This window comes from Athene noctua, chromosome 4 (genome assembly GCF_965140245.1).
Source record: "Athene noctua chromosome 4, bAthNoc1.hap1.1, whole genome shotgun sequence".
NCBI classification, from domain to species: Eukaryota; Metazoa; Chordata; class Aves; order Strigiformes; family Strigidae; genus Athene; species Athene noctua.
The window spans coordinates 59,374,339-59,446,427 of record NC_134040.1 but is presented as its reverse complement, the minus strand read 5'-3'; the positions used below and the strand labels follow the sequence as shown (position 1 = coordinate 59,446,427).

At 37.9% G+C, this 72,089-nt stretch overlaps 1 protein-coding gene across 1 annotated transcript; it reads right to left on the bottom strand.

Annotated features, from left to right (window-relative positions):
- Nucleotides 1–24,766: 24,766 nt before the first annotated feature.
- On the bottom strand, nt 24,767–63,065 carry TACR3 (tachykinin receptor 3). The gene is made up of 5 exons (XM_074903988.1): nt 62,584–63,065; nt 47,357–47,545; nt 45,794–45,944; nt 28,010–28,206; nt 24,767–25,082 (listed from the first exon to the last, which is right to left on the bottom strand). The coding sequence occupies exons 1-5, from the start codon at nt 63,057–63,059 to the stop codon at nt 24,767–24,769; spliced, it is 1,329 nt and encodes a 442-aa protein (XP_074760089.1). The 5' UTR covers nt 63,060–63,065.
- Nucleotides 63,066–72,089: the final 9,024 nt, after the last annotated feature.

Sequence of the window (72,089 nt, the reverse complement as noted above, 5' to 3'; positions counted from 1 at the left end):
GCCCACTAAGCTGCTCTATCACTCCCATTCTCAGCAGGATGGAGGGCAGAAAATGAGATGGAATATCATGGGTCAAGATAAAGGCAGTTTAATAAAGCAAAAGCAATGGCTGTGCATGGAAACAAAGTAAAACAAAACATTTATTCTTTACTTCCCATCATTTGGTGATGTCCAGCCACTTTCTGGGAAATAGGGCTCCAGTATGCATAGCGATTGCTCTGGAAGACCAATGTAGTAATGAATGCCCCACTTCCTCCTCCTTTCTCTTGCTTTTATTGCTGAGCAGACATATGGTATGGAATATCCCTTCAGTCAGTTTGGGTCAGCTGTCCTGTCTATGTCACCGGCCAAGATCTTGCCCACCCCCATCTTACTGGTGAGGGGGGAAATGTTGCATAGACAGCCTTGATGTTGTGCCAGCACTGCTAGACAGTAGCCAAAACACTGATGTGTTATCAACATCTTTCTAGGTACCAACACAAAGCATAGCACTGAGGGCTGCTATAGGGAAAAATTAGCTCCATCTCAGCCAGGCCCATTGCAATCTCCACCCCTTATTCTATAAGATTTGTTTCATGCTCAAGTCTCACATAATTTAATACATATATAAATATCTTCTAACCATCCCATTGTATTTAATTCTCATTACTGAAATCCCTTCTTAACACTTACAACTTAAACTACATACTTAAATCTGTATGTTGGATATAAAGATGGCTTATACATTCTCATTAACCACTATCACTGTCCTTTAACAGATAGATATTACTCTCCCTTTCCATGGGCTTCCTCCACTCCTCCAGATGTTCATAAGAACAGGCTATGATTTGTCAAGATGGGTGCTCAGGACAGGAGAAGCAGTATGTTTGATTGCTGGGCACCAACACCAGCTTGGTTTGGGTCCTTGTTGTACTCATCTGGTTCCCAGCGAAACTCATTCTTTGTTGATTCAGGTCATTCCTTCTACATCCTACATCATACAACTCACATTACAGATTATTTTTCCCCCAAGGTTAAATCTTCTTAAGGCGCACACCGGGTCTCCCCATCCTTCTATATTACCCACCAAGTACACCCAGGGCCTTGAGCAAAGACAATCCCAAGAATGTGTTTGCCTTTTCCCATTGGAGGAGCAATCCACACCACCTTCCCCAGCCATTTCCCTATGTGCACTACAGGGACCTTATCTCTTTCCACAGTATGTAGGGATTTTGTTTGGGCAAGACCAGGATGGTTAGCAGATCCTTTGGTGTTAACCAGCCAAGTGGCTTCTGCTAAATTTGTATCCCAGTGTTTCCATGCCCCATTGCTCAATGCTCCCAACAAAGTCTTTAACAGTCCATTCTTCCCAGAGCCTTGTGCATGGTAGGGGATGCGATACACTCCTTCAATGCCGTGTTTCTTCACCCAGGAGTTTATGAGGTTATTTTGGAAATGAGTCCCACTGTCTGATTCAATTCTTTCTGGGGTACCATGTCGCCACAGAATTTGCCTTTTGAGGTCTAAGGTGGTGTTTCGAGCAGTGGCATGGTTTATAGGGTATGTTTCTGGCCAATCAGTAATTGCTTCCACTGTGGTGAGTATATAGCGCTTGCCTTGGCATGTTTGTGGCAGTGCTCCAGTATAGTGAATTTGTCAGGCCTTGCCATATTGAAAACTCAGCCACTTCTCTCTAGTCCAGGGAGATTTTACTCTGTTTTGCTTGATTGCAATATGTTTCACGTGTGTGAATGTGAGTCACCTGTGTGATGGTCTCCGTGGTCAGGTCCACCCCTTGATCACAAGCCCATCTGTATGTTATATCTCCCTGGATGTCCCATTATTCTGTGGGCCCACTGAGCTACAAATAGCTCATCCCTACTCTCCCAGTCCAGGTCCACCTGAGCTACTTCAATTTTGACAGTCTTGTCTTCCTGTTCATTGTTTCAATGTTTTTCAGTGGCATGGCCTTGGACATGTGAACATCTTACAGGACATACTTACCTGGGCAGTGATTTCCTACCACAATGCAGCAACCCAGATATGTTTACCCCTGTGATGCCAGTTGCTCTTTTTCTACTGCTGTAGCCACCCCCATAGGACATTAGCCACCATCTAGGAGTCAGTATAGAGATAGAGTACTGGCCACTTTTCTCATTCAGCAGTCTCTATGGCTAATTGGGTGGCTTTCACTTCTGCAAAGTGACTTGTCTCACCTTCTCTTTCAGTGGCTTCAACGACTTGTCATGTGGGACTCTACACAACACCTTTCCACTTCCAGTGGTTTCCTACCACATGACAGAATGCATCAGTAAACAAAGCATGACGCCTTTCATCTGATAACTCACTGGTGGTGCTTCTTGGGCATGAGCCACCTCCTCAGACAATGCTCTAAAATCTCTGCCTTCTAGTCAGTCTGTGATGTCTTCAGGATTCCTGGGCTGTTGGGTTTCCCTAGTTGAGCTTGTTGTGTGATCAATGCTACCCACTTACTCCATGTTGCACTGGTTGCATGATGTGTAGAGGGGATGTTTCCTTTAAATATCCAGTATAACATGGGCAATCATGGTGCCAAGAGGAGGTATGCTTCTGTACCAACAACTTCTAAAATGATTCAACTCCCCTCATAGGCTGCTAATATCTCTTTTTCAGTCAGAGTGTAGCAGGTTTCTGATCCTCAGTACTCCTGGCTCCAAACCCCTAATGGTCGACCTTGGGTTTCTTTCTCCTGATGTTTTCTGCCAGAGTGAGGCCATGTTCTCCAGCTGCAGTGTAGAGTGCATTTTGCACAGCTGGTCCTGTCTGGACAGGCCCAAGAGCTGCCGCATCAGCTATTTCCTGTTTGATGTGCTCAAAGGCTTGTTGTTGCTCAAGGACCTGCTCAGAATAGTTCTTTTGGGGTATTGATAGAGAAGGCTCCCAAGCTGACTATAACCTGGAATATGAATTCTCCAGAATCCCACAAGGCCTAGGAAAGCTTGTGTTTTATCCTTGTTCGCTGGTGGAGACAGTTGCTATCTTGTTGACCACATCCATAGGCTCACAATGGTGTCTATCTTGCCATTTTATTCCCAAGAACGGAATCTCTTGTATAGGTCCCTTGACTTTGCTTTCTTTATGGAAAAACCAGCTTTCAGAATAATCTGAATTAGTAATTTTCCCTTCTCAAACACTTCTGCTTTGTTGCTCCACACAATGATGTAACTGATGTATTGTAGATGTTCAGGGGCATCACTCTTTTCCAGTGCGGTCTGGATTAGTCCATGACAAATGATAGGACTGTGCTTCCACTCCTGGGGCAGTTGATTCCAGGTGTATTGGACACCCCTCTATGTGAAAGCAAACTGTGGCCTGCTCTCTGCTGCCAAAGGAATTGAAAAAAATACATTGGCAGTGTCAGTTGTAGCATAGCATTTGGCTGTCTTTGACTCCAGTTCATATTGGAGCTCTAACATGTCTGTTACAGCAGCACTCAGCAGTGATGTCACTTCTCTAGGCCATGGTAGTCTACTGTTAACCTCCACCCTCCGTCAGACTTTTGTACTGGCCACATGGGACTATTAAAAGGTGAGTGAGTCTTGCTGTGATCACTCCTTGGCTCTTCAGCTGACGAATCAGCTCATGGATAGGAGCCAGGGATTCTCGGTGTGATATTGCCAGTGGTGCTCTGTCCTGGTAGCACTTGGTACCTGCTGTTCTTCAACTCTCAGCAGTCCTGCAAAGAAGGGATCTTCTGAGAGGCCAGGCAGGATAGATAGCTGTTTGATCTTCTCTGTGTTTCACCAAAAGCCCACCTGCACCCTTACGAGTCCTTGAAGGACCCTCTCCTGAGGTAGTCTATGCCAAAGATACAAGGAGCCTCTGGGCTGGTTACAATGAAGTGCTTTTTCCACTTGTCTCCTGATAAGCTTACCTCAGCCATCTCCCTGTCACTTCAGAGATACAGATGGGTTCTGTGCCCCTGTACCCTGATGGCACCAGTGTACACTGTGCACCAGTGTCTACCAAAGCCTCATAAGTCTGTGGGTCTGTTGTGCCAGACCATCTTATCCACACAGTCCAGTGTACCTGGTCATCCCTTTCTTCCTCCTGGGCAAAGGCAGTGACCCTCTATTCCTGTTCCTGAGAATTCACTGACCCTTTCAGTGCTAGTCCAGAAGTCCCTTCACCAGGATGAAGGGAGGTGATCTCAGTTCTTCTGTATCTGGGAGATCACTGCCTTCTTGTGTCTCTACAGCAACTAAGCTGACAGCCTTCTTGGGTGCCCCCTTCTTAACAGATGTCTTCCCTCTCAGTTTGTGTACATGGGCTTCCAGTTTAAAGGTGGGCTCACCATCCCACTTACTTATGTCCTTCCCCTGCTCATGCAGGAAGAACCAGAGTATGCTACGCAGCATGTGCCTGGGGTTCCCTTTCCCTCTGACTGTGGCAGGAGAGGAATGATTTCTTGGAGTGCCCCTGTCAGCCAAGATGCTGGCCCGTAGGGATAAGGAGGTACAGATTTTCTTCAAAATTTTGGAGCCAAGAAGACACTCTCTCCACAGTTGTTGGGTCCATATCCAGGCAATACATCACTGCCAAACTGCTGAAATATGACACTGGGGCACTTTGAATCACCTTCCTACACATGGCCTGTGTGCACAGGACATCCTCTGCATCTTTGGAGACCTCATAATTGTCTAGATCACTGTAGATGACTTCCAGCACTGCTAATTGTCTCAGGTACTGGATGCCTTCATCTGTGGTAGTCCATTTTCCTGGGGAGTTCACAAGACCTTCCTTGAATGGATTATCTTGCCCTTACACTTGAGAAGAGACATCTCCAGAGAGGGCAAATTGCTGCCTCTTTTCCAACACCTCTCTCAATTGCACTGTTTTTAGAAAGGGATCCCAGCTGCTGGGCTTCCTTACCTTCCAGTTGCTGACTGTTGGTCCCATTATCCCAGCATCAGAGCAGCCAGGCAGCAATCTGCTTACCTGGCTGGTGACTGTAATCTTTCTGCATGCCTCAAAGTTCTGACGAGGTAGTTTCCGCTTCATGTCTGAATTCTCTCACTCCTTCCTTCAATTTCTTTGTCGAAGGACTGGCTTCTTGATCAAACCTTTCTTCTTCTACCTCCTCCCTTACTAATCGATGATATGAACCCATTGTTTTCCTTGTCCACTGTTTCTTTTTTCCCTGCTGGGGCAATTACTGTAGTTGTTGTTGTTTGGGTCACTGCCTCAACCACAGCCCTCTGAGAGTACTGAAGTGGGGCTTGATAGGCACAGGCCAGGCCCCAGCACAGTGCTAGAAGCTGCTGGCTTTAGCTGGGATAGGTAAGACACCCTTCTATCAGGTGATGCATTGGTTTGCCAGGGTTGCTTGTCGGTTCAGGTGTGAAGTCCCATGTTATGGGAGGTGATAACCACTCTAGGAACCTGCACAAATCCTTCTACACACCCTGCCACCTGGGGACCGCCCACCTTAGGGCACATTTCCGTATTGGCTCACCCAAAAGTTGTCTTCTCTTACACCAGTACAACACTGGATTCCACAAACCCCATAATATGCCAGCAGTGTTAATTATTAGTATTAAACAGCTCATGTAAGGGTGAACAAGGACCTTGGGAACCTGCATAGTAAGGCCATCTACATCAGTCCTGGGTAGCAAGAGGGAGAGGTATTCCCTCATCCTCATCGCAAAATAGGTCCCTGCACAGCAAGGACATCAATGCTAGGGCAAAGCACATTGCCATGTTTTGTACTAGCACGTTCCCAAGTTCCCTCATCCTCCCCACAAAATAGCTCAGATTTTAATATTTAGTACCATGTTATGCTAAAAATAATATGACTTTTTTTAGTTTAGTCAATCCCCTTCCAGTTCTTCCTAGTGCAGGCTTTCCTGTACAGAGGCTTTCCAGATACTCATAGCTCTCATGTGTGAAAGAAAAGTTTTTTAAGCTTTTCCAATTCTCTCTCAACTAATGAACTTCACAGGTCTATGCATCCATAATACATAGATAAAGTGCCACTTGAGAAATAATTTTTAATCAGGGGAAGTATAAGCAGTTAAAGAGGTTAAGAAGCTTAATTTATGTGATCAGTTGAAATTTAAGATGTCACAAGAATTTCAGATTAATTTTTTTCCTTCATCTTTTGGTTAGAGAAGTTCATGAGTTTTATGGCAAAAATATTTTGAGAAAACATTAATTTATTTTAAACTTTCAAATTTAAAAATTTGAAAAGTTTTTAAATGTGTAAAACAGGTATTTATGTTAGTAAAATGTAAGCTTTTTTGGCTCAAAATTATTTTTGTTTTAGAAATATTGAGATATGATCAGAAATACTAAAAGTGTTCAAAGGTATCGAGAGGCTTTTCTTTTTGACTAAGCACCATTAAAGTATTTTTGGGAAGGAAGGGATTTTCATCTTGCCATGATTTTTGATTGACAGTTTAGCTCAATGGGGGCTGGAATAAAAATCCCAAAGGTTTTTGAGTAGTGTAGTACTTCCCACCTGCTTAAACTTGTCTTCTCATCTTCTCATATTCTTTGTTCGAAATAAGAGGTTTCTCTACCATTGAAATTACTGATTTTCTTAATGGTCCAAAGTGTTGCTTTGAAAATAATAATCTTGTGTTTCAGAAGTTTATCCTTTCCTTCCCAGAAAAGCTAACAACATTAATCTTAGTGGATAATCTGAACACTGGGTTTCAATGAGTGCTTAATTGTTAAATTAATTTATCTTTCTGTCTCTAAACAGATATGCATTATTTTAATGAGGCTTTCATGGTTATCTGATAAGACAAATGGAAAAGACTCTCACATCCTTCAGACAGCAGTACTGTTCCAGTTTGTAGCATTAGATGAGTTCTTTGTTTCTTACTGTGGTGCTAGTGGTTTCATAACATGTAGTAGGTTTTTTTCTTCCCATGAAACTAAATGTTCCCATTATACAATGGTCATTCAAGCCATTTTTTAGGCTTTAATACATTTTCAAAGAGAACCTCTCAATCAGCCCCCTTTCTATTTAGATACTTTTGCAGAGGAACAATAGTGTGGATGAAAATAAAGAATGAAGAGTTCTTTGAATACATTTTCTGACACATGCGTCTGAAACCTCTTTTCACAGAGGTTAAAACAACTATGTTATAACTTTCCAGTCTACAGCCAAGTCTTTGAGGTAATAGCTTTCTTTCTGTGTATTTGCTTCATATTTGCAAAATATCTCCATAGGCAAAAAGCTAATTGATCTGAAATGCTTTCTTTTTCATCTGTATTTCATAATGTCACAACTTATACCACTTTAAGATCTAGGATGTGCAGTGTCGAATGTCTTTCAAGATGCTGAACTGCTTTACAGTCATCTCACTTGACTGTCAGGAATCAGAGCTTCTTGGTACTTCAGAGAATGAAGCTCTTCTGTAGTGTGAAAAGACCTTTCTTGGGGAGAACTAAATGACTCAAACACAGAAGAGGGAAGTGTGTGATGTGCAGATCTTTTGCTTCAGCCCTTGGTTTCTCAGTTGAGGAGGGGCTCGTGAGTTCCAACTGTAATGGTGAAGATTTCTGTTTAAGTTCAGCTGTGGTAAGTCCACATCACTCAACCACTAAACTGCCCTCCCATGTCAGCTGTGGTACCGGGGTACTTTGAGAGATTTGATATCTTCTTAATAATATCAATGATATCTTGAACTCTGTAGACCAATTGCAGAATAATACTTATTAAAAGTTTTTAGAGTACATAGAAAAGCAGATCTCTTGCTTGTTAACACATTCACCTTTTAAAATTAGTCTAAGTGATTTTGCCTATCACAGGTTCTTGTTTTTATGCAACTAGGAAGCAGGATTTGTGCTTTTGAAAGACTGTGGCTGTATTACCTCACAAACAAGATTTCCGTGCATGATGTAGCATTAGTATGTACTGAAGGGTAAATGTCAGATAGTTATAGAACAAAAGTTACTTGAGAAAGATCATAAAACCTCTGTCAACAAGGTAAACAGGTGCATTAAAAGCTAGTAGTTCCAAGAGACTTAGGCAGAATGAAAAAAAAAAGACAAAATTGTTCTAGCAGTAGCCAAAGGCTGTGTACAAAGTGCTGCCGCTGTTGGCTGTGCTCTGTGTCCACAGGGAAAGACTTGATTCCACCCTTAATGTGCATTGTGCTTTAAAAATGTCACGAGGTTTTGAGAACAGACTGACTGTTACATTTCTGTTAATTCTAAGAGTTCTCTACAAACACTCATGGTTGCACATCAGGAAAAATCTTTCCTCTTACATTCAGTAAATTAAATCATTTAAAGAGCTTAGTGGAAATACCTAAACTCTCATTAATGATTGGATGATAACAGTGCTTTCTCTTTTCATCTCTTTCAAAAAGTCTTGTCATTTATAGCTCCGTAATTTTAACAAATTTAGAGTTTCTGTGTAAATAGATGCCTTAGGAGCAAAACTAAGAAAAATAATGCTTTATGTTTTCTTCTTTCTACCTGAATGAATACAAATGAAACTCTATAATGAAAATATCGGAGTGAACCCTGTTTAATTAACTTTGTTGCATGCAATTGAAAGGAATACAGTATTTGGTCTCAGATGCTCTTTCATCGATCATCTTGTGAATTCAATGTTAACCTTGCAAGGGGAAGAGAAGCATTATACTTTTACACTGAGAGAACCAGGAAACATTTTGAAAGCCTTTTCTAATCAAGTTGAATAGTATTATTATCAAACCTATTTTCATCTGCCAGTCATTTCTTGTGTTACATTTAAATTGCAAGCTCATTGAAGCAGCAGATTTTTTTTGCTGTTGTGTGAGGGTCACACAGAGTGGGTCTCACTCCATGGCAAGAACTTTGGCAGTGTCATGTTATTAACGTAAGAGAAATAAGTACAATGCTTATATATGTATGATATATATATGATTATTAAAAATTTATTTATTTAATCATACTACCACCTACGAGATGAGACATCTCAATTCCCTATCACAGTTTTCAGTGTCATGTTTACCCATTGTCTTCTGCAGGTACACAGTTTGATATATAAAAAGAAGTATCTCTGTGAAGCATTTTGGGGTTCTTATTGATTTTCCATATTAGAAGGATATGGACATATTTATACTTTTATAGTATAAGGCCATAGATGACCTGGAGGGAGGCTAAAAAAAAAGCTTTATTGGCTTTTGTGGGAAAGTAAGTTAAAATAAATTACCTTTGGTCCTGATATATGAATTTTTTTCCCCCCCTTGTCTATTACCAGTAAAATTTTTTCTGGTGTGTTCGTTGAGGAAAATGCTGATCTTTAAAAATGTATATTTAATGATTTCTATAGCTTAGAGACTGCTTTGTCTCAGGATAAACAAGATTAATACCCTTTTTCATGCCCTCTTCTATCCCTTTTTCCACTTTTTCTTCCTTTTTCTCAAAGGTCTTTGGAATAAAATGAATAATCAGATATTTCTTAGAGTCTAATTTAAAAACATTTGTATTAATCCTTTAAGGGCACTTTGGGAGAAACATAATGACAAGAAAGGACATGAAGGTTGTTGAAAGGTACCCACCTAATCAGTAAGCAACCTAGATTTAATTATCTTCCATAGTTTATAAAATGCAGTGGTTTCAGCTGGACAGGTTATCAGTTCCTTGGAAGTTAGACAGCCTCCAGTGAGGAGGAAAGGATCTGTGTGGGCAATGGATTGCACTGTAATGCGATGTAGTAATGCCCTAAACTCTGAGTTATCCAAAGACAGCATTGAGGAGCCCCCTGTAGTAGCAGCAGTTTGCCCTTAAAATGCCCTCCAAATTGAACTAACTTTTGAATGGATTAAGTCTGAAATTAATAGTTTCAGTCCACCAAATTTAAAAAGTAATTAGTTTTAAATTAATCTGAAGCAACATGGCCGTAGCTTTCCAATCTCAATTCCCACTTCATCCGCAGAGTAACATAAAGCTTGGTTATTCACACTGGCCCACAAACCACCCATAAACAAAGAGAAGTGGCAGGCCAGTTTTGAATAAAGTGTAATCAGTCCTCAGAACCTATACTCAGAAAACATGCAGCTGCCTAGGACACCATTTCCCCCTTGTTCCAGGCTCTATAAAATAGGCCCAGTATCTAATAAGAGCTCTAATGAAATGCTACTAAACTATGAGGCTTGCTCTCCTTTCACTCCCAGTGGAGTCTGTAGCCTCTACAAGAAAGCCAACCACTTTGATAGTGGCTCTTTTTGGTGGAGTCATGATGAGGGGGAAGAAGAAAATGCTGCAAGGACAAGGCCACCAGCTTGAAAAAAAAAATTACTTTCATGCAGATGGTCACATATTCCCTATGGATCCTGGATACAGTCAGATCTTGGTGGCTGCAATTCTGTCATGGGATTTTGTATTTAAAATACAAATTATTGCTCTAGCCTGAAGACTACTAGCTATATTGAAGGGGTTTATACACAAAGATGGTAACAAGTTGTCCTAATCTTAGAATTTGTCTGACACTTGAATAATGTAAACTTACTTACAGCTGAGAAATTTGTTATCAGTTCAGATAGCAATTTTGTCATTGAATGATGCTTCATTTTAATGAATTATTGCACAAATGATTCCATTTTACCTAAGGGTTTGGTTCCATTTTTTTTTTTTCTTTTAAAAGGTTTACTATGCATCAACTACAATTAAGTCCACTCTGCAAGGCAGGTAAAATGAAACTATTATTTTTTATGATCAAGCAAACCATGTTCTGCTGGGAATTTAAAAGCTTTGTGGCTGCTTAATTATGATCCTCAGAGTGGTAAGGAGAAAAAAAAGCAATGGAGATGTTGCCTCATAGAAGGGAGAAACAAGTGTTAATATAAAAATGCAGTTTTAAGAAAAATCCAGGGAATAAAGAAGCAATAGACAATTGTATTCAGCCGGTAACAATATGCCTCTAATTCAGACCTTGCATGTCATTACAGTAATACTAGCTCTTTACATGACTTTCATTAGCAGATCCCAAGATTTTTAGAAATTGCAGCACTTGAAGAGGAATGTAATAATTTACTTCAGACTACAGTCAAATCCACAGAAAAATAACTGGGTCCCATCTATAGTTGGGGCGACAGTCAAGACATATTCATAAAACTTTGCCCATGAATAAAAACAACCTAAGAGTCTCTGAGAAGCAGAAGAGCTGCTGAATTAATATGCCTTCTTCATTTTCACAGACTGAGTAATCGCTCATCAAAATATGTCTTCTCTCACACCTTATCTGCACAACAAGGGCATAAAACTTTTGAAAACTGAGAAAGGAGTGGGAAGTTAATGAGCAGAGATAGTCACACTGAAGATTTCCTCTTACAGCTCAAGACACAATGAAATCAAATCTCTAGACAAACCTCAAGGGAACTAGTTCATTTGTAGCTCCTGTAAACCAAATAATAGGAGTCAATGTGTGAGTCTTTCTGTACAATGATAACTTGTGAGACTTATGTAATGTTTGTAAAAAACTTTTTGATCCTCAGGTGAAAGGAGCATGTAAGGGCAAAATATTATTACCTCTAATTATAGAAGAGTTCATACTGTACTATTTTAAAAAATATAACCTAAAGCTCGATGGTTTTCTATAATTATACTAGTCTAAAGATGTCTTGTACAAAAGTATTTTCCTAACAAAAACATATAGATATGCTGAAATTAATACAGTTCCTAGTTGCTAAGCAATTCAGAGAACCACAAAATTATTTTTTGCTGTAAAGCAGAGAGTTAAGAAATTAACTCTATAGACATGGATAGCTACCTTACAATCTTTGCAAACTGAGAGTTTTCCCTGTTATTAAAAGCTGTCTCTCATTTTCAATTGCTCATAACTTTACCAAATTGTACAAACTACCATTTTACATGCAAAAGTCTCTTTTGTGGTGAATTTTTAATTTATTTTAAAATCTTCAGCCAGGACAAAAATGTTACAGGAAAACAATGGATTTTTTCTGCCATTCAACATTTTATGGACCTTTACTTAGAGAAATTTGAATACATTTGATGGTTTAAAATAGGAATTAGAAAACTGACAGTGGACTTAACTTTCCCAGGCATGCACTATACATCCCTAAGAAATTCTGTTAAATTACATCAAGTGGTAAAACTTCAGGGAAAAAACCATAATTTGCACTTGCTCAGTGTACATTTGGTGGATCTTTACTGCAGAAGTCTCTGAAGAGCCCAGTCTGAGCAAGACTTTTTCTATGAGTGAGATGTGTGGGAGTAGTGAATAATTTTTCTCTCCTCCATTTTCAGTGCCCAGTTGGCTGAATTTAGGTAGCACAAATGTGAAAGCTATCTGAGAGAAACCAAAGCCTAGTGAGAAAGAATGTGACCAGCATTCAAGCGTGGTGAGAGGTGCTGAGCTGAGCAAGGATGCCACACCTGGAACCTGGAAGAACAGAGCATTGTGACGCAAAATGGGAAATCTAACGTTGCTCATGTTTTAATGCACTCCAGGTCTCTTCATGAAGTGAAAACCACAAACTTTATTTAATCAGCATATGAATACTGAAGAGCATTTCTGAACTTTCCAGGTAGTTTATCTGAATTTTCATACATCTTAACTGATCAAAATAAATACCTTTCTTCTAAAATCTGTGATCCAAAACCAGTTAAAACTGGTTTAATCTGGTTGAATCCATTTAAAACCTTAATTCGGTCAAAACCAGTTAAATCTGGTTTAAACTGGTTGAAACCAGTACAATCCGGTTCACTCTGGATTAAAACAGTTGCAGCAAAACAAAGCTTCTTTCCCTTTTTGAATTGTCTTTACGAAATGTATCACTAAAGCAATCCAGTGCTGTAGGGCAAATGGCAACTGCATGAAATTAATACATTCATTGAAGTTGTTCATACTTGAGAGGTCTCTTCTTTCCATGGAAAAGGGTTAAAAGCATTTAATGGTCCAGGTTAATAATAGTCAAGTTCCTGAGTCAATTGAGTGATGAATTGAGAAAAATCATTAATGCTGGACAGAGTGCTTGACCTGCTCTTTCAAAGGTAAAAGCTGAGAATGCCTTCCCTTTAAAACTCCAAGCAACCTTGAGTGACCTATGCTTATGCAAATGTTTTATTGACTCCTGTCAGGTGGGTCAGTATGATAAGACATTGACTATTCTCAAACCTGTAAAAAATGATGGAAAAGACACTTTCTAAGTTTACTGATAATTAAGGCCAGAATTTTTAGGAAACATCTTTAATGTATTCTCATGGGAATTTAATATCCTGCCTTCCAGTATTTTGAAAATCCTAGACCTATAAGGGTAACTTTTTAATCCATATTTATGCTTTAACACACATCTATAGCAGTGACATCCACATTACTAAAACTGAAATCACGAACAAAAGAATCAAGGGAATTTTTCACTTGCAAACAATTGTAGAAAACAATATTTTCTCAATTAAACAGAAGCCCTGCTGTGAGCATGGAGGAAGGGATGAGCAGAGATGAGAAAATTTAAGTTTGACCTATGGCATGTTAGGCAGGAGGTGGGCTCTAGTATGCAGAGAGGTTCAGCTGGGAGCCGTCTCTGGGAAGAGCAGCAGATGTAAAAAAATGGCACAGCTAGAAACTCAGCATCGCTGCTCTTCTGGGAATCAAAGCAATGTTACCTCTCAGATTCACTTATAAAGTACACATAGGTTTTACCCCTGAGTATTTCCATTAAAAAAATCAAGAAGTATAAATGCATCACTCCAGAAATACAATTTCTGCTTCTTTTATCTTTGTCTAAAAATTTTCCACCTATGAAAGGAAAAAAAAAACCCAGCTCATTTTGGTGCTCAAAGCTTCCTCATATGGTGAAAAGCTGAGATGCCAACTAAAATGCTGGTGTATTAACAAAGACTGTCACTCCATGCTTAAATATGAAATACACTGAATTATGTCTTTCTAGCTTTAATCTAGGAAAGCACTTCAGCACAAGCCCAATTTTAAACCCAACATCATGACTAGTGCTAAAGTCAAAGACACTGTTCATATAGTTAGACATGTGTCTTCAAGAATTTGGACACTTGAACTAGTATTACGTACAAGGATGTGAAGCTGGATTTCCACAGTTTTTAGTCTGGATCTGAAATTTTGTCACTTTTTGGCTTTGGCCTACTCATTTGTATAGGCACTTCTGTTTCCACTTGATAAGCAAAAAATTCTTTGGCTGCATCACCAGAAGAGTATTACCTGAAATTATTTACACGCTTTGAAGATGAAAGAAACAAACATTTACTTAACATCATATGTTATTATTAAATCGGATTTAATTATTATACCTGAGCCAGAAAGCTTAATATTCTCACTTCATGAACTAAATTATAGCTAGCCACAACTTGATCTAACTATAATCATCAGCTGCTGTTTGCTGCTTTGAATCTGTATTACGTGTTACAGAGTAATGTGGGTTTTTTCTTGTTGAGTACCAAAGCATCTTCTGCAATTCTCATCTTTAAGATCAATAACAAATGGAGTTATCCGTTTCCTATCTGTGGAGTTTGAGACAAGCCTTCTCACAAAAGAGGAGGAAGAGCTGTAGATTAACGTTTGTCAGCTATAGTGACTTAACTGCTCTTATGGAGGTCACAGTAATTCAGTAGTACCACTTTCAGGGGGTTTACAATTACAGTCTACACATAATAGCCAAACACAAGAGCAAGATAAAGGAGGTGGAATTCACATATATGGGCGGAAACATGAAACTGATGGCTCTAACTCTATTTCATCTATCAGAGAAAGACAGGAAACTTGAGATATTTGCAAGGGATTGAATTTCATCAGTTTCTGACACTGCAGTGGTGTGATTTTGTGAAGCACTCAGCCAAGCTGTGGAAGGAGAAGAGAGCCAAGTATGCTTTTGATTATTCATATCGGTAAAGTCCAACCCTGTGCATCAATAACTCATGATAACAAGTTAATTACATATGCTAATTTAATTCGTGTGCACAGTCCTGCGTTTTTATAAAGCATCCAGCTGATGCTCCGCTGGTACAGGTGTCAGCTGCTCTCAGGATAGTTATGCTGGTTGTTTGAGGATTGGCTCATAAGAGCTGATACCAGCATCAACAGAAAAATTCTGTGCCTTCCTCTTCAGTCTGATTAAATATCTCACATGAAATGATAGCAGATGAAGTTTCCTGTTAGTTTGGGGAGAATCTATATCACATCAAAAAAAAAGAGAAAAGGCATTGTACAAACTGGGAGAATGGCTTGAGAATTAGTAGCACTGCTAAAGCTGAGAGCACCAGCTAGAGTAGAGTGATTGCTGCATCTCTGCCAGGGAGACACAAGTAGCTCCAGCTGAGGTTCAGCCATGGTGCAGAATCTGGCTCCTCACCCCATGATTTAGCATTTTGCAGCATATCAGTGTGCAGGCTCCTTGTTCTGTGGCCTCAGCAGTATGTTAGAATTGCTGCCTTTGGTGTTCCCCAACACAGCGTACATCTCTCCAGAGGCAATGCTTTCCAAAATTTCATATTTACAGCTGGCAGGCAAAAGATAGTTTCTTATTCCAATCTCTTCTGTTCCATTTTTCTCTACCCTCACCTTCAAGCAGGAGCTCTGGGCCTTGCAGAGTTAATAGCCTTGCTATGCACTCTGCCTCCTCAGCAAAGTTAATTTTGCGTTTGACTTTAATTCCTAATAGCTCTGGCAGTGATTGGAAAGACAGAAGTAATGGTAACTGTGCTTTGTGAATTAAAACATCAAGGCCCCTCCTAATAGATACAGAAACACACGGTGACCTGTGTAAGAGGAATTTAATTTTGTTTCTGTTTTCAATTACCCCTACAGCCAAGGGCTTCTGGGCATTTTGGTACATGACCTACAAGCTCCTTTATCACTTCCTTAGAGGCCTTAAAAGATTTAAAGTTCTTCTGCAATTATTAGTTGCCAAGCCAAATTTATTCAGTAGAACAGGAACATGCATTTTGGGCTGAAGGTTATACTGCATTGATTAGGAAAATGGTGACCTAGATCCCTTCAACCTCTGACACATCCCTGTGGGTTTCTGTTGAAATACTCATTTGCCAGTGGTGGTTGTGGTAGATTATTAGTATCCAACTATTTGGTTGTCCCAGCATCTCATTTCTGAACTCCTGTTGGGTTTGTATTGTATCACTTGAAAATTCTTGCAAGATTCTGAGCTCTGTGAATGGACCCCAGAGTCACCACTGAGAGGTCAGGGTACATTGGGAAATTGCATAGTTCTTTTCCATGGATGAAACTCATAGATTTCATTCAAGGTCTTTTTCCTTCCCTGGAACTTGTGGGTGGATACATACATTATTTGTTCTATTTCAAAGAATTCCTGTGTAACACCCACCTTGCTATGTCACTGTGGCAGGCCAGGCAAATGGAATTGCTTGTTAGAAGGTGATTATAATTAGAACCTATTGCTCCTGCCTCACTGAGGTCTCAAGGTCTACATCAAGATGAGCTGTAGAGCTCTCTGTGTCAGAGCTTGCAGAGGCACAGCCATGTGACAGTTTGCATCACAGCTCCCTCATGGCCTCAGAGTCAGGTTTCTCTTGAGTTGAAACGAGGGGAGGTTGCCCAAAGATCTTGTTATGGCAGGAAGATGGGAGGTGGGTAGGGTGTGTGAGGAGTTTTGCCATCTCCTTTGGAACAGACAAAGCCAAAGGGTTCTAAAATATAAATGTTAAATATAAATGTAATAGTTTAATAACTTATGTTGTTGTGGACCATAACTGCCCTTTCGTTTGCTGGCTTTCATTGTATTATGTATTACTCAACCTTTCCATTCATGCCTATGGGCATATCCTCAGAAAGTGAATAATTGTAACATTTTCATATTTCCACTAGCTCCTATATAACATTTAATAGTAGGGTAATTGATACTCAGAATTTTTGGAATGTACTTGTATTAAGATTTTAGAAGGAAAACAAATAGTAACTAAGCACCTATAGCCAGGTTATGTAGCAAACTGGTTAAATCCTCCTGAGCTAACATCTGAGTTTTATGCTTTGTATAGAGCTGTAACAAGCAGACTTCCAGTTGATCCCAGTGTCATATTGGATGACGCAATGTCATCTGGGAGTGGGATCTGGCCAGGTGTAAAGTTAGCCACATCTCTTCCTTGCATGCTGCTGTCTACAGAAACAGGCCTAATTTAATCATGTTAGTCTACTAGGGCAGACAGCCTTACTACAGACAATTTAAGATAATTTCCTAATCAGCCAGCCTGATACTTGGGAATACAGGGCACTTAGGCTGTTTGCCTTTCTAATGTAGTTCTAAAGTTTTTTGGCTGTTGGATTTCTTTAGTAATAATTTTCTGTTTTCTTCAGCTGTTCATGCTATTTTATTTTTAAAAAGCATTTATTTAAAAATGTTTCCTGTATGGTAATATACTTACAGACTGTTGGTTTTAAGCTGATTCAAAATTCAGTGTTTGATGTTCATCCTGGGTGGTTTGTTGCACACTATGAGCACGGAAACATGCTTCTGATATGATCTTTCAGACATCATAATTTGTGTCAAAATTCAGAGCATTCTGTGGTTTGTGAATTCAACATTCAGAGAACAAATAATGCAACTCATAAGAGGTAGGACAATTATTTTTCCAGATTTCCAAAGTATTAGTGGAACTCTGACAAATTCTGTTTATCAGTCTAATTCACTTACAATTCTGCTATATCTGGACTCTGAAGCTGGACAATCTTGTTAGGTATTTGGCATGTTCCAATAAGATTTTTTTTTTTTTTCCAGGAAATTAATTTATTTTCATCTGCTTTCTTTTCTACAGAATTTTCCAAGGGGAAGATACAGTTCAACTAAAAAATCTCTTGATAATCTGTGATTAGTTTTTTATGCTGTTTACTTAAATGCCATAGAAACAGTGTTACTATCAACCTTTTCTACTGAAGAGACAGTTATTGATCTCAGGTTATTGCATTTTAACTCATCTTTGGCTGCTCTGAGTGACAGAGACATTGTTTTCCAAAGACAAAATGTATTATGGTGATTTTCCACTCAATCATTTTTTAGCCTTTCAGGGCCAAGGAATCAAACTTGACATACATATACCTTAGTTCTTTGATAATATTTTTAAATTTCTGTACAAGGTACAGAAGGTGCTAGCATAATTAGTGTGAGATATTGCAGAATAGTTCAGTAATCTGCAAAACTAAAGTTGCAGATTATGTCTGTTAGGACCATTTACTTGAATAGTTGTTTTTGAACTTGTATTATAAATCCCAGTGGGGGATACTACTCTTTCTTCTTTAGGATGTAAAGCAGTTAGATCTCTTCCTTGGACAAAGTTATGCATCTGTAAATGCCATTGCAACCTACAGCCAAACTGGTCATGGGTACTGCCACCAGTAATCCATTTTTAGATGTAGTTTGATAAACTGCAATGATGACTGAGAAGTCAAATGCACAACATCCTCTGACGATGTGTAGTTTCTTTGGTGAAAGCTTAATCCATCTTTCTGTGATGCCTGATCAGTGCTTGTGAGAAAGAGTTAAGAGTATGTTTGACCAGTGGCACTAGAGTATTATGAGTGCTGATCTCTTTTGTGATTAGGGAATATCTACAGTCTCCTGAAACCATCCAACGTTGCCAGAAGTCAGAGTTCTCTGATCACGTCGTGTGAGACTGACACAGAGCAATCTGGGCTAAATTTTGTGCTAAAAGAAAGCTACCTTAAATAAGAGTCCCCTCAGTACCTCCTGTGTTTTTCCTCAGGATCAGATCAGAAGGAAAGGATTAGGAGCCAGGATCTTAGATCAATGTGGGAAAAATATTGGTGAACCACAGGATCTGGTGGGGATAAAAGGAGACTTATAAATGTCTGTTGTGAGGAGAAATATGTCTGTTCTCTGTGATACAAGTTCACAACAATTAGTTATAACTATACCGAAGGGTTTCCCCAATTATTTAAGTTGTTCAGACAAGGAGAAGCTATATCACTCTACTTGAAAATGGGGGTTTGAGGGTTTCACTTGTTCATTTGGCTTGCCATGTTCACCTGGAGACCAGATTGCTGTGGTGCTCTTTATATGAAGCTTTTTGGGCTCAGGATGACCTGAGTGAAAGAGGAGGCATTTCACTTAAAAAGAAGTCTGGGAGATGTTTGCTAAGACAGTACTAGGGAGAAGTGTTGGAAGTTTTTCAGAGCATGGCAGATGGTTACAGTGGTTTTTTTCCTTAGTATACACTAGGACAGTAACTGCTTTGTAGTGTGCAAGTAGCTACATGTACTATGAGGGGGATGTGTGTGTGATTATGGATAATAGAAATGGTCCAGCCTTGGCAGCATGAGCAAGTTTACCCATGATACTTAGGTAGTTTGGTAATTTCAAGGTAAATTTAGCCCTTACAGAGCTCTATGTTGACATGTCTGTGCTGGTTTTTGTACCTAAGCTGATCTGCTGCTAGCTCCCAAGTGTATTTACACCTTATTAGTTTTAGGGAGATTACATGCCTAACAAGCTATGAAAAGTAGTTTTGGACCTAGGAACAAACTGGCTTGCTGTCTCTTCCCTCTGACAGTACTGGTCCTGCTGTCCCATACATATTAACTAGTTGAGTGACAGCCATGGCATTGGTTAGTAGCCCTGAGGGTGCTGGGGTGAAGAACATAGGGAGACATGAAAATCACTTCCTTTCTGCCCTGTTGAAGTCACCAAGCCCCAGGAGAACTGCTCCAGGTGGGTAGCTTCACTGGGCCCATCACTTCTTGGTGATATGCTTGCCTAAATATTTTTAAGGTTCCAAACTTGAAAAAATGAATGAACACTGTGATCATATTAGAACACATTTCTGAATACAAAGCTTCCTTTCTGTACTGTAAGGTCCTACTGAGTAGAGCTTCAGGCCAAGGAAAGCAGTACCTTTTATTTTTGAGGTGTTGCTGGCTGTCTTAAGTTTTTAGTTAACATCCAAGAGGTAGGTTTCAGTATTGCAGACAGTAAGGAGCTGCTGCTTAGGCTGCTCTGTGAAGTCCTTTGATGCTGGAACCTTTCCCAGTCCTCAGCTTGTCAGAGCTCATCTGGCAGATTCTCTGCCAACCTGGAGATGCTCTGCAGTAAGTTTTCCCTTGCATTCAGGAAGGTGCTTGCCTGAAGTCTCGGTGTGTATAGTATCTGCAGTCTTGATGCGTTGTTAGTCTCATTTGCATATGCATCTGTGGGCAGTGTTATAGAAGAGCTGCTGAGTATTTGAAGGGTTAACAGATTTGTAGCATTCAGTTGATGAATGCCTATTAATTAAATTATTAGTTTTGTTAATAATCTGAAGCATGTAAATCTAAGCAGGCTGGGCATCACTGATTTTCAAAGTGAGCATTGCCTTGAAAAGAAAATTCATGTGACTGATACTGGCGTCCCTTTCTGCGTGCATGACAAACATTGCAGTGAAAAACTTACTGCTGAGTAACTTGGAAATAGTGGTTCCAGAGGCTCCTAACAGGCAGAGTGCTCATAACAGGCAAGTTTGGTTTTTGTAAATGTAACCAATTGCTTTGGGAAATCTGATTCCAGTTGTAATCCAATATGCATGTTTCAGTCTTATAGATAGGAGAGAGGCAATCCAATTAGCCAATAACAGTATACCATGTGATATATGAACCCATCTGAAACAATTTGAATTTAAATACCCACAGCAACTGCTCATGGCCTGATAAAGAATTATCTCTGACTGCACTCAAGAAATCATTTTGAATTATGAACATAGAACCACTTGAATCTGCTCATGAACAGGAAGACTTGAATTGATCTGAATGCATTATTTAATACAAGGAACTCACACAACATTTGTAAACAGTGGTGTATTCTAAGCAGCATCTCCTGCATCTTTATAGCAATATGTAGAGGTATTCATTAACAAACAGCACATAGTAATTGGGAGTCTAAATTTAAAGCTCATCTTGAGCTAGAGGAAGCAGTACAGCAGATATAAATTTTTACCTGAGCCAGGGAAACTTAAAAGTCTTGAAATAAATGCAAGAGGAACAAGTGTTTCTATGAAGTCTGTAGTTCCTGGAGAGAACAGCCTGAAAGGTTTTGAAATTTATATCAGTGAAATAGGAGGTTCTAGTTTACTGCTGCAAAAGAAATTCACCAGTATTACAGGAGAAACAGCCACATCCAAAACACCTGAATATTTTTATCTAGGTTTAAAAAAAGCAAGGTCTAAAACTTGTGTTTTGTTATCCTTTTCTATACTAGTTCCTTTTGTATATTATTTTTGAAAATGTATATTAGTATTGGTCAATGACCTTCCTCAATGGACACATTTATTTATCAGACGTAAACATTCTGCAAATAGTTCATGCTGTGCAGTTCTGCCAATGCCTCTCAGACTTGACAATAAGACTTAAATGGACTTTCAGGGAGGCTGTCAGAGGATTACTGCCAAATAGCTACAGTCTGTGATCTACTGAATGGATCTTGTATGAAAACCCTGAGCTTACTTTGAGTTCATTTTTCCTCTCAACATCATGCTTTTATATGGAAGACTTGAGACAAATGTATAAATCTCTATTCATGAAATGAATTTTGAAGAGCTGTGTTTAAATGTAGCCATGTTTAGCTTTTCTTCACTCTTTTTTTTTTTTTTACTTTTTTTGCAAGTTTAGCCAATGTCAAGGGAATGACAGAGAAAACTGATGCTGAATATACTGTCTCTGAAGATGTGAAAGTTAAACCTGTCCTATATATACCAAGGGAACTTCACTGCAAAATGGCAGTTCAGGGACCAATGAAGTCTTTTAATCAGATAAACATTTTAGAAGCAGACTCCAGTAGGAGCCTGGTCTGAAGTAGTAGGAACTCTTATACACGAGAAGGACTCATGTTTCAGAAGATCTTAAAGATCAAAGATCTTTCCTAATGCTATTGAATTGTAGCTGGTTTAGAGTATTATTACGCCCCTCTCGGTATGAAGCTAGCTCCGTGTCTGTCTGTTTTCCTCACCTCGTCTCTCAGCAAAAGTAAAGAATGTGGGTTGAAGGCTGCAGTGCAGATGTGAGTATAGTGCTGCACTATCAATCACACAGAAGCATGTGAACTGCATGCAGGCTACTACTTTGAGCAAGAGGATGACCTGATTTTCTTTACCTTCAGTGAGGGGTGTCAGGAGGCCTATAGTGAATTTTATAGTGACCAGGACACTTAGTGAAAATGTTTGTTCAAAAATAGTCATTCAAATGCAATCTGCTGTCAGATTGTCACAGCTTTTGCTGTGCTACTTGTTTAATTGTGTAACACTTTGTTTTTTGAGGCTCAGATGGAGAGATGGATTTGCACCATGTATCACTGTAAAGTTTTGTTACAGCAATGGTGTGATTAAGAGCACAGATTTCTTCATCTGTTGTAGAGGAATATCCTCTAACTTCAGAGGAGAACTACATGAGTGGTGAGGGTGTTTTTGACATCCCTACCCTACCAAAATATAGTGAGATTATCAATGGATTACTTGTCCATGAGGTCATATCCTACAACTCTTAGTAAAGTGAAACTATTTCACTAACTAAAGACACAGGTGTGAGGAAGCCACCATTGCTTCCTCAATATTTGTCAACCAGAGATCATAAAAGTTACGAGGATGATGTTTTGTACATTTCTGATACTGTGTTTTTGTAAACACCTTTTTAAGATTTACACTCTACATTTAAAAACAATAAATTAATCTCACTACAACCATATTGTTCAAACTTGCATTCATGTATTGGTATTTATCAACACTCATTTTGTAATAGCCATAGTTAGAAAAGACAGTTTATTTAACAACTACATTTTCTGTATGTATGTTCCTTAAAAGTTGTACATGAGCAGACAGAGAACTTCACAGCATGTGTTTGTAATATATCACCATCAGTTTAATATGCTTAGGTTCATTTTTGTGTGTGTGTGCAGCTATCCTGAATTTTCTCAGCAGAGTTAAACACGTGTGAAGATTATAAATTCTTAAAACAGAGTATTTCAGGGGAAAAAATAGAAATTTTTTTTTATAGGCATGGCATGACACTTGCTGGATTACTATACACTTTTTTTTTAAAAAAAGGAAAAGTGAGACTACATATATGGCAGGGTAGAAAATAGAGCTGTTTGTTAGAAATGCAGACCACTGAAAAGCACAAACTGGTATTTAATAAGAAAGCCATTAATGAACAGAGCTCTTTCTTCAGTGGATTTAAGATCAGGCCTTGGACAGGAAAAGTTTGAGTCTGGGGTTGTGATACATTTTTATCAGAGTATAATACTCTATGATCAGGTTCTTCAGTGAAGGGTTTAATGGTAAATATCAGGTTTACTTATTTGAGGATATTTCACCTTACACAGGATTTCGATTTAGCAGAGTGATACAGCAATGCACTGAAACCACAATACAAATACAAATTGCACTTAGAATATAACAATTGACTATACAGTTGAATCACAATACAAACACGATTCTTATTACTAGTCTTCTATGATATGCTCACTGTCACAATGCTGGTCATCCCCAGCCGCTGGGAAGGAATGTGGGCTAAAGCCAGCTCAAGGCTTTCTCTCTTCAAACTTCTCTTTGTTAATTGATAAGCTTTGGTACTGTGTCGGGCTGAGCCAGGTATACACTCTCCTACACTGGTCTGGCTAAGTCAGGAAGACTCACTCTTTTGCTGAAGTTTTTATTAACTGACTGAGAACAAACATTCACACAACCAGTTGATCCATGTAATTGATATAGCCATTTATCTAAAACAAAGGCTGCCATCTGGGCCCTTTTCTATTAAGTTCAGCTTTCTTTGCAACAGTGATGGCCAGTGGATTTTGACTGAATCGGGTGGGAAAGTGTCTGTAATAATGCCGTTTCGGATGCAGAGAGAGGAGTATTTTTACATTCATCTAGCTATGGAAAATTTGGGAAAATAGCCCAAATATTTTTTTTTTCCTGGTCAAGGTGTTTCATAGTGAAACATGTTACTATATCTTCTGCAGAGAAGAGTTCATTACCACAGTGGCATTTTTCTTATATGTGAATCTCCAGTTTAAAATCTTTTGACCTTTCTAAAGTCAGTCACAAAGCTCCTCCTAGGGTGCCTGGAGGAAGATCATACCCTTAGCACTAAGAGACAAAGATATAGGACATTCATCTAAGCAATACATCCTCCTGGAAGTACAAATTCCATTGGTGTTTAATGCTCACCAATACAGAAACTTGGTAGAATTTAACTTGGTCTCTTAGAGATTTTCTCCTTTTTAAAAAAATATTTTTCATATATATTTGAAAAATTATACTGTTGCAGACAGAGCTGAACTTCATTCACATGAACTTAATTTTGTCTATTTGCCTGGCAATGGGGCTAAATTGTAAAACAATTTAATAAACTGGGGGCTCATTAGGTCTTTATTATAAAGATATTTTTTGTATCAGATCTTATGTAATTTTGTTACTGTAGAATTAATACACTCATAATAGAAAATATTGTACATTTCAGCTTCAATAAATAAAGGAGCCTGTTATATTTCAATAAGTGAAAGATAAATGCCACAGGTTAGATACAGCTGAAAGAATGTTTTTTATGCCATTAGCGTATTTTAGATGATCCCTACAAACATTGCTGTGTTTAAGGTGTGACTGTGCTTTCGGACTGATGCATACATATGTGTTCAAGTTCCTCTTTCTCTCCAAAGCAGAAAAGTAAGTGATGCCAAAAAGTCTGACAATATTTATAGCTAGGATTTGTCAGTTGAATCAAGTTTGCTTTCCTGTGGAACGAACATCTAGTCCCAAAGTAGGAGAGTATTGTCCAATGCTGCCCTTCTAAGCAACTCTCACCATGAAATGCTTAGGAATAATCATCTACTGATGTGTGCAGTGAACTGATGAGACTTGAGGCTGTGGAGACGGTCTTTGCATTCCTCTGTGAACAGCCACTGAAACTCATGTCCTTCGGAGCTGCTTTTTTCTTACGGCTGGCGTGGGTGTTGTCTCCATCATTAGCGTCGAACACCACTGTCATGCTGGACTCCATTCTGGACACAGCATATAGGCTACTTTGCCGGGTGGGATGAAACCTGGCTGCCTTGAGCTCTAGTTCGTCATAGCTGGACACCTCAATGAAGGGGCACCAGCGGAAAGCTCGCTTGAAGCCAGCTCGGAACCTGGGAGGAAAGATGCTTAGTGAAAGCCCTGTTTGCAAGAGCCAGCCACAAGCCTTCATCTGAAAACATACACCATGCTGACAGGACACTGACTTGGCTAATTATTTTGCCCCTAATTCTGTCCATGGCAAAGTCACTGAGATTTTGTTTAACTAAAGTCTGAGCAGGGTAAAAAAGTTCATGATAACAGTTCGTATCTGTTTCTGATTTTCTACATACTTTCCCTGTATTTTAACACTGGTATTTTTCTGATACTCAGTTTCCCTTCCTTTACCTGTGCCTAAATGAACAAACACCAGCTTTCATGGCACTGTCTTCACAGAAATTGTTTTGATTCGACCTATGATGAAATCTGCACCTATATTTTCATCTTCCCTCAGCAAGAAACTTTGTAGCATTCTTTTATCTAAATTATCATTTCAGTGTCTGGATTCCAATACCCCTTCTGTGTTTCCCTCTCTAACAGAGATGCTTAAATGGGAATGGTGTAATGACTAATAATTTTTCATATATTTGGAAAATAATTTCTAATAGTTAAAGAAGATCCTGGAAAGTTGAAAACTGAATGTGAACAGTGTACAAACAGGAATTTTGAAGCTTTAGTGCATTAGTGCTTGCAATATTCATACAGTGTTATTATATTTCAATTCAGAGGCAGAGATTTATTTTAAAGACTAGTGTTACTTTTCATGTGTATGCATTTCTGGAATAGAAGTCAAATATATTAGAAGAATAATTTGTTTCATGTGTAACCTGAAGAACAACACCTTTTCACCTAGACCTAAATCTTATCAGATGTCCTTACTTGTCTTGCTTCTCTTGTTTTTGTTTCAGCAATCAGCTGTGTTTATTGTGTCTGTAAGCTTTTTGGAGCAATGGTTCAGCTACCACAGTGATGACTACAGATACAAATTTAGATTAAGTTTTCACTGAAAGTTGCCTGATCCTACAGAAATAACTTTTTTCCCTCAGTTTTTCGTTTGCCATACAGCTGTCACATGATGACAAACAAGCAGGTAGCTTGCTATTCAGCATTCCTCTGTTTAGATGCAGTCCACATTATGAAAAGATATTAAAAGAACCTCTGATGGAAATGGATTTAGTAAAGCAAGCTGCAAAACCTAAACATCTTTAGACTGTATTATATTTCATCTCACCTTCTATCCTCTTTCTCATTCAGGGTGTGATTTTTCTTTGTCTTGAAATAATGCTCTCTTTATCTAGATGCGTAAGTAATATCTTAATTAGCCTGGAAGGTGAGGCTGCGAATAGGTGTTATAACTCTGTCTGATGCTAGATCTAGCAGAGGTAACAACACTGCATGAATTGATCTGACTCCCAGCAACAGGCTGTATTTTCCTACTGTATGAAAAAAAAAGCAGAAGTTCAGGCTTCTTGATTTCAATAGGAAACTTAATTATAAGAAATCTTTCACCAGTATTTCATTCTTGTATTAAATTCTGAACAAGGTGACCTTTAGTGTGTCTCAAAATTACAAAATTTTGTTGATTTATATTCTTTAATCCAGACGTTTAACTTTGCAGTGTATGAGTGTCAACATAAGCCACACCAGAGGTAGTTTTTCATTAATAACATCTTTTGTAACCCCACCATATAAAGTTTTTGAAGAAAATGACAATGTTTTAGAGGTTTTATGATAGTAACTGAGAAAATATGAGGCCTGGTTCTTCCTCTCCTTTGATTTTGCATACACTGGACACCGAGTGAAATCTAGATTCTGTTGAAATTAATGGGAAATTTGCTGTTTGAGTTAGGATTTCATCCTGGCATACTAAAATTTTACCTCTTCTTCAAACAGCTGTAAATGATCAAAAGGAGCAGAAGGCTGGGTGAAATCAGGCATACCTTGACATTTTAAAAGACTATGAGTGTTAAGCATCATAAGCTATCCTCATCAAGGATGCAGAATTCAGTGGTTTTACACCAATAAAAACTCAGCAGGATTTGGTCACTTCATTTTCAATTAGACTCATTTTGACAGGTATTGCATGATCTTTAGTAGGGTTCTATAAATACTTAACAAAATTGGTATAAAGCTTGTCAGCAATTAAACTTGACACTGGCTGCTCACTCAAAAGAGATTTCAAATAATATTTAAGATTACTTATTTAATACTGATTCATATTGACTGAGTTTGTGAACTAATTCCTTGTTCTTGGTGGTCTTTATCCAGTAATACTAGAAGAAATAGTGAAAAAGAGGATGACCAGGATCATGTTTGTTTAGATCCTCATCCTGCAAGCTGAAATGAAAACCAGGAGTTCCTTCTGCAATCCAGTAGTCCAAAACTGCCGTATATACATAAAATCTCACCAAACTCCGCAAATGCAGTGCCTTTGAAATTCAGAGCATAATGCATTGCTATCAAACAGTACTGTAATTTAGTATTCAGTAATGAGAATATAAATATTTGTTTTATTAGCCTGTTACAGACCTCAGAGCTCAGTAGAAATTTAATGGTGAGGTATAAAATACACAGTAAATCATATTTTATATTATAACCTTCCAGCACTGCAAAACAAATTTGTGGCTACAATTAGTTGGTGAACATACAGATTGCACTGTATATCACTAATGACTGTCTTCTTTATTTTAAAGTTTTGCAAGCCAAAAGATATTAATCTATAGATTTTAAATTTTGTATATGGAAATGGGAAGGGTTGGTTTCTGAATGCTAAATTTGGTGTGAAATTTTAAGTAGACTAAAGTATTTACTGGAAATGCACATTTGTTTTTTTGGGATTAACTTCAAGTACACACCTAAAGGAAGAGTTTTATTTGGTTTTGTTTTCTTTCCCACTAACTGAAAACTATTCAAGTGAGAATTCTTTGTCTTTTATCGCATTTTAATAATTTATATTCTCATTGAAGTTACGCATGCCAACTCTTTCATAACCAACTCTTACCTCTTATTAAGACAGCAGTAGATAATGGGATTGTACATTGTAGAGCTCATCGCAAGCCAAAAACTGGCCAGATAGATTTGCTGAATGTATTTCCACCGATTTAATTGTTGATAGATCCCAGTAACTATGAAGTAAATGTGGTAGGGCAGCCAGCAGATGGCAAATGTCAGTACAACCACAATCATCATTTTTACCACCTGAAAGAAGGAAGTAATAATGCTATTTTATAATATACATCAGTCTTTTTTATTTGGACTAGCATTTCAACATCCATTAATAATTTTCTTGCATTTAATACTAAAGTTAGTCACAGCAAAGATGAATATGCTTTTAGAGAATTTTCCTTTTAATCTGACTTTCCTAAATTTCTGGTTTTGTTTTGTTTTGTTTTTCTTGGCTGGAGATCCTCCTTTCCCTAAGGAAAATAACATTATAATCTTCTCTAACTTTATTTGCGTTGATTCTTCCAAGTAATATATTTGCTTACTTATATTTGGCTATCTGAAATATTACTTTTTTCTGTGCACCTGATAATGGAATAAGGTTACAGGGTGTTTTATTTGGACATCTCATTTCGACCTTTATTGACCCTGGTGTCTTCTTCTGTTGCCCCCAATTATTAGCTGTGATTTGAGTAAACACTAGGTTATAGGAAATGAGCAACTGCAGTATCCTGTTTAATTTCAGAGGCTAACAATTTCCTTGGCTCGTGATCATTATTTGCTGTTTTCTGCAGGCATCATAACATCTGTTATCTACCATAGTTTCCATTAAGCACAAATGAAGAGTAGCTCTGTTTTGTGCTTGAAATGCAAGAAGAAAAGTTGCAAGTCAAGTAAAATTTTCACTCCCGTCTTTCCTCCTTCAACTATGCCAAATACTAGCCCAGCTACCATTTTCAACACAATATGTCACATGTTTACACAACATATTTTCTTTTTGTAGGTAAAATGGAACCAGACATGATTGATCTGTGCTGGGAGGTCTCTTGTTCTTTTGTACTGTCAATACTAAGGAATGATAGGGATTGCTATCACCAGTTCCTTTCATTTCTCTGTACAAGGTGCCATTTCCTACTGTCTATAGTTTTGCCAGGGGGAAAAAAAAAAAAAAGAGTGCTGAAATTTCCCATGCCTACATGTCTTTGATATTTTTATAAAGTTTCAGCTAAGGTAATTAAATCATTTTACATATAAATGTCATGGTGCCATTCTTAACTCGTGTTACATCTTTCTGTGGGAAACATAAAGCAATTTTTTATTTAATATCTGTAACCAGTTTACAAGCTTTCCTGCTGGCTGGGACTGTACTGTACAAGATATACTGTTACAAGATTTTAAGTGATCGTCACCTAAAGGGGCATCTATCCACACATACAATGTTGTTAGTATTTGGTTATTCTAAAGCACTTTTCATCAGTTAACTGTAAATCATTGCAGAAGGAAGATCAGTATTACTATAAGGGGTGGCAACACACCAAAATATAGTATCACTTTCACCTCTGGTGAGTGTACATCTGTATGTCTATATCTAGGCATGTATAGATGTGTATGGGACTGTATGTGTGATGTTTTGGGGGGAGGGAAGAGGTTGTGACTGTATGTGACTAGATATTTCTGACCTAATATATGTATCTGAAATGATGCCATAAAAATATGTTGTCAAATCTCAGACGATCATTAAATGTCATGTCTTTGCTACTCCTTTGGATGTAACTTCCATTGTTCTTCTGCTGAGGATTTACGCCTGTGCCTTGCACACATTGTACAGGTAGAAGACTTAAGTCCGTAGCATTACCACAACACCTAAGCTCTCTGTCCATTGATTTACGGGTGCACTTTGCTTGTTGCTGTGTTTTTATACTTGCCAGGAATGATAAGTGTTGCTTCAATGTTGTTCAGGATTTCTGTAATTTCAGAACACTTGAGAGTCTAATTACTTGCCTTGATATTTAATTAGCAAGTCTTACAGTACCAGCTGTGCATGTGAAATTATTCCTAGAATTATTTATTATTGGAATATCATATGTACTAAATGGAAGGATTTTTGTCTCTCAAGTTTTCAAAGCATAATTAGGCAGATCCATATTTATACTGAACTTTTCATCTGTGCAGTGCTTGAGAACTGAAAGAGTAGAGTTTTCCAGCAGTAAACGTATTTTAATCTGGTTGAACACTGTCACTCATGTCCCAGAGCTGCTAGCAAACACAGTAAGAGTGCAGGTTGCCAGTTTGGCCTACTAAATTATGTTAACATTTTAAAAAAGAAGTTGTTTCTCTTTTTTCTAACATCCAAATTCTTATTGGCCAGTTTTCTGTGTTGCGTTGAAGGGCAAGACAAGCAGTCCTTCAAGAGTCTACTTAATGGTCTCCTAAAGTTAGTAAACCTTCACAGACTATACAAATAACTTTTTTATTTCAAGTGCTGCACTCAAAAAGTAACACAAGATGAATTAAGTTTTGGTTTAACCCAAATTTAGTACTTCAGGTTTTCTTCAGAGAAAGAGAAATCCACAAATAGCTATTTACACTATGACCCAAATAAAATCCCCAACTAAAATGTTCTTGTCACAATTTCAGGCAATTCGATTCTTATTTTAAATGTTTTGACTTTTTTGGGGGGAGTGGGGTGGTGGGGGTGGGTAAGTTTTGAAATTTAAAATGCCAAACCACGCCCATAAAATAATATTTTTTCCTGCAAGGTTACTGTTTTGTTTAAAACAAAACACTCATCATTAAAAACAGTGAAATCAGCATAAAATTTTCTTGTTGCTGTTTCTGTCTGGAAATCCATGATTCAATATTAAGTCATCATCATCCTGACAGCAGAAATTTCTGAAGCAAATAGTTAAACTAGACAACAAGCAAAAGATTATTTTAGATGGAAATTAGTGTCTGATTTAATTTCTAAATAAATCACTGGAATGACAGGTAGTGAAGCACACAAAATTCTTAATCATTCAGGTTTGCAGATGTTTGTCATAAATAACAAAAATTATCTAAATATTTAAAGTATCATTTTTCTCTCAGATCAGGCTGTATCAGTCTGAATTTCACTGAAGTGAATGGTAATATACTGATATATGTATATTTAGGGGTAGACATGCAATGGGGTTTCCTTATTAATGTGTAAAGTGTTTTTATCTAGAACAAAAAAGTGCTAATTTTTCCATTAAAAAGGGATGTTTAAGAAAAGTCAAGGTTAAGTTGTCATTCTTTTGAGCACTTATATAGTACAGTGCATTTATTGACATATTACCTGAGGAGAACATAGGTGAGATGTTGCAAGTCTGTGTGGCATAAAATTGTTTGAAACACAGGGAAATTATTGAATTTGACGTCAACCACAGAAGTTATGAGAGGAATCAAAAAGCACTATTTTGTCCTCATTTAATCAGCTGAGTATGTCTTGTCAGAAATGGAGGAAAAGAACAATAAGGGGAAGCTGAAAAGGAGGGAGATTATTCTCAATTTCCTTTCCTCTTTCCCAGGCACACACACTGTGCAAGGCCATACCTTACAGTTTATGGCTGTGGTTCTTGTCATCCCCTTGGTCTTCCCAGTGTTAAGTTTCATTTCTTGATAATATCAATAACTGTGAACAGAAACTGCCTTCAAGGTCTATAAGCCCAGGGCACCTTGATTTTACTTGGTATAAATCCTCGTGAATGAGTGCCAGTAAACTGTTAAGACAAATTAGGGTACAGGTAAAATAAGTGAAACAGGCCAAGTATGCATTTACCACAAAAGCCTGATTGTCTTTTCCCAGTACGCTGTGATATTTCATGAAAAAGATCTCCAACGACACTTTGCAAGTTCAACTGCAGAGTATAAAAGAGACCGTCAATGGTTTGGGTTTCGGTTTTTTTTTCAGTACTTAGACCTGTGGCTCTGACAGTACAAAGTCATTTTATTTTGTTTCTTTTTAATGTGCCTATTCTGCTTTATTTTTTGAGATATTACCATTTTTCAATTGCTTTCTCCTCTGTTCTGCATTGCTTAGAATTCAATAACAAGGGTGTGTTCTTCTGCATTTGGGAACATTTCTAAAACAAGCAAATGAGAAAATTACTGAATTTAGTTGTGCTTAATCTCTAGCTCTGTTCCTGCCACCATTTCACTGCGGAGCTTTCCAAAATGTGTGATTGCGGTGAACATCACCAACCTGTGTCCCAGGAGCACTGTTTTCCCCCAGTGTTCTGTTCATTCTCCCTTTGTGTGTTGTGGGCAGCATGGCTGGAGGAAAGGGGTGTTTTTCTGTTGCAGGACTTTTGTTAAAATGAGTTGTATGGAGTCTCTCAATTGTGCAACCTTTAGGCAAGTTTTGAGGCTAGATTTGGAATATGATGGAAAATCAAAGTATTTTATATTTTGATTTTCATCAACATGTTCTGCTGATATTGTACTTCTGCTTATGTCCAAGAAATACTATGTCTATAAAAAAAGTTGTGTGCTTTGTAGTCTTGCCTGTTCCTTTAGATCCTTCCTCTCTGAGTATGAAACATTCTTTCATTAATGAATGATATGTAATGAGAAAAAATGTATTTAAAAGAAAAAAAAACAGACATAAATTCATTGGAATTGAAGTTTTGCAGGTTTGCCTTCGTTATGAAACATTTAAAGCAGTAAAAGTGAAAAGGAGTTAACAGAGCCTGCTAGACTCGGAAAGAGCAGCAAATACTTTTTTTTTTCCTCCTGTATTTATTTGCATTAAAAATAGCTAGAAAAATGAGTCTGGTTTAGATGTAGCATTGAGAAAAGCTCTTGAAAGATTAGGAATAAAGTATACTTTTCTGAGAGACTCAGTTGCTGCTGGAGGGCTATAGCAATTCACATTGTGAGACATTGATTTGCCACCATTACCTAAGACTTAGGCTACGGAATAATTTCCTTTCTATCTGCTCTGCAGCTCTCTATTGCCTTCCTGAGTCATCTTTGATATTGCTGCTTCTACAAGGTCAGGAATTTGGCTTCTGATTTCATTTGTATCAATATCACACACTAAACTGTCTTTAGTTTTGGAACTTATACTCCTAGGTGTTATGCAGATATAAGTAGGAAACAGCAAATACTTTAAGAACATATGCAGTGTCATACAATGTCTTTGTTTACGCACTCGTGGATATTACTTGTTCATGAATACAACTTAAACACAGTTCACAGGTAATCCCTGGGAGTCATAATGTGTTTCTCTTTCTGCTCTGTGCTCTTTTGGAAGAAGTAAAATACCAAACCAACATTGCACGAAGTATCCCAACGTGTTAGAATGCAATCAGTAAATCCACTTCCCAATCCCATGTTCCCCATGTATGGGGACATAGATGGCACTTGTGTACCAAGCACCAGAGAGAAGGGAACACCATTATGTCTTTTGCTTCTCCACAAAGCTTAGTTGGAGTAAACCATTCGTCTTTTGCAAGAAAATTAGGATTCAAAGGTAACTCTACTGGTATTAGTACAGAGATAGGACTGCTTTTTGATATACCAAGTGCTGTGAGTTTTCATATAATTTTGACAAGCTCAGGGTTTTTCTGTTCTCTTTTACCCCACAGAAAGGATAGATTCTTAAAAGCTGAAGGAAATGCACATTTTGAAGGAGAAAGGATTGGAGAACTTGGATGTCTTTCAGTCAGGTAAGGTACGTTTCAATTCCAATGCTCAACAAATAATTTTATTCTTCTGACTTACACTTTTCATCCATTTTTTCTCAGTTGCTTGAAATAAAGAAACTACTTTTCATTTCAGTTTGCATAATCACTTGCGGCAGACAGAATTCACAATCACTTACCTTGTTATTTAAGCTGTAAAGTTGAAAAAGATATTCTGTTCTAGTATGAAGTATCTTTGAATCAGATTGGTGTCTTACAAATGCTAAAATGTGGGGTTCCCCCCCCACCCTCGATAAATCAAAGCAATTCTGACATTTTTCATGAATGGTTTTAGCTAATGCCATTTTTAAATGATGCTTTTCTAATGTTGCATGGAACACAGATTTGACAGTGACTTTAAGATTCTCTCAACATGTCAAGAAATATCTGAAGAATAGGGGTAAATCTTTTGCTCAGTCTTTTTTCCTTGAGAAAACATGATTTCACAAGCATCTGATTGGAGGCAGGGAGGAAAAGTTGCCACAAGTCTTATGTTACTTTATCTGAAAGAAATGTCTCAATTTCTCACAAGAGATTGGTAGATATCAGACAATATGCTAATGTCTGCTGTTCAAACTAAAAGAGTTTTTTCCTGTAAAGGTAGATGGCTTTGTATCACTGCCTTGGTCTTCATCATGGAGTAGCATAAGAAGTTTTTGTTCCTTAGAAAATGACTCCAAGTGGCTGTTGTGGGATCAGCATTAGTGGACATGGTTATTCACCTGAGATCTAGCTCTGAATAAAGAGAAAAAGCATATCTAGTTCTTTTGTACCTAAAATTCACACCATAACTTATTTTACAATAGTTTCCTTCCTGACCTGGAATGAGTGACGGGGCACACTTCAATTCCATACTTCCAAGCAGAGATGCAATTTGATGTGGGGGGAACAAAATACTCATATCTTCTTTTGTTTTCCCAATAGGAGTAGTTCTTTCTGTCTATTTTCTGTCACAATTCTGAAAATGTTCTGGGACCTTTAATTCTCATTGAAGGCTCTTCCAGAACCTTGATAATGTTTTAAGATTCACTTGCATTTTCCATGTAAGACTTCAGAGGGATTGGCACATCTGAATTTTTTCTCTTTGGAAACCAGACCTTATACTGAACAGTGCAATAAACAAATAAGGCTATGCTGAATTATGCCAATGAATTGTGCAAAAGAATCCCTACACGTGATTTGCTTTATATGGACTCCTATCAATGGAAACTGCCTTCTTGAACCTAAAATGGGATGAGTACCTTTGATTATCTTCAAAATAGGAACACAGACTCTTATTTCATATGGAAAGCCTACAGTCCTTTGGATTAGGGTTTTTTTTAATCTTATTAATTATGGGGAATTAAGTAGGTGATTTATATAATTAGAAACCATTTTAATATTTACCATATTTCTCTATAATTTTGGCACAAGAACATCATGGGAAAGGATGCAGATTATTTAATTCATAGTTTGACAATCATCTTTCTTCTATTTTCTGTTGATAGAAATAAAATTATGTTTCTTGAAGGTGAAATTAATTATTCCTGGACTGTACTTGTTTAAAGTGCATGGCAAAATTCTGTTCAGAAAAAACCCACAGTTAAAGCTATTTTTTTATTGCCATCATAATCATGCATTTGCAATGGTAGTAATATATTCCCTTTCAAAGGTTGAAGCAAAAGTGTTTATTACCACCTAAGAAAAAACAAAAAATTTCATAGTGTCCCCCAGTCTCTTTTTAATTTAAATTGAGTTGAAAAGAAAATGTTAATGTCAGTGATGCTTGAGATTTATATTTTGCATTTGATGACCTTAGTTTATTTTTGATATTCTACAAATGACTGTACCAGGTTATGAACTTATTAGGAGAAGCAGACTTGTAATTCACATATGGAATATTTTGGAAATATTTGGTCAGTAAAATGGTGGTATATGCTCTGCTCATTTATTCCTGCTAAAAAGTGTCAGGAGTGTCATTGTCCCGACAGCATTTGCTATTTCTGCTTTTGTACAGACAGTTTTGCATTGCTTCAGGTATTAAAGTATCCATGCTACTTGGCCGTAATGGTCAACACAGTGATCATTACTGCACTGATTTGGTAGTCCTATTGAATAAGGTATAAACTGACCCATGCCAGGGTGGCTGAAACTGTTTCCTAGGAAACCTGCTCCAGAGCCTGTAGAAATCAAAGCAGCTCTTTCTATCCACCCCAGAAAATGAGTAATGACATAAAGGTCCTTTGAATAAGGTTGTTTACAATGTTGCAGTACAGAAACTTTTAAAGCATGTAGTACTTGAATTAAAGGATTAAATTTGTTAGGTGAAGGTATCAATAGACATAACACAGACACCCCTCTGTGTGTAGGTAATAATTTTCACCTGCTTTTAAAAAGCACATTTGGAATATTTTAGGTTCTCTGCAGTTCAGCTCCTTCCACCATTTGTGATGTCTCTGCACTGTTTCATCTGGTTTCCTCATTGCAAGTTAATGCTGTAACAGTTTAGTGAGGTTTCTCACACCAAGTCTTAAAGAAGGAGCCACATAGCCTTCTGCTTTAACTCAGAAAAAGATGTGCTGAAATTATGTTTTGTTTTTACATGACTAGCAACATGCAATGAATGTAAAAGCGTGTGAGTGCAATACTGAAACTGCAGTTCTCCTCTGCTGAATATACAGCTCTCGGCACTGCAGTCCTCCAAAATGACTGACCTGTGTCAGGTTTCCTGGACTTTTCACCACACAGGTGCTGGGCACCATTCCAGAAAGCTCAACAGACTCAAAACACATGCTAAAATTAATTTGTTCGCTGCTTTATTACAGGGAGTCAATGAAGAAGGAAGTGTCTTATGAGCTCTCTCTTATCTGTGTGTATATAAATATATAAACAGAGGACTACACATGTGGTTGCAATTTAGTATATGTAATGGGATAATTTTGACTGCAGATTAGATGAAACACATTCAGAAACAACAAAAGACCTCGTGAGGTTTTCAAGGTTTGTCTGTATGCTGGTGAAAGAATTTGCTTAGACCTTAAGGAATATACTTTGTCCTTAATGTGGGATATTAAAGTTATCTGTCTGGAGGGTCAGGTCCCAGACTTGAACCTGGTGAAAACTACACAGAGGAAATGAGGGCTGTCTTAAAAAACCCCAACTCCATCGTTTTAAACATGGAGATCATAATCCTCATGCTTAAAATTTCAATTTTGAAAACGAGACAGATTTTGTTTTCATTTACCTTTCTAGTAGGTAACTTGTTTTTATTATTAAGGAATGTGTATAGTTCAGTTAAGCAATGCACTTAGAAACACACTGAGTTCACTAACATTGGAGTGGTTTGTTGAAATTTTTGGTCTGTTTAATCCAGTTACTTCCATCCTTAAAAGTATGAGGCATTACTGAACAGAATTTTTTGCCCTAGGACTATGACTAGACTTAATATTTCACATGAGTTTTCTACCACAAGTGATCATAAATATAGAAATTCAGAGGAGAAACATAACAAAAATTCTAAGTGCACAACCCTGAGCCCACTCACTGACCATGCAGAACCAGTCTGTTAACTCTGTCCCTGACCTGGAGTTACTGCCAGCTGTTCTATAATAAAGTTTTAACCAGAAAACTTGCATCAGTCTGTCAGTAAATACTTACACTGTGCAAGGTTTACACACAGCATAAAGCCATTTTCAGAATTTACTGTTCTTTTACTCCCCTATGGTTGCTGCTTGAAGCACAGGTGATGAGTGTGGAGTGATGTTTTCACAGTTCATAGCTGTTTTAGGAAAACTTGAGACAATGAATGCAAGCTGATACTGTTGCTGAGTGTGCTGTAGCTATTTAGTAAATAGCAGAATAGGGCAGCTTCCAGTAATTTTGTTATATTTCACTGTTTTAATGCAGTTCAGAAAATGAGCAGGAGGTCTGACTTTATTTTTGCCTCAGTAGGAAAAGTTGTTCAAAATGTGGGCAAATTCTTAAAAAGACAACAAATTCCTGGAAAATAAAATCCTGAAAAGGAAAAAGGTTGAACCCTGTTTTTCCAAAGTTCAAAGCCCATAAAATAGCTCTGTAAAAAATATTTCGGTTTTAACATGCAGTGGAAATAATTCCGCAGTACCTCATGTTCCAGTCTTTCCCTAGGCAATTGCGAAGCATGTGAAGAGAGACTATAAAATGAAAATTATAATACGCAACATTAAGAATTACACACAGAATCACACACAGAATCATCTAGGTTGGAAAGGACCCTGGAGATCATCTAGTCCAACTGTTCGCCTAGCACAGTTCCCACCTACAGCATATCCTTAACCTCTAAATCGACCCTACTCTTGAACACCTCCAGGGATGGGGACTCCACCACCTCCCTGGGCAGCCCATTCCAACGCCCAACAACCCCTCTGTAAAGAAATGCTTCCTAATATCCAGTCTAAACCTTCCCTGGTGCAACTTGAGGCCATTCCCTCTTGTCCTGTTGCTTGTTACTTGGTTAAAGAGACTCATCCCCAGCTCTCTGCAACCTCCTTTCAGGGAGCTGTAGAGGGCGATGAGGTCTCCCCCCAGCCTCCTCTTCTCCAGACTAAACACCCCCAGTTCCCTCAGCCGCTCCCCGTACGACCTGTGCTCCAGACCCTGCACCAGCTCCGTTGCCCTTCTCTGGACACGCTCGAGTCATTCAATGTCCTTTTTGTAGTGAGGGGCCCAAAACTGAACACAGGAATAGAGGGGCGGCCTCACCAGTGCTGAGTACTGGGGTCAGATCCCTTCCCTGTCCCTGCTGGCCACGCTATTGCTGACACAAGCCAGGATGCCATTGGCCGCCTTGGCCCCCTGGGCACACTGCTGGCTCCTGTTCATCGGGCTGTCAATCACCCCCCCCAGGTCCCTCTCTGACTGGCAGCTCTCCAGCCCCTCCTCCCCAAGCCTGTAGCGCTGCTGGGGGTTGTTGTGGCCCAGAGTTACTTTGCTCATTCCCTACATTTTCAGTAGGTATTCAGTCCATATACTCAATAATGGAAAGGATTTAACAGAACTTTCTAACACTTTAAAAAAAATGTTTTCTCAGAGTATTGGTTATGCTGCCTCATGCTGCTGGAAGAAAAGCCTCTGTGCATATGTGTTTAGGGAGGAGGGTCATACATTGTCATTAAAGTGTTGATTGTGCAAGAATTTAAGAATTTAATTAAAGGTAAATAAAAACGCCCAAATCAAGTTTTCCTGTCAATACTCTGTATTCTTGCTGAGATTTTTAATAGCTATGGGAATGTATTACTGATCAAAATAGGAAAAGATATCTTCTTCTGCTAGTGTTTTCACCAGACATATTCATATGGTATTCTGGCCCTTATTATGCTTTAGAAGCTTTTCTTAAGCTTATGAGAAAATATGGTTAAAAAAATCCCTATTCTGCAAGTTTTTAACTGTAATAGCAATTACTTGCAAGTAGTGACTTTTACTATTGTGTTAACAGTGATCCGGTAAGTCTAGCAGGGTATCTGTCTTTATGGGTATGGGACAACTGCTCAAAACATTAGTGGAACACTAACATCTGCAGTCTGGTCAAATAGTCTGCTTCATGACTAGTGCTAACTCACCCATGCAGAGTTAGTTATTAATTGTTGCAAGTAACTTTTACCTGTTGCATTTCACTACTGAGCACGATTTGGGAAACACTTTCCACTGGAAAGATAGTGGAGGACACATTTTTTACTAGAAAGTATTTAATACTAACCTTCCTCCAAACCAGGATATATTCTGTGTTAGTCTTGATATCAGCCTCATTTAATATATTTACTGAGGAGTTTAGTACAGAAGAATAAGAAAGCAAATAAGATTGGTGAAAACACAGTTTTGTGCAGCTTTGCTGCTGCAGAGGCATAGCAGAGAAAGAACTTGGGTGTTGAAGAATTGCGGGAGCAGAAATGTAACTTCAAAGTGCTAGTCATAGACTTAGTGTGGTACCTGAGTGATTGTGTCTCTAAGTGGGGTTGTGGCAATTACAGATATCACAGAGCAGACAGAAACTGCTGGATTGGCACTGTGACAGTTTTGGAGATTGTTTTACACTGTTCTTCCATAAGTAGGATCACACTCAGAAAAATTCTGGACTAATAAAATTTCTGATTGTGAGCTGTGGAATGAACTGTTGCGAACAAAAGAGGAGGAGACAGATGTATTGATTCATTACAGCATGATCAGGTCATCAGTTGAAAGGTATAAATGAAAGGGATAAATGAGGGATTAGGATGTTCCAGATCATGCATTTTCAGTGGAGACAGGAAAGTGTTATTACCACTGTGCAGAACTATGGTGAGACTTCACTGCTGGAATTCCTTGTCTGAGTTTGGTCTCTTGTTGCATACAGATGTTGTTTTATAAAAAAACAAACAAAAAACAAACAAAAAAAAAACCAGAAACCCACCAAACAGAAGCACTTGTTTCATTTATGTAATACTGAGCAAGTATATGGCTAGAGAACCACCTGTAAAGGTGTCACCAGTGAGGGGTAAGAAATAATTAATTAAGCTAACAGAAAATAATGGCATCAATAGAGCTGTCCACAAATAAATTTAGCCTGGAAAATGAGACTCTAGGGGGGGTGAAATTTTTAGAAAACTTTCCATTAGAAGTAGTGATACGGAAGGCAAAATGGTTTTAAGAGGAAGGTTTAAGATGGTATGAGAATTCTCTTAGGGTTGCTTGTGATGACAGGTCTTGGGCCCTGAAGCTGGTTCCTGTCCTGTTTTCATTTAACATTTTGATACTGAAAGAGACAAACTGACATGCAGGGAGTAAGTGGAGAAAGCTCTGGACAGAGTCCAACATCTTCCAATGTCTGGGAGACAAGGGACGAGTTTGCTCTTGGAGGACCCTTTAAATCTCCTGAGAATTCCTTCTTCCTGAGTTGTTTTTTCTTTACTTTCAGCAAGAAATGTGACAATGTCAAACCGAACCACAGATAGAACTGTTTAAAACTTACCCTGTCTTTCTGATATGAAAATCTTCAAATGTATTTAACTTATAGGGGAGTTTCACAAAGTCTAAGATATATGACTAGGTGAGTCTAACCTCAGAAGACACTGACTTAAAAGTAAGAAACCATAAAGTTTGATTAGTTTTATGATAGGGAAAACAAATAGAGATTCAGAAATAATAATTTCAGAAACTTTTAGTCCAATTCTTTGTATTTCATATAGAGGAAAGACATTGTATAATTGTAATAAGCTGCCTCTTTGGGTGGTAATTCTGTCACACATTCAACTACCTAAGGAATAAATCAGTGGACATTTCCACATAACGACTGGAATCATTAAAAGCATCTCTGGGTTTTTTTGATTGTTGACTGACAACAAAACAGTGGAATGTTCAGAAATTATGCTAGTTGGAGTAAATTGTCCTTCAACCTGATATTACTTAGCCTTTTTGCTTTTTGAATGTGCTGAACAACGCTTGCTAGATTTATGAATGGCTGCACTGAAGTACAGCTGTGGTTTTCCACCACGATAAAGCTTTGGTCTATAAGGCACTCATAATGTGTTGCATTTTGGATAAATGGTAGTTTAACTGTAGCTGTATGAAATTTCACATAGTCAAGCAATATAGCCATCCACATAATATAAGCTATAGTGGTGTGTCTGTTAGATCAGTGAGACCACTTGTTCTTAAAATAGGGTTTAATTCTCCATCTACCTCTTCTCTGTTGTTTCTGTTCTAGCATACCCCCATCTTTTTTCTTTCATTTTATTTTCATTGTCAATCTCTGCAAAATCAAAGAGTAGACCCATTTACAGAAGAGGATTACTGATGGACCAAAAAAAGTACTCTCTCTTCTACCTGCTTTGAACTGCTCTTCTATTAGCTTTTGTATTTCAGGATTTGGTGACCAACAGGTCTTCCTTCAATCACTTTATCTGCCACCTTCGTGATTCTGTAAACCTTGATCATCTCATTCCTTGGCCTCCTTCTCTCCAAACTGAGGAGTCCATTATTAATCTCTTCATAAGACCTTTGATCATTTTAGTGCCCTTCTTTGAACTTTCCCTAAATCCATGAGAGGAAAAAAAAAAAGAGCGAGAACAAAACAGAGAAATATGCGTGAAGTGTTCATGCAGTAGTTCTTACAGAACCTGTTTGTTCAGATACTGTCCTATTGCTTACTTCCGTAGTCTATGAAAGAGGGGAAATATTTCATGTAAGTGTTTTGAAAATGATTTAAAATTGTTGGGATGCCTTTTTGTAATATTTACTTGTAGTCCTTTAAGACTTCACCTGGATATTTCTGTTTATCTAGTAAAAGCTTTTCACACAGTAATTTTGAGTGATTTTTGAATTTACATGTAACTGTTCTGACCCTGACTTGGAAAATTGTGCCCTGCCATCTTACTTGATTTTACTTCTCACATTATGTAGTATTTCAAATTCATATTCAAAAGTGGTCCTCACGACATCATTATTCCTACAGTTCTACATTGTTTTGAATATTATTTCCAAATGGAAGATTTCCAGATGGAAGTCCTAAGCTTTCTACTCTTTCATTTTCTCCTCCACTGTGCTGCTGCACTGTATTAAATAATTTAGTAGATGCATTTAACAGTAGGTGGATATGGGATGTCTACTTTTACTGTCAAAATATATATATAAAACTTTGAAAATCTCCTTAGGTAGACAGGCTGGTAAACCTGACCATCTCTTTAGTGATTCCTGTAATACTATGAGTCACTAGCAAACACATGAGATTTTTTTCTGGTTTTATATGCAAATTTGCAAAACAATTTTGATGTTTTAAAAATGTGGCTTTTAATCAATCTTCATTGCAGTAAGAATTTGAGATGACACCTCATACTCTGTTAGGAGAAGGAAAGAATACAGAGACATACGCATGGAGCAGTCATGAAAATTGCTAAAAAAGATGCACATTGATGTATATCATAAAATTAATAGTTAGAGGTAAGGGGAACTGTAAAGAAAAGATATAAAGTTAAGGAGAGTATTTTCTGTTCTTCTGTATTCTTCCTACTGAGACGAGGCAATGGCATCTTCTGTTCAGAGAAACACTATTTTTCAGAAGACAGTTGGATCAGAACTGCGTGTCTTGACAAAGACAGCAGTAGGGGGTTGGGGGATTGGAACAGAAAGTTAGAAAAAACAGTGTGGAGACAACATGTGAGAGCAAGTCTCTAAGAATTTGCATTGAACATAAAGAACATTTTGGCCTAGTAAAACTGATAGTAACATTATGAACCACCTATATAAACTTCCATTATGTGTGACAGTACTGAAGCTGTAATTCTGTCTTGTGCAAGTGGGAATTGCATGAGAATAAATGATGTTCATCTGACCATCAGTCAATCTCATACCAGGAGCTTTAAGAAGCAGTAATGGTTGCAAAGTCCCCATATGTAGTGAATGTTCAGAAGTTCAAAACACTGATGTCAGACAAATTTAAATGGGTCAGTCCCTGACATATTTGATCTGTCAAAAAAAAAAAAAAAAAGGTAGTAGTCTCGTGTAGTCCTGGCTTTCTAAAACTTCCAAAACTTCTTTGACCCTGAAAGATACTGAGTATGACTTTTTGTTGCCTAACCTGTAGTGCATACTGTGAAATTCTTTGAATCTTTGTTTTTTGACATTGCTTTCAGAAGGATTCAGGGTGCACAGCCACAATATGAAGAGATGAGACTATTTATCAATGTACTAACAACTTTCTCAAGCTTCAAATCTTTTCTTGGAAAACATTTCTTTAAATTTCTGAAATGAACTGTTCACTACCTTCTTAACATTAAATACCATTTCAAACAAACCTAATCAAACATCCTTTGCACTCTATCACTGCATAATATGAAACATGCAGTCAGATATTTTATATTTCTCCTTCATTACAGCTGCACAGACTTTCCATTTGTCTAGATATCTGTATGCTAAATAGCAAGAAAAATAGATTATTTCTTTGAATAAAGGAAAAGCAAAAGCTCTGTTATCAGAGACAGGCTGAGTGATAGCTTTATTTGGATTCCAGTCTATTAGTTCATCTACATGAATGACCAATTGTGATTTATCTTTCCAAATACCAGTTATTTCATAAATCCTGCTGGAGAGCACAGCAGTGGAACTGAAGAGCTGTCACGGAGCTCTCCCAATAAAAGTCAGTGATGCAGTTACAATATATCTGCACATAATTTAATTCCCTTGTTGCATGTGTTGAAGGCATGCATTCCAGTACCCTCACATTTAAAATCCCTTAATTAAGGATGCTGCTCCTTGTCTCTTGCATATATTTATCATATAGTAAAAGCCAGCTTTACTCTTCAGAGACCTTTAGTTTTTATGACATAAGACGATTATTTCACTTAATCAATACAGTAACAGGTGCTAAAGTTCTGGGATCTCCTGGTTCTCCAGGTTAGCTTCTAGTAATTTTCTTTCCACGCTTGCTTTTGCAAACTGTCTATTACAGAAAGCGATTCCTCGGTTTGTCTTTGAATCAGACCCCAGACACCCTCCACTGAGTATTTGCTTCCTTTTTTATCACTGACTGAAAGGGCAGTATTGGTAATAGCACAGTTAATTGACCAGTGAAATATTTTTCTGCTTATGCTCTGTAGGAAAGGTAATTTTTTAACTTTGAAAATAGACTTTTGGGAAAGTGGCAACATGCATAGCAGACTATGGTAATGCTGGACTTTCATGAGTAATGTTAAAGAGTGAAATGCTGACCTTTTGAAATGCTTTCAGCATCTCTGGAAGTCAGTCCAATAATTTCACTTTGGGGCAAATATGCAAAGTATACTGGGATTTTTCCATTATGATTTTTCATTTTTTCTATGTTCATATTCCAAATGATTTTTGAACTGTTACAAGGTGATGGTGTTAATACTAGTCAAACTACATTTTGCTTCCTTAAGAGAGGCTAGCATTTGTCCTCTTAAAACAGCTATGTATAAGCAAAAATAAATAACACCTTTGGTTTCATAGGAGACATTGCACATCATACCATAAAGATGTCTGGGCATGTCTACCATTCTGACAACTGAAACTTGACGTAGAAAGTTTTGCACTTGTGTCTTATGAGTCTGAAAAGGTATGAATGAGAAAATGATCTTAATCTTTCCTCATATATCCTCTGCCCTAACAATTTTTTTTTTTTTTTTTTTTTTTTGTGTGTGTGTAGTGCATAGCGAGAAAACACTTTCCTATTCCTGGCAGTGTCCTGAAAGAAATGGAAACTCCAGTATTCTCCTGTCCCCTCAGAACCCAATATGCTGCACTCTGCTATTGCTGCAGCGTGGTAGCATATGCCACTGCTGAAACACATTCACAGTATCAGGAAGCAAACTGAACAATTGCAAATGTCCTCATCATTGTGAGTTAGAAGTCCATGTTTGGGTATCATTTTTTTCAAATCTGAAAGGTTAAATGCATTTTAGTATGACAAAAATGTCAGGAATAAAAAAGCAGAAAGGCTGCCTCATTAAAGAAGAAAAGTTCAGTTATAATAAGAAAAAGAATGTTACAAGAAAGTAACCTTCATGGCACTGCAACATCATGAAAACTGAACTGGAAATAGTCAAATAATCAGTTCTTAAGCAATCCACAGTCTTGTTAGATTAGGTGTTACTTATAGTGAAAAAGATGGAAAGAAAATAATGGAAAAAATATTTTGTATTTCTCACCCAAAGTTATTGTTTTAAAATGTAAATTATTCAATATGAACAGGCTGGTCAGCACTCATCTCAAAGATGCATGGGCCTTAATCTACTGAAAATGACATTAAGATTTCTTTCAGTAGGAAGAGAATCTGGCCTAAGAGGAGCTAATGGTTCGCTAGCCCATTGTTCAAACCTCAAGTGTTTTAACTCTGTAAAGGCTAAACATTTGGGCTTAGTTTCCACATATCAGACGTTACTACGTGTGGACTAAGGAGTTAAAATCCGAATGTTACCTTTATTTAATGACAAACAGTAAAGTTACAAATAGAATAGCTAGTGAACATAGAAGTCAACTTGTCAAACTTAATTGATTTTTTTATTGAAGTAGATCTCTCTTTACTGTTATTTCAAGTGACTTGGTGTTTCTGAAGGAATATACTGTGATACTTTGCAACACAATTGCAAATGTTGTTATTAGGATTCACTTAGTGAGATTTAATGGAACAGTACCTTTCTCTTAGCTTTGAGGTGCTCGTGATATTTGTTGGATGTATCGCCTGGTATTTCTCCTCCCCAGAGGGTAATTCCCACTATGGAGTAAGTGATACCCATGACAAGCAGTGGAAAGCAGTAGACCAGCACAATCACAATGACATGATACCTGCAATGAAAAAGCATTAAGCTGATAAGTGCTTTCAGAGGAGCTATACCAATGGAATGGGCTGCTAGAAGTCAAGAGAGCTACTATAGCACAAAGCGTGTTTTATATTGACTGACTAGTCCTTGGTGTTTTCATGTCTTTATGAAAGCCTTGAACTGCACTGCAAATTTTAATGCAAGTGTTTTATGGGGTTTCTAGTTCTGATTCTGAAATTACACTAGCATAAATTAAGAATGACTTTATAGCTATCATGATTAGTGGCTGCAGAATAAGATATGTTTGTCCATAACTAGCTGAATTGATTTAATTATTGCACAGCCAAATATCCTAAGGGTAAGCTAGTTGTTTTGAGCTCTAGTCAGGACCATAAATGAAAGAGGAAAATAAGTATTTAAATGGCATATTTACACAAAGGCATTGGTGAGCGTCCTTTGTTACCCAACATACTTCATGTGGCAGATCTGTTGCATACAGGCAACACAGATCTGTTGCCTATGTGCAACATAATCATCACAGCTGATATAAACACTAGGAAAAAAAGATAACTTATTTTGTCTCCTGTTAGCTCCTGGTTAAATGCCTTCTTCAGATGAAGTCCCAGTGAATGCTCAGTAAAGAATCCCCGGCTGTCACTGAGAGTGACCTTACTGCCCTAAAGAGAAATATTTGTGCATGGCTCCTAAAATGATAAAAATTATATATGACCAGGGCTTCTTTCATTTGCCTGAAAGAGAGCAAAAGGTCAAATTTGATGCTGGATGAGTACACAGGCTTTCAGCCTTGAACACAGTGTTCATCTTAAATGCCAATGAAGACATGAAAGGGCAGATAATGTTTCTATGACTAGGTAACCACTTATTTCTAATTCTGTCAGAGGGACAAATAGGATATATTCAATTTAATTGACTGTTATTCTACACTTTCAGAAACTGGAAGCAGTTATAGGACTGATATCTGAGATAAATAATTGTGATGGTGTAACAGAATGGAGTGGGAAAATCCAACCCTCTCATCCAGAGGAGATCCAAGAATTATTCGGACAAGGAAAGGCTGGAAATACTTGTTTTCCTAGTTAAGATTAAAATGAAGCTTGCTTTGAGTTACATGTTCTGTCCCCATTTCTGACCATCTCTGTCTGTATAGAAGTAGCCATCTTAAGTGAAGCAATGATGGTAAACATGCAGCATGGGATGGAGAACACTCATAGAAATGGAAGAGAGAATAAATGTTTTCAACTTATCGCTTAAAATGCTCTGTCTTCCTAGCTTAGGAAACTTGTTTTACATTTCTCAGTGGTCAATGTTATTAGTTATTCTGCATGTAGAGTATCTGTGTGATACTCTACAGCTTTTGCCAAGTCCATTGCAAGTGTAGACACCATCATGCACAAGTTTAAAAAAACAAAAGCTTACGTAAAATGCTGTTTTGGACCACCTGGCCATGCTACATAGCAAAGAGTTCTCCCAGGCATCACCTTGGTTATGGAGTATAGGCACTGGGGAAAGGCCAACAGGAAAGCCAGAATCCATATGCTCCCGATGACCACCTTGGTAGCAGTTGCAGAGAGCCTAGGTTTCAAGGGATCAATAATGGCCATGTATCTGTAAAAGAAAGCAAAAACCTGTGCATAAGGAACCTTCAGAAGTTAGGATGTGTCTAGAATCAACCAAAGCTTAGGGTTAGGAGAAGGATAAAAGCAGAGATATTTGTCTTCCTGGAGTTCTGATGGCATTGTGCTCTTTGGGTGGTTCAGCCCCTGTGAAGGCCGTGCTGGAAGAAAAAGAAAGTTCTTTGAATATTATTTTAAAGCTGTGGGACACCCAGTTAACCATATGTATACCAGTAGAGCAACTATTTCTCAAAGAGTTAGTTAATCCTGTTACTGCACAGTCTGATTGAAAAGCAACAATACAGATGGATCCTCTGTTACTCTGCTACAAAATACAGGGTTTATCTCTAATTAAAAAATTAACAGCCAAGCTGTCAGGGTCATTAGTCATCTGTCCAAAAGCTACAGGAACCTGATAAGTCTGCATGCATTTATTTCAGTAGACATAGGCTGATTTTGGATCATCTGCCAAAGAGCCCCACACTGCAACTGGTTCATACAGAGACTGAGAGAGCAGCCATATAAGCATTTTCTCAGGCAATGTAGAAACAATAAAAGCACCGAGAGAAATAGATGCATAAAGCATGAAAACATGTCATTTGCTTTCTCAGTTCCTGTGTTCTCAGGTAGGATAGTATTCTTCTTGCTGCCCTATAATTGTATCGGCAATCCATGTATGCTGATAACTTTAGAAGAACATGCAATAAATCATTAAAATGTTTACTTGGAGTAATTAAAATCTAAAAGCTTAGGAAAAAAGAGCAACAGGAGGACATCAAGATAGTAAAAGAAAAACAAGTCTTGTTTTCTGTCTTTTGATCTCTGTTATAGATGCAAGGAACAAGGGAGAGAGAAATGTTGTATTTTATATACTCCATATCACATACTTCATGTGTTTTTAACATTTTTCTTAGCATGACTACTGCTTTTATTTCTGGGCTAAACCTTGAATTAAGGTATTTTCCACCAACTTCCCTGATCACACTGTTTTGTTTCATTTAACAATGACCAAATATTGACTTCAAAAATCATTAATCATATTAATTAATTAGGAACACTGTTCAAAATTTCTTCCACTATTAGGAGGAATGCTGATAAGTATCAGCCAGAATCACAAGTAAAGAAATTTTTGTACTTCTGTAAAACCAGGTAGATACTGGCTATATGTATGTCCATATTGTGTTACTGATATAGCATACTGAATAACTAATTGCATGTTCTTTAATCTGACATCCTGATGTTTTCCAAAACAGTACAAGGAAATGGCTGTTACATTAATATTTTGCTTCAGATCCAGAGGCTTCCCAAAGTACATTAAAAAATCCTTTTATTCATGGTTGAAACACAATGCTGTTTCCAAGTTAATGTAGGAGTTGACAGATCAGTAATTTAAATAAAGAAATTTCCATGGAAATATTCAGTGTATCTGTGCTTCTTCAGGAAACTGATCTGCCCTTCTGCAGTCATTGGTAGCACTGACATTCTACACTGTGTTTCCCAAATCCATTGCTTTTCTAAAATCAGGATTAGAATAGTATAATAATTTAGAAGCTCCTCAGGAACAACCAGGGCAAGTCAAAAGGAAACTAACAAAATTAAAATATTATTTTCTGTGTTTTCTTGTGTTTTTAAATTTGTTTTCATATTCTATGAAAATACCTGAAACAAATAAGAAATTGGGATGGATACGAAGACCAGCTTGAATGTTTTACTAGTGAGAGTTTTCCAAATTTCTAGGAGAATGTCTGGATCAGTTTCAACAGTTTGTCATCAGTCACAGGGAATATTGGTAATACTGGAAGAAGCAAACTCATTGCCAAAGAATAATTATGGCCCATATACTTTCATTCTCCTTCACAGTACACACATCCAGTTATGTGATCATCTTTGACAAGGTTATTGGAGTATATCGGTGGTTTCCTAAAGGTCCTCTTTGTTTCCATTGTAGGTCTCCCATCTTCATGCCTGTAACTGCCCTTGTCCCTGTCTGTTTCAGGTTTTAAAATACAGTTAGAAAGCCAAACTACACCTGTTCCAGCCTACATGTGTAGAAAAAATATTTTCAGAACTTTCCAGTATTGCTTCCCTCCTTGTGTCATTTGTACCTTTTAAAGGAATTGCAATAGGTAAAGGATGTACTATGGCTTTTCATCTACCCTTTCTCTAGATTTCTACCTCATATGAAGATGGACTGGGATGGATTCAGAGACTATTTTCTGTATGGAAAATAACATAGGCAGTAATAGGCCTTGTATGGGAGGACTGTGAAAAAAAAAAATCACTTTGTCTCATCAACATTTGTAGATTTTGTGCTGTTGAGACTTTAGGTGATGCTGTGGAGCTTAGAAGTTATAAAATCAGTCCTCACTCACAGAGAATCAACTATTTGGTAGGTAAGCAAGCGTAAACGAGTAAATCCTATTCCAAAGTGACAGTAATATGCTATTATTGTTACTTTTCTCTATGTTGGTCCTTTTGACGTTCATACATAAAAAAAGTCAAAGCCATTCATCATCTGTAGTTTATGTGTTCTCATCTTCTGCCTTGGCTTTAGATCATGAGAACCCTTCTTATACTGTTAGGTGACTGCTTGGGTCTGTGCTTCCAAATCCAGGCAGGATTTCAGTTGAAATCCATTTAAATCAATAGATAAGCTGCCATTGAATCGATCCTTTCTTTTGATGAATAAGTTCTGTTCTACTGCAGTTAGAAGAGTAGCACTCATTTAAAATGAGTGAAATATAAATGAATTTATATTCACATTATTCTTATTCCCAGTTATGTTATTCTTATTCCCAATAGGTACCAGCAGTAATTCTCTTCAACTGAGATAAAATTCTGTTGATTTATCTCCCTGTCTGGTGACTGCCCTTTAAAGATTTAGATTGTTTGCATGAAATGACTTGTACAGCCTGTACTGATGGAAATTTTAACCATTGACCATCTGAGTGAGGTAAGTCAAAGGACAAGGATCAGATGAAAAGCAGGCTACTTGTCTTTCTTGTTGAAAGTTGAGTAATAAGCCAACAGTCTAGCTTTTGCACAAGCTAGATTACAAAAACGAAACAGGCAGTCATTCTAACAAACAAGATGGGGAAGAGGTGGAGGACCCTTGGCCTTTCCCTCAATAATGCCCTTGTGCAGGAAGGACTTAGCTGACCACAGAGTATTGACAGCTCTCTACTACCGAGCTTTTGATAACAAATCTAATTTATTCTAATTTCCCAATACACTAGCAATTACAAAGAAGTATCTAATTCGTTCCCTAAGTGACTTTTCTTAGAAACAAAATTGCTTAATTAACATAGTGAGATATTGCTTTATATCTGCAATTGTTACACTCACTCAAACTTGTCATATAAGTTTGGTAGCATTTTCCTAGAGAAGCCATAGTTAAGGATAGTGGAAAATGTGGAGTGACTCTCAGTCGTAGATTAAAAAACACCTCTGCAGCTGAGCTGTCTCTGAATGTTCATCTCTGTAGCCAAAAGAAGCCTAGAAGAGTGTTGAGTTTCTTCCTGCACTGTTAGCTGTCATTTGCAAAGGAGGCTTAGCCACTCCTGCCTATAATTTTGTTTGCTGGAAATGTTATCTTGCCATTACTGGTACCTAAGGGTGGCAAGTTGTTTGTCTATCTCTTCAGCCTCAATCTGAAGGAGCAGTAGCTAATTTTTCAGTTGGCCCTTGCCTTTGATTTCTCTCCTTTTTGGCCAGGGTGTTTCCATCAGGAATGAAAGCTCCTGCTAGCACAGGCTAGAGGTTCTATGCTTAGAGAGGTGAGGAGGCTAAGTATGGGATAATGTGTATGTATGATGCAGGATATTGTCCCTATATATTCCAGTTACCCATGGCTGACAAATGTCTGTTGTCTTTCATGGTGTAACTATGTCATTAGGGCACGTTTCCTTACTCTGCTTGATATCCTTACATATATTTTGTATGGCAAAGTGCCAGTTACCAGAGAGAGCAGCAGATACGCTGTCTGAATTGTGCACTGAATGCTGAACGTGGTGTAGAAAAAAGAGGATTGTGCGAGTAGGCCAGGAATGAAAGGGAGAATGATGAGATACAGGATCTGGAGCCAAATCAAAAGAACTGAGACTGAGGAACAGTTTGCTGAATGCAAAAATAGGAATAGAAGTGAAACAAGAATAATGAGAAACTAACAGGAGGAGAAGCAAAGAAAAGAGAGTTATAGAATAATAGCAGATAGAAATTGGGTTGAGAGAGAAGAGAATAAGAAAGGAAACTGGGGTGATATAAAGGCAAAAGACTTACGAGAAAAATCAGCCCTAGTTGTCCAGAAATTCCAAGGTAAGTAGAACTGGTAGAAGAGCACAATGTTTTGACAGTAGGGATCTGTGGTGGCAAGCCCTTTTGACTCTGCAGGTGTGTGGGAGAGAACTCCCAAAGAATTTTCTAACTGTGATCAGCCAACCATAAACAGCATGCAAGGGGAACAGATGGACTTCTCTGATGCCCTGATGTCATCTGTCTTAATAACTGTTCTTCATCTCCACCATTCTTTCAAGTAGCCTGACCTTCCCTGGTCCTTCTGAAGTCAGTGAAAGTGGTGAGTTCTGAGGCCCTCATAGGTCCACCACGTTGTGATATTTGTACACACATTTTGGACCTCCCCACACCTCTGTCTCTGAGGACACGAAAAGATGGTAGGCATTTGAGCTGAAAAAGAATTTATAGTAGTTACAAGTCACTGAAGACTCATTACACCGCTGAAAAGCGTTCTGTAGCCACACAAACATTATTCAGTGGGCTGCTATGCCAATTTGCTTTTCGGTCTTTGAACATTTGCTGTTCAGTCAGTCACCAGGCTAGAGCAATGAGACTGTCCACCAAAGGGCTCTGAACTCTCACTGAGTTTGATTTCAGTATCAGACTTCTAATACTTTCTCACTCCAGTGGGAGTTGTTGATAATGCCACAGATAGCTTGTTCTACACAATAAAGTGGGCATGCTGAATCTAAAGTACATATCAACTGAAAATAATTAACTCATTATCCTCATTTATCACAACAAGCAGAAACCATTATTACCCCATCCAATGTAAAAACTAACACTTGGGAGGTAATTATAAGATGGAATATGCACATTTAGAAATTTAGGGATGTAAATATATGCAGGTAGAGACTCAAGACAACACTTTCAAGAATGTGGATTGTTCAACATCTGCACCATGTTCTAGGTAGGCATTTTTAGGCAGCATTTTAATTTAATTACTAGAATCATTAACACATGGTTTTGTTTGCTGTGATCATGCATCCCACTGTCATCACTTTTCTTCCAGCTTTGGCTTGTGTTAATCTTTGTCCCTGGTAATTACTACTGAAGTCAGCAAGGGTGTTTCCATTGAACTTAATGAGAAATAAGTCAGGCTGCAAGTTATAATGGCTGGTGCATCACAGTGCGCTTGCTGCAGCCCTCTTTTCCTTCAAGACTTTTTATCTGCTGGGGTCAGGATAGATCTAGTTTCCTTCAGAACTGCTCAGTTTGGCTGGAGTCTACAATATACTGTTTGGTACTTGTTTCTTAAGTTCATCAAATCAAGAAAATCTGTTTTCTCTGAAGCAAGACAGTCCTCATTTGAATAACATTTATAAACTCTTTAAGCTAGTGGTTATAATGACAGCATAATTATGTACCTCTGTTACAGTTTGCAAATAACATAAGAGACAAATAACTGGTAAGTACTGTAAAAGCTTCTGAAGTTAGTGTATTATGGTCCTGACAGTAGAAAAGATTAAAAAAAAAATAAATCCTTGTTTATTTTTTTTGTGAAACAACATACACTGACTAATACATGCAGGAAAATCTTCCCTCTTAACACACTATTTAGAAAATTGTAGGAAAAAACATAAGACTTCTAAAAACAAAATGATGTTCAAAATTGGATCCTACAAATGCCCATCTAGAAACACTGTTGGAACCCTTTAATCATCTAAAGTGATTTGCTTCGCCTGTTTACAGTGTGTTTATAAACTCAAATGGGAAAAAAAGTAATCAATTCAGTCCCAGATTGTAACAGGAAAGTGGGACTTGACAAAAGGAAGAGACTGAGAGGAAATCATAATTCTTGCATATAAATAACTCATCAGCAGCTGACAGCACAGTGCACTTCCTTCATGAATGCACAGATGCTGTTATTCCCTCAAAACAGAAGCTGGTTTTGAAACTTTGTATTTGGAATCAACTAGTAATTAAGAAACTGAGGTAGGGAAATTGCTATGATTTCTGCCCTTAATTAAAGCATTGTTGTGGAAAATCCTACAAAAGGTCTTTGTAAGGTAAATATAGTAGACTAAAAAAGGTGGAATGAACTGTGATATTTTAGAGGCATTTTTTTGTATGATGGAAACCAAATCTTTAACTTTCACATTCTTTGATTTTTATCTTCTACCTACTAGTGCAAGGCTCCATCTTTTCTTGTCTGAGTGGTCTGTACTCATTCATTTAGACTGACTTTCTCTGCAGGAAGAGTGGCTATGGGCATTTTTATAGGACTGTCTCTGACTGTTGAATAAGACTGGTTCTGGTGGCCAGAAGAATTGACAGTGAGCAATGTTACTGTTATACAGTGAGCACCTTAAAGCTAATAGCATAAAGAAAGAGTTTATGATAGCATGATAGATAAACAAACACACTTGTGAGAGATCAGTGGGTAATCTCCCAGAGGGATAACTTGACCTTGGTTTACCCAGAGGCACATGTGCTGCTCTTGGGGAATGGCTGTCATGCTTTGAGTAGGGCATAACACTGCCGTTTGTCTGAAATCAGGACTAGTGTTCAGTGCCTTGCTTTTGGGTACTTCTTAACAAAAACCTTAAAACAGGAATGCTGAAATTCTTCAGTATTGCTGAGTTCTCAGTGCAATGCTTTCTACTTGAGGAACATTTTGGTAACTGACAATAGGCTAGATTCTTATAAGTGTGGAACTGATTTTACACAATGTATTCCATATCTATGCATATTGGTAGAAAAGGGATAACACTTTTCTTTGGTCTGTCTCCAAAATGATGGACTAAGTCACTTCCCCTAGCAGAAGGGCTTCTCTTTCTCCTGTTCTTTGAGTACAAAATAATCAGGCTATCAAGGACCAATATCAATGCAAAGTCTACAAAAGAGCTCCATCTGCACAGACCTACTCTTATTGCCTAAATTTTGGACACTGTCATATGAATGGTTTCATTTTTGTTTCTGCAGTTATTTGGAAATAATTTTATTTTTAGTAAACACAAATATGTGAATGAAATAAATTTCTGGTTGGTAAATCAGTCAGAAATACATGCATATAGGCAATAATATTAAAGAAGAAGAAGGAAAACAAAAAAACCCAAGCCTTCACTATCTTTGAAAAGTACTGCAGGCTATATTACATCATAAACTGCAGATGTATCTTTTAATAGTTTTCATTAAACTATAAATAAGGGCACTGAGAAAATGTATTTAAGGCTAATACTGTCGAAAATGAATTTCTCATTTGAACATATGGTTTGAACGTGTCAGGTGTTTCCTACCTGGAATAAGAAGACCTGGGGCTAGCCACTGCTGTAAATGTTGGTTATACTCCTAAAGATATTGGAGTATCAACCTAATTTTTTCCATGGCATCTTTTGAAAGCAGCTTGTTACATAGAATATTTACACAATGCAAAACAAAGAGGGAAGAAATAGCTGTTATGCCTATATTTATTCCCAAACTATCTCAGTATGCTATCAATAACATAACTCTGACACGAATTTTGACCAAAACCCAAAAAGTTACTGTCTTTTTGCCTGATCATTATGAGTTTGTACCATAGCAAGAAACGGATTGTTTTTTCTACATCTCTGACAGTCTGAATCTTGTAGCCATTGCATCAGGATGTTCTGCAGAAACTGTTTCACCTCTTAGAAAGAAAGAGAATTGTCATACCCAGAAAATCATTTTAGGCCCCCAAGTCATAAAGAGTCTTTTATATTTCACCTCTTGATTTTTGAACTCTTAGTGTTCTCCTGTTCAACTTTTTCTCTCCAGTTCTGAGGACGAGTATTTTTCAGAGGGCAGCCTAGATACTGGAATCCAGAAATATGATGTACTTCACCTTAAAATACAAACTGGGAAACACAGAGGAGTGGGGAAGGAATTTCCTATTTGGATTCTATAGTTTGACTGGCAAAGTAATAATAGTAATAATAGTGATAATTTTAAAAGCATGTCTTGCATTTTTCCCTTCATGATATGCAGTGTCCGAGACTGATTCATGAAGTCGTGATTGTGATATCATCCATTAGTTTGGGAAAAAAGATGTATTGAACTTTAGTTTGAGGGTAAGGCAGGTGGTGTTTTGTGTAATTGTGTGACACTAGAGGCAGGTAAAGCTAACTAACAATAAATGGTATCTTGTGGAAAAAAACCCAGCACAGTGAGTTTACAGAAACATCCCTCCATCCATTTCTTTGAATGAAAATATTCTCAGATATGAGGGGGAGATCTCTTGGGGGGAAACAGCCTGTAAAGCACAAGAAACCTGAAAAGAAATCCATCCAGCTTTTTGTTGTTCCTATGTTCATCTCTCTCTCCCCCATCTTCAGTGCAAATTCTCTCTTCTTTTACATGGAAACCATTTACTTCGAGACAACATAGTTTGAGGGAAAGGAGTGAGAGAGGGGCCAAAGGCTGCAGTTCTGTTTGGGTTGAGCGCTGTGCAGGGGACAGCAGCTGGCTGGGTGATGCATGCTTCAACCCCCTATATTTACCAGTGAGCGAAGCACAAAGCACTTGGTACCAAGCATATGTACAAGAATGCAAGTACCAGTATACATCTCCATTGCTGATGCCACTGCCATATGACCACAACATATAGTCATGCCCTGTGCACTCCATATCCTAACCTGTTAGACATATTTGAGATAATTTTTTTCACATACATATTTCCCTATACTTCAGTGTTTCTGAGCACACAGGACAGGTAACAGATATTCTCAATTCAGATAATGTTATTTTACATCAATAGTTGTGTATGGTTTGACAGGTGTATCAGTTTAAAATGTTTATGGCACATGAAGGCCTTGAGCAATTTGTCCCAGGAATAGGAACTCAGGCAGAGACAGATACCAAAATGTATTCTACTAGAAAGATAATACATTTTTCAATGTGCCAACTGCCTACTTCAGAATTTCAGTAACATTCATTTACAGGGCTTGTGGTACTACTTTGTAACAATAACTGCTCTTGCAGCATACACTTGAAAAGAATGAATAGGCTAAGTGGTATTTTGAGGATCTCAGGGTGTACACATGATGAATTTAGGTTTCATTTGATAAATTGCATCATGTGCTAATGCCTCATAACTGTCTTCTGTTACAAGCTTGTATCATATTACTTATGCTGGAGTCTAGTAAGTGTGTAGAGGGATTATTATCAACCATCAGTAACTGAACAATGTCACATAAAAATAGAAAACTGACCCAGTATATGTGTGCTTCTGTAGACATATTAGAAGTCTAAAAAATCAGATGGGAAACTAGAATGACAAGTTTTGAATAAGGGTATTGGTGTAATAGGCATACTAGAAACTAGGTAGGAGGAATGTAACCTAGGAGGAGAAGATTGTGCAAGAGGCAGAATAAAACTGAATGTTAAATATAGTTTAAAATCAAGTCAAGTAAAACAAATGTATTAATGAATAATATGGGGTTTTATGGTTTTAAATTCCAAGCATGACTCAGAAAAAAAAAAACTTCAGGATTATATGCTCAGCTAATTCACAGTAATAATGGTGACATGCCAAAAGCAATTAGAAAGACAGTGATAGCAGGTAATGCAATAATAATAGAAGTCAGTGATACCTTCTATGAAGACATAAAATATACTCTTGGTCAACATTAAAGACTGCCCTATGGAGCCTCTATGAGGAGAAGCCCAAAGTAAACAAGGAGCTCTTGAATTGGTCCTGAACAGTGTCTACGGTCAGGCTTAAATGTTATTATTCTTTCAATAATGTCTAGAGTATGGCTGTTTTTACCACTTCTGCAGAAACAATAAAAGCCCTCAAAAGCTGCTATGGTGGGATTTAATTTAAAAAGGGGAAACTATAAAAACTGGAGGAAACGTATCGAAAAGAAATTAAAAGGTCAGCCGAAAGGAAACAGAGACTGCTAATAACAAGAATCAATCATATGCTGAAACATGGAGATTCTCTAATTATCTAATCTTTTATTAGTGAAGGTTAATTTGATTTTGAGTCTGGTGTTCAACAAAGTGAGTGTAGAGGTGTTGGGAAAGAGGAAGCTGGGCCTGTGGCTCTTGGATTCTGACTTTCATTCTGCTGCAGATTGTTTGATTATTTGATTTTTTCAATCAGATTTTTAAAAACATCCATCCTGATGTCAGCATGTTATCCATGTCAACACATGATACTGTGTAGTCATATTTAAGTGAACTGTCTGGGGTACCAGAGGTAAGAGTGTTGCTATACCTGTCTTTTACCTCTAATTTTAATAGCCTTATTCCTTCTAAAAATAGAGTCACAGACACAGTTCTGTGGTATAAATACAAATAGGAAGTTTTATAACAACTCTGTGGGACTAGACAAATGTAGAATAAAGTTCTGTATTTGCCTGTAAGTCAAAAAAAGGGGCATTTCATTCTAGCAGAAGGATCAAAAAAGCAGGGAAAGATGAAGTTATTGAAATAATAATGGGACTTTGGGACATGATCATGTTTTAAGTTTTAAAAATGGTGAATTACTTTGATAACCTCTTGATTTGAAGTTCATTACTGGACTTTCATTATTAATGGCTCACTGAGCCAGCAAATTGTAACAGCTCCAGAGTTTACAGCAAGACAACATGTGAAGAAAGTTTTGTGATTAAAACATGTGGAGTTCTCTTTAACATTGTACTTTATTTTGCCATTCTTCTATCGCAATGCCTTTGACTCTGCAAGCAGTTGAACTGAAAAATGGGCTGGGATTTCTGCAGAGTATAGGGCTAGGATAGATAGGTAGCATTTGGCAGAATCTGATCTTTAGAAAGGATTAAGTCAAATTCATAATTTTTCTCTTTCCTGATAATTTGTTTTAAAAAAAGTTATGTAGGTCTTTTTGATGCTACTATGTTGACCCATGTTGAGCAGCAATAAGCCTTGCAGGCTGTTTTGCAGTAATGCACAACACTGGGGTATCATAGATGTAATTTTATTTACCTTTGTATGAAATATTGACATATATATGTAATTCTTTTCAATTATTTTTTTTCATATAAAGAAATCTAATATATATGTAATAGCTCTTCAAAGACCAAAAGTTTGCTTGCATACTAGGAAGAAAACAAATGGTAAGATGTGAATAGGATCAGCAACTACCCACTGTCACTGTTAGAATATCTTGTTTAATTCAAGAGCAGTTGATTTTACAGAGTTAAACTTGCTGAAATGAGGAAATCAGTATGGAATTGCTGTGAGAATAATAACTGAGAAAATCACGTTGTAGATGTGCTACATGAAAAATGTGCTACAGGAAAAAATGCATAAAAATATACTAAGTGCTGTACTGAAGGCGTGCTATTTTATGCTATATTGCTACATCTCCAAACTTCCAATTTAACCATCAGATATCTGCAGAGAATTTCTAGGCTACATACAAAACTGGTTGTATAATGAGGCAACCTTGGGGTTGGAAATTAATTGCCAGTGTACATGAACCACCTTTTTTGCATGCTAAGAACTAGTAGGAAGGGACAGTGGGTCTTTAATGGCCAGGGCCAGATGGCTTAAATTCTGGCTAAGTTACTGTCTTTAATATGTCCAAGAACTGTACCACAGCCACGAGTCATAGATGGAGTTAAGACACATGACCCTTCAGGATCATGCACTGGCCAGTGGCAAGGGCCTATTGGCTTCAGAACTACCCCCTATTCAGTTTATCTTAGGCTATTTTAAAAGCTTATTCCCATAAGGTAGCTAAAGGAACTATTGCACTGGAAGCAGTGTAACTGTGGTACTGTGCAGCATAAGCTACAGAAGAACGAACGAACAAATGAATGAATGAATGCCTGTGAATCAGCACAGTGTAAAATCTGTGCTGCTTCTGATACTTGAGCTGGCTTGGTTAAAGCTACCTGGGGCACCTCTGCAGTAGACTGCAGACAGCCTGTTGGAAAAAAAACCCCCGAAGACGGAGGAAAAAGACCGCCAGGACAGGGTGGCCAGAAGTGTGAATAAACCCACATAAATTTGAGTCTGTGTTCAATGATCAGGTGGCCATACAACAGTCTTGGATGTTTTTATCCTCAGCTCCCAGTGCACCACACCCCACTGCAGGAACTACCTACTCCACAGAAGTCTGTGTCACTCCAGTAATTTCACAGTGCACCAACTTAGACAACATGGCCTACAGAATCAGATGTGAAAGGAAACATGTACTGCCCATGACCTCTGCTCAGTGATGTCTAGAATCACAGTGACTCTTTCATACTCTGTGAAAATGTGGATGTTCTAAAACTATCAGTGGAACATGTCACAACATACTTTTTAATGAGTTGCAACTTGTGACCTTTCAGTATTTTGGGATGTTAAGAATTTCTACTGTAAAATCATCTGATATGATTCCACCATTTTAGTTCCCTCAGTAGCTTTCCTCAGTAGCTTTATCCTAATTTGCAGCTTTTTTAAAAAATATTTTTTTTTTAATTAACATGAATGTGTAAGGATAAGTTTACTGGGTCAAAACTAAAGCAGTGTCCTGTCTAAAGTACTGGCTGAATTTTTACAGTAAACAAATGGGAACCAAAGTTTTAAAAAATGTCCACCCAGCAGATCTGTGCCCTGAAATAGGGCAGTCTGCACGTCCAAGGACATTCCTTGGGATTCACTTTGACCCTCAGTTTTCTTTTTGACTCTGCAAAAGTGTTCTGCAGAGGTAGCCAGGAAAGAGTTAAAGGTACTGACCGCATCAGGTGTGATTTAGTATAAAAGGCATAGCAGTGTGAATAGGGAAGGAGGGATAGACTGCTCTTCTGTTTGTTTTACAAGATGTTCCTTGGTACTACAGAAAGCTCACCTAAACACAGCTGTGGCATCGTTCACTGTGCTCCCGCCCAAGGGAAGATTTTGATTTGTCTTTGGGGGCAATTGAGCTTGGAAGATGTAGTGGCGTGAAAATTGTGATTACTTCAGGGGATTTTCAGACAAGAAATAGATCAGAGTGAATAACAGTAGTGAGGAAAGCATATATTTGTATTTGACCGTTGCACTTCAGACAGTGTGGAGCAGAGCTATTCTTTACTCAGTCTGGAAGTGCTCCCTTTGGGTTCCCAAGGAACTATACTCACCTTCGTTTCCAGTTTCTAGCATAAATTTAGGAACTTTCAAGGTAGCAAGTACTACATCTCTGTGAATGTTTTTGTCAGAAAAATGAAAAAACCTTACTCAGAGCATCCTAGTGCTTGGCTAATGACATTATCAGCTGCAGCAGTAACAGTTAAATCTGCAGCATCAACTAAAACACTTTTCTCTTTCTGAAAACCTCAAGATAGATGAGAATCTTAAGCTAAGGTCAAATTGTCAGTGGAAGAAATCTTTGCCTAGCTAAAGATAATATCACCAGCTTTACACTACCTCCTCCATTATTAATGGGAACTAACAGTTGGGAACAAGATACATGACTGGCAGGAGGAAAGTGTACGGATTTCCTCCTGTCTTCACCCATCCCTGGAGCAGAGGGGTAGAACAGTTGCAGAGAATCTCATTTTGTCTTTCACTTTTAGCTTTATGGACAGAACCGCATATGGCTGAGAATGCCACCTAAAATTTACAATTACTAGGGCCAACAGAAAAAGCATAATTATGAACTTGTCCACAGCACAGACAAAAGTTACAACATGTTTCCAATCTTTGCACCCGGAAATGACAAATAACATTTCAGGAGATGGATTGAACCTTATAAAATCTTAACTATCATCACCAGAAAGTACTGCAATTCTCCCAAGTCAATTCAGGCAAGATGCGTAATGTGATTTGAACATGTGGAAAGGAATTTTGTGAGTAATTTCAATGCATTGCTAAAAGGAATAAAAGATCTGAAGTACAAAGTGATCTGGTTTCCCGAATGAAAATTCAGGAATTTATTGGATTTCTAAAGCATGGAGTAAGTTATCTCTCCAGTGCAGCAAATGGAAAATGATCATAAAGAAAGGAACATTTCCTAGGGGAGACTCACAGCACCTGAGAAAGATGGTCCATCAAAACGTCTCTGTTGAAAATCTGACAGCTACATCTTCCCTTTACTCTATGGAGACTACAGCAGTCCTGTTCCATTATTGTCAAGAGCACAAAGGTAAAGTTTTTCCCTGTCCTGTTTTCTTTCACAGTCACAAAGGCTTCTTTTGCTGTAAGTAATCAGAAAAAAATCAAGCACTTTGAAGCCAGGTTCTTACCAGACCTCTGGATATGCACAGATGGCAATGTAAATAGTCTCATTAGTTAAAATCAGGAGGAACCAAGCAACGCAGAGCTGTCTGTGAGAAGAGATATTAAAAACAGGGTCTGAAGTGATTCCTGAGGAGGCGGCATATGCCTCTGCCAACTGCAGAAATACCAAAAGGAGGGAAATTTGAAATCCTCTCCCTTCACACACCATCTCTACAACTCCTTATCAGTATGCATTAGAGACATTGACTGAGGGACAGATACTGTTTTCACAGGTGGGGAAACAAAACCCTGAGCAATATCTGCTTTATAGAATTAGTATTAGAGGATGGAGCACAGAGAGCAGCTGAAGTCAAATAGAAGAAGTGTTTATTGTAAAAGAAAACAAGAGAGTAAAACCTATGAAAGGCTGAAGGAGAAAGACCAAAGACAGGGAGAAAAACTGTGTAAGGGAGAGATCTTAAAGTTAAGTACAGAGGAGCACAACTGATGAACTATTGAGGGCTTTGCCTCTCATCACTTGATTACTGTTATCTCTGTATTTTTATTTCAGCAGAGAATCTGATCTCAATCTCTCACCCCTAAACTTTTCCTCTCTTTTCTCACCTGTCCACAGCAATTGCTGTCATGGAGTAGATGCTGGCGAAGACTGCTGTGATTGGGAAGAAATTGTGGAAGCGGCAGTAAGCCTCTCCAAAGTACCACTCACTGTGCAGTGCGTAGATGAAGTTGATGAGAGTATTGAAAGCAGCCATGGAGGCATCAGAGAAGGCCAGGTTCACCAGGAAGTAATTGGTCACCGTCCTCATGCGCTTGTGAGCCAGGATAATCCAGATGACAATAAGATTTCCAAAAACGGCCACTGCCACCACACCACCATAAGCCAGAGACCATAGGGCAATGCGCCAAGAAGGTTGCACAAACTGATTGGAGAAGTTGGCTGCTGAGGATGCTACAGGGGGAGAAGTGTTTCCAGCTGGCACTCCTAGTGCCTGTCCCCAGGGATCTCCTGCTGCAGCAAGGCTCGTGTTCCACCTGCTGCTCATGCTCACGTTCCAGTTGGCTGTGGGGACAGAAGTCATCTTGGATGCTCCTCTCCTCTCTTCCAGGAATGATGTGCCTCTCCCGCCTCCCTCTGCCAACCCTCCAAAATCCCCACTAACAGATAAGAAAAGGAAAGAAAGAAAAAAGGAAATAAGGCAGCACGGCAGGTACTAGGAAGATCTGTCAGAAAAAGCTTTGGCTACAGTGTTCAAACTGTTAGAAATGCTGTACCAGCTGAGTCAGGAGAGCTACCTCTGGGTAGAACAGCATCCTATTCCTCTTCTGTACAATCACCTCTTGCTTTTGATTTTGCTGAAGGAGAAGGGGACTGGAAGCCAAGGCACATTTTATAGGCTTGTGAGTTCCCAGCGTCATGAAGGGAGTGGAGCGATAAGCTCCGTCGGCTGGTAAGATAACACCTCTTTCTCTCTGTTCTCCCTCCTCCCCCTTTATTTCATTCATTGGCAGCAGCAGGCACTTTCAGGAGCTGTGGAGAATGCCATGGGGAAAATGAATTCTTGTCTCATTTATGCTGAGAGATTTGTTTTATATTGCTTTTCTTTAAGTTTCATTATTGCGCTTTCTTTTTAAATAGTCTTTTTGCCCTGTCTTTGCAGGGCTAATTAGCTGGCTTAGTTGAGCATCCCAGGACTGAGACTGCTTTTTATTAAAGCTGTTTCTGGATTAATTTATTCCAGATGAATTTAGATATGCTTTTTTACTGCGGTCTTTTCATTTAGTATATGCTTTCCTTTTAACCATTTGTTAACTACTGATTTGGAATAGTGACCTCTTTCAGATAAATAAACACATCCTGCTGCTCTCTAATTTCACTTCTCAATCTGTAATATGTAACTGACATCAAGAAACATTTATAAAATTAACATGACTATATTTTTCTTACAGCCCTGACTAGTAAAGCATTTGCATGTTCAGCAGACACTGATTTTTGTTGAAACACTATGCAGCCCTAAACATAGATGTCCTTAAACATGGGTAAAATGGTAGGGGGGTTTGTTTTCTTTGTGTCTTTGAAGAAACATCTTTTTTAGTTTTTTGTTTTTTTTTTTACCTATTTCCATTTACTCCACACTCAGTACTATTATTATTTTGAGCAAACAATATTTTTATGTGCAATGATTTCTATAGTGGTAGAAGAGGGTAAATAAGGAAATATAACACCTGATGTTTTCACTTCCAAGAAATCAGTTTTCTTGTTAATACATTGGGAATATGCACACTTTATGCAAGGGTTGATTGCAAGGGACTTTAACAAACCTTTGTTATTCAATAGGCTGAAGTCTTTAGGAGGAAAATATGTTTTAGTGCTGAACTGCTCCATGCTTCAACAATTTAGAGTTACTACTTGTCATCAGCAGAGGTTTCAACTGTATCACAGCAGTCGGAGCTGTTCAATACCCCTATCAGACAATGACACATTCTACATTTTTTTAAAAACAAAAGCTAATTAGAAAAATCAAATATTCCTGTGTGCCACTTCCTCCCTGCTGCATTTACCCAGTGGAAGTAGTGTCTGCACTTTAATTGTCAGGTCTTCACTGGAGTTTTAATTTGAATGGCTGCAATTGTGGCCATTTCTATATGCTTCTCAGTTCTTATCAGCTGAGATTCCATGATTCCATGATTCCATGCAGCAGTCCACCCTAGGCTAGAAGCTCTGCTGACAACCACTCTTTGCTACAGTGTGTCTAGAACCTACCCATACGCTGTAGGTCCTCATCACAGGAATACCACTGGAGTTAATCCCACAGTTCCATTTTGAGTCCCACATCTTCTATCTGCATTGTCTTTCATCCTCTCCCTGGAGGTGAGTCTGAAGAAAGGAATAGTAGTTCATATGCTGTTTCCCCACAAAGCTTTGTGCCTTGTTCTTAAGAGATCCCATAGTAAGAAGCATAGAGACTGTAATAGTGCTGAGCAGGTTGAACCACTCTTTAAGTTAGCTTGAACTACAGCAAACTGTAGGATATATTTCTCTGCCTTTTGGGCATGTATAGAGGGGACTTCGGGGTGGCAGTGAAGAATAAGGAGTTGAATAGTTCAGGTGCACTCTTCTGGCAAAATCAGTGGGGTGCTGGCCAGAGGGTTAGTAGCTAGGGCTCCTTGTTGTATCATACTGTCCAAGATAGGCCAGTGGGATAGACTGAGAGAATCCCATACCTGGGCAAAGAAATCTGACTTTTAATTAAGGCAAAATCCAAGTAAGAAATTGAATTAACCATGATAAAGATCTCTGTGGGTCAGTGTTGAAAGAATTCAAATGATAGTTCCAATGAGCAAGGAATACTGGACTGACTAGTTAGAGCAGAGACACGGACACTCAACTCTTGACTCTGGAAGCTTCACTCAGGATTTTCATATGGCTATAAGCCGGAAAGCACAAACCCAGCCCTATACCTTTCCACCTGTATGCCCAAACTAGGGACTCCAGACCGTATTCTTTTACTAAGTTGAACTTAGTAAAATGTGCTTCTGTTGCTTCCACTCAGCTCTCCCAGCCTCAGCTCTATTACTCCTTTTCCTCAGTTTCAGCAGAGACACAGGGACCTTACTTCTTGCACACAGTACTGGTAGGTGTGCAGCAGAGCACAAACCTATAGGAACAGCATCAGTATAGCACCTGCAGTAACTTCCCCTGTATAGGAGCATAAAGGATCTATGTTTGAACTATTTCCTCTGCATAGTTCATGGAGTCACATTACAATCTTGTGTGCAAATTCTGTCTTGGGGGTGAATTTTCCTAAAAAATGTGCAATATCAGTAGTTCTGTGCCAGTGCTGCAAACTAAGGGCTGTATTTTTACTTTGAGAGCAGGAGTCTACTTTTTTGTTCCTCTTTTGTCACAGGAATGAACCTTGTTCTAGCTCTCTGATCTTGGAAAATTGCTTGCCATTGCATACAGCCAGTTCTGGAGAGACTATTCCCATATGTCTTTCCCTAATCCTCCACAGTGACCCCAAGGGAAATTGTTGTCCTCAATACATTCCTAGTCACAGTGTGACAAGTTAGTACAAGTCAACATCTCATTATGCAAGCAAAGCTATTAGTAAATTGAGTCCTTGAGACTTACTTTAAACAAAAATCAGGAAGATTTTTGTATTCTGTTTGTGAAATATCATCCAGACACACAGTATGCGCACAAAAGCGTCAGTTTTTCATTGTAGAAGTGAAAGTGTGATTGATTCTGGTCTTCCTCTTCAGGGGTATCCTGAGGAAACTGAGAAAATATTCTGATCCTGTAGGGAAAGTTTTCTTATGTACTGTGCTCTTGCTATCCCCTCTCCTCCACACGAGCAGAAGAGAAACTGTGGAGTACCATTAGCATAGTTCCATTTAGTTTCATTAGTTGGTTGCTCAGTCAGCTGGATGTTACCTGTTGTGTTGCAGCAGGTATCCAAATCTGGCGGAAGAGGTGGCTGAGTATCTGGAGCTGGTTTTTTTTTTTAGAAATTGAACACTGAACAGCACAGGACAAAGGCTGGCCAACTGGAAACATTTACAATTATTTTTGAAGATGACTGTAAAAATTTGCTAGAATAAATTCCTCCATGCCCTAGCTTTCATTCTTATTGAAACCCTAGAGGAGCAATGTAGTACAATTGATGTAAAATCAGGTCCTCCTACATCCAAAAGACTACAGCAAAGAAAAAAGCGGACCTGCCCTTTAGTAACTTTCTTTCTGGTATTATCATTAATCTAGTATTATTCATTAAGGAAAGAGGTTAGGCAGCCAATAACTGGCTCTTGCCTAGAAAGGAAATTCACTTAGACAGTGATGTCAGCTGTGTTTCTCCATCAAAATGTATTGATGATACATGTACTGATTGAAGTTTGGTCATCTGAAGGTCATCAGCATTCAGTTTCTCAAATAAGTTCCACAGCAACTTTTATTAAAACATTTGGATTAATAACTTCTGCACAGCAAAACTTGCCTGACTGTGATGAAACTTATGCAAAGATGCTGCACAAAAGACAAAGATCTGTGGTTTTGTTCAGCGTCATAGAAAAATAAGGTAGTTGTAGAGGGTAACAATTCTCACATTTTCTGATAAAACCATTACAGGTACATGGTCTCGTACATTAACTTTTGGCTATTCCAGTTTATGCATATTCGCAGTGGGAATGTTTCATTTTCCTCTAGGTAAGACTGTACTGAATTTTAGAATGATTGCTTTCTGGTCATCTGCTATTTGCTGTTCTCTTTTGCCCTTCCACTGATAGCTACTTTGTGCTTGTACGGTCAGCTGTGGTCAAACTTGCAGTTATTAGCAGTTCCCCATTCCCAGCTTCAGGGAAATGTGAAAGAAATATCCAAAGTGTGATCAGAAAAGTAGCTGTGATTGTCTGGAGTTCTTCCTTTGCGTTATGTATCTTGAAGCTACTTTTTCACAGTTCCAGCAAAATCTTTCCTACTGAACCCAGAGTGAAAGGTAAGATCTTGATTTAGCATCTTGACTACAGGGTAGATTTAGAAATTATTCTATTCTTTTCTATTTATGAGACCGTGATTTAATCTTCTACAGGTCTTCTGGTGTACTTGAAGTTTTCATCTGAAGTCATACTTCCACTAAATTCATCTGTGTGCTATGGGAAAGAGAGACAGAGAATATCAGCAGTAGTGTGCAAGTAGGGATTTGTAGCAAACTAGCAACCTGCAGAGCATGCCTATTTAGCATGAATGCTAAATGCATCGTTGTTAATTACAGCATTCTGTTTCACAAGACCTGTCCTGCATATTCCTTCATTTTGTATACAGTGCTGAGGGTATTGCTAAATTTACCTTTGTTTTTGGATTTGCTTGCTTGATCAGGTTTAGCCTGATGACCTCATTCCCTGCCTTCTTCCTCCAGCCCCCAGCTGGAAGAGATGATCTTTCAGCAGCAGCTTGGGTGATCAAATTTTTTCTTCAGCTTTGATTGCTCCTGTTTCTCAGTCAGTCATCCAAAACTTTGGCTATGGCAGGAGAATTTCTGCAATTTAAGGATACTCAACACTGTCCTATTTTTTATGACTGCTTGTTAGCATTGTGCTGCTGTCATGACAATGTCAGCCTACCTGGATTTTGAACAGTTTGTTTTTATTTGTGTAGCTTAAAACGCAGCTGGAAAACTCAGTTTGAACTTGGTTTCTGATTATTGCTTATGAATGCAAAAATCTTCTTCCTGGCACCAAATGAAAACAAATCAGTAGGATATCAAGTAATTTCACAAGCATGTGAGTAAGGATGTTGCAGCAAAGGGGTAAGCCAAATTCAGTAATATAGTATGTTGCCCTTCATCCTAGCTAGAGGGGGCCAGAAGTGTGGGGATAATAAGAACCAAAGAACTGATTAGACTGTTTTTCTTCTGGAATATGATGCTGAGGTATAACTTCACTGAAACTACTTTTTGAATAAAGTAAAACTCAGCAGGTCTAGGGATGAGTTATGGGAAATTAACTAACACTAAATAGAAATTAAAATTGTTCTGAATTACAGATAATATTAACAAATTATTTTGTGTGAGAAAACTTTTATTCTTCTTTTATGAAGAAAACAACAGCAGGATTTCTTCAGCCACTGAGAGTTTGATCTTCTGGTCTTCCTGAAAGGCTAAATATTCTTGGGTTTCATTGTCACCAGCATAACTTAGCCCTCTGTTTTTTAGCTGCTGCACATGGGAAATTACTGAAGGGGCTGAATAGCTGGTACAGCGAGGTGCCTGTGTCAAAATCTAATTTGTAGGGCACAATTGTTCTGTGAAAAATATTCTGATTCATTTGCTTTCCTGGTCAGGTAGGGCTGTAAGAGGAAAATACATTATACAAAGTGAGATACTAGCAATTTTTTTGAAAAAATTAAGTGGATGGATTCAAGTGGTTCTTATACCTGACAGCAATATATCTGGAGAGGAGGGAAAGGCAGAGTGAAATGGGACATGATATAATAAACATTTTTTTTTTGGTCTATTGTAATTAGTCTTCTTTCCTGCTATTATTATTTTCCTCTTTACATTCTTTGTTGCAGTCCCTGATGCAAATTAGTGTGAAGTCTTCACTGAATTAAAAAGTTTTCCTTCTAACTGCTGTACATTATTTATTTTCTCCAGTGGTAGACAAATTATTTGCAATTGTAATTTCAGGCACCTCTACCTCTTCATCTTTCTCCAACTGCTCAAGTGCCTGTCCAATGTCATAGGTGAGACTAACTAGCAACTTACATATATGTATGCACTCTTACGTGTTTCCCCATATTCTTTTCTTTTTAATTGCTTTAAGAATTATTATTTTTTTAAAGTTAAATTTAACAACAGAATTGCAAGGTCACATAAATCTGAGATTAAAAGAATGCGTTTTATTAGATCTTGCGTGTTCTGAACCTACACTCTTGAAATTGGTGGGTAGCTGCTGTTGTCACTTGAAATTCCTGCTGGCCTGTTTGTAAGTCCACTAAAGTCAAAGGAAAAGACACCTACTGGCAACACAATTTCTTCTGTCTCCTGCGGGGTTCTTTCCAGTGATTTCTTTCCTTCCAAACATCCAAATTAAGGGGGATTTTATTGGTGACTTCTCTGTCTCCTGGACTTACTGAATATGTTATATATAATAAAATGTACATATGTATTCATACATAATAAAATGAATATATTAAGGTCTTGAGCAAGATGAGAAGTTGTGAATTGAATCATAGTAACTCAGTGCTGAGTGAAATCAGGAAATAAGATTTTCAGGTAACTTTATCCATGTAATTCATAGAGCATTGGTGACACGTCTGTGTTTCACTGTTACTTGAGAAGTAAAACAAAGAGGCTTCTTGACTTGGCTTTTTAATAACAGGAGATACTTCTGAGCTATCATCATAGGTCCATAGAGGTATTCAACCAATAGAAAAATCTACAAATTCACTGTGACATCAGAAAGGGTAAAGGTCATTTCTATATGTAAAGAATGAAATCACACAAATCTGCTGAATCATAGCATATTACACAACAAGTGTTATTTTTATTTCGTCTAACTGTGGCGCTCTGAGTACAGTTGTAACAGGGATGTATGTAAAGTTGCCTCTTCATTCTTGAATTTTGGTAAGGCATAAATCAATTACAGCATGAAATAATATTTTGAAAAAAAGCAAGAGGTAAATAGAAATTTCATAAGACTTAGATACAGCTGCCTAGTTGTATAATGCTGATGTTAGAATATCCTCTGAATCAATTTGCCTTTAATAGGTACTGCTGGCGTTCATTTTAAAGAATGAATGAAAATTTCAGACTTGAACTGACAAGCAGTTTTCTTATTATCTTACTATCACTGTTGCATTAAGAGAATATTCAGTGTTACTGGCTTTCTTCATTTAAAAAGAATTTTTATGGGTGTTTCTTCACAAAGCATTAAAGGCAATCCACAGATTTAGAATACCATCTAGAGTATTTTTAAAGAAATAGTATAATCTCATCCATTTTAGAAGACTGCCTAACTGGAATGCTTATATGACACCATATTCTAACAGCATAGAAATAGTTTGTTATTTTTATCTTTGTTGTACAAGGAAAAAAGTAAAACCAAAGAGAAGTATAAATTTACACTTGATATTACTATGTTCTTACTGCTTTTGTCAAAAAAATATTTTACGTTCTAAGTGGTAGAGTAGTATCAGAGTCAAGTGAATTTTGTAATTGCTTATGTGGTAAGCATATAATAACTTAGTATCTGCAAACTGCGTAGCAAATATAGGAGGGAGCCTTTTGGCAACACAGGAACTTTTGTGTCTTGAAATGTATCTTTTTGTATTGGAAGTAAAGGATAAAAAGAAAACATTCTCAACTGCTCTTTCAAATGTGGGAAAATATTTACTTTCTCCTGTTCTGCATTTGGAATCTAAGATCTGTGCCCTGTCTGCTTCAGAATTTAGTTTTTCATCTGAGATTCTGCAGGTACAGGTGGAGGGCGGCTGTGAACTTGGCTTTTCCACATCCTAAACTACAGTTGTGGCCTACATGCTGACAATGTCTTGTCATGTTTTGTGCATTTGTCTATGTGACTGTCGGTGGAAAAGAAACAACCATCAAAATGAATGCATAAGGGTCATGGTATTCTTATGACATTTTATCACAAACATTCTGTTTCTAAACTATAGAGTTTCCTAAGCCAATAGTTCTGTTAGTTAGTTGATTTTCAGCAGAAATAATAATTTAATTTCTCTTTCCAAAATACAATATGATCTGCCTGTGTAGAGTTGTATGGAATCCATTATTGAAACAATCATGTCTTAAGAACTATTATTTTTGGTAAAAGTTAATCACTGTTGCCAAAAATAATATTTTTTCTTTTCCTGTCCTGTCTCCCTAATGCTGTTTCTGTTTCTCTGCTGTGTGATATTTCTCCTTCCTTTGGAACTGGAATGAAAGGAAAAAACAACTATGACAACTATTTGTGAAATTAAATTCGTGGCTTCAAGAAGTCAGTCAATTTCTTGCACCTCTTCTGCAAACCATTGGACCATCTTATTTCTGCTACAATATATATTTACAAAAGAGTTCTTATTAATTTGATTTCCTTTATTCACATTGAAAGATTTTTTTAATGTAAGAACAAGAGTACTTGGCATTTGCCTTTCATCATTCAGAATTAGAATTTTTCAGCATAAGAAGACTCATTCCTGCAGCCAGCCCAAGGAATGACACTCTGATGTTGACTGACCAATCACTGTTCATTGACTGCTGAAGATCACATACTTGGTGTTCAGCAAGCTGCATTACAGCCAAAAAAATCTGAGGAAAATATGACTGATTACAAATTGACTAGAAGATTTTTTTGGTCATTATGACCCCTCAAAAGCTGTGGTAGTAAAAGCAAAAAAAGAGGGTGAGCGATGAAGAGGGTAATTTTGTTAGATTTCCTAATGGAAGATTTTCTGGAAATATGATAAATATAATTTCCCTCCTCCAAGCCTTCCAGGCAACAAATAATTTTTTCCCACAGGTTTGCTGTAAATGGTTGTGTAAATTGCTACTCTGTTTCTGCCTGCTCAGTAAACTGTTTTTTTTTTAAACATTCTAGCTTTATTCACCAGG

Excerpts from the sequence above, each read along its gene's own strand:
- TACR3 (XM_074903988.1), bottom strand. The coding sequence starts at position 63,059 with ATGACTTCTGTCCCCACAGCCAACTGGAACGTGAGCATGAGCAGCAGG. Across the intron at positions 47,546-62,583 it reads ACAGCAATTGCTGTGGACAG|ATACATGGCCATTATTGATC; the intron begins GTGAGAAAAGAG and ends TTTCTTTTACAG. Across the intron at positions 28,207-45,793 it reads ACCTCAAAGCTAAGAGAAAG|GTGGTAAAAATGATGATTGT; the intron begins GTACTGTTCCAT and ends TCCTTCTTTCAG.